Below are 72,089 nucleotides of genomic sequence, written 5' to 3'. Positions count from 1 at the left end.
TGAAATGTCTATATTTGTAAAGTACATGAGGAATAGACCAAGGATTCAAGAAGGGCATAGAAGCCGAGGAGGAAGATTTGGTACTATTCCATATAGAAGAGGAAACTTAGGAAACTAACACTAAGGGGAAGGACAATAGAATTACCATGAGGAACAAGGTGGAAATGGAGACAAGATGTAGAGATCAATTCAATCAAGACTAATCTTCCTAATTTAAAAAAGTAATCTCGAGAATTATTTAGAGTGGGAGTACACTTGTGAAACAATTTTTCAAGTTAATGATCTCTTTGAATTCCAGAAGAGTTGCAATGCCATAGCTCAATTTGAAAGGTTTGCTATTTCTGGTGGGAATATGCAAAAATATTTCAGCAAGTTCTAACAAAGGGACACCACCACCATGGTATGCATTGAAGGACCTGATGAAAAGGATGTATGTTCCGGAAAGATATAGACATGAGTTACTTTCCATGTTGTACAACCTAAGGGAAATAACAATAGTGTCTTGACTTACTATGATTAATTTTATACTATGATGAATTTCAACAATTGATCCAGAAGCTTGAGTATCATGAAAATATGGAAAATGTTGTCATCCATTTTAAGGTTGGATTGAACAAGGAGATGTCCTTGGTAATGACTTTTCATAGGTTTTCTACCAAAAAAGACATCTTTCAAGTGGCCTTGGTGTTGAGAGAAATCTTAAGAAGAGGACTTCTATCAAACACAAAGGGTACTCACCCACTAATTCTTATGATAAGAATAAAGAACTCAATCGTCATTGGGATGAATAATAACAAGGACGTCACTAAGTCCTACAATAAGAAGCCCATAGAAAATACTACTCCAAAGTACCCACCAAAGAATGAAAGTAACAAATATCCAACTCCTAATCCTAAAGGTTACCAATTTTTAAATTCCAAGGTTGGGAGCACAAGGCAAATGAGTGACCTAACTAGAGAATGTGATCATTAAGAAGAAACAATGTATTACGTTGGAGAAATAATGGAGAAAAAAGATGATATTGAAGGAGACACCCATGAATGAGAGGTATTTAAAGAAAATGAGCAAGTAAATAAAGGAAATGAGGATGCTTGGCCTCAAGATGGAGAGTTTGAGGTTCCAAACTTTGTATTGAGACAAGTGAGAATTAGAAAGACATTAGATGACCCAAGTCAAAGGGAAAATCTATTCATACTAAATGCATTATAAAGGAGAATTTATGACCATTGGTTATTAATAGTGGAAGTTGTTCTAATGTTGCAAATGCCACCATGGTGGATTTCTTGAATTTATACATAACCAAGCGTGCTACACCGTACAAGCTATAATGGCTAAATATAGTGTGTGGAATTCAAAGTGAATAGCCAAGTTGTGATTCAGTTCAAGATTAGGAGCTCACATTGAGGTACTTTGTGACGTGATTCCCTTGCAAGATTGTCATATATTATTTGGAAGACCATGGAAATACAATTATTCAACCAAAATTGGTAGAAAAACTAATAGGATTCCTCATAAGTTGAAAGGTTGGAAGTTTATACTTCACCCTCTTTCACCCTTGCAAGTAAAAAAGGTATATGAAAGAATGAGAGAGTTGAAAAAGAAGGGTAAGAAGTAAAGGGAGGAGGAACCCCATGAAAATGAGAATGATGAAGGGGGAGAAATAAGTAAATTGAATAGGATGAGTCTATTGGTGATGTTGGCTAGGAACAATGATCTCTTCAAGGGGCATGATGATGAAACACCCATGCTCCTCATAGATAATGCTTTCCATGCTAACCATTCTACTTCTCCTATCCCTCATTCTATTTCCTTTGTTTTATAGGACTATGATGATGTATTTTCAGAGGATCTTCAAGAATAATCTCCCCTACTTCAAGGAATTAAACATCAAATTGACTTTGGGTTGGGTTTACAATTACAAAACAAATTGGCTTACCAAAGCAATCCAGAAGACACATAGGAAATTCAAAGGCAAATTGAGAAACTTTTTATCGAGGGGTACATAATAGAAAGAATGAGTTCATATATGGTTATAGTATTATTGGTATAAAAAAGGATGGGTCTTGACGCATGTGTGTTAGTTATCGAGCAATCAATAAGATAATGGTAAAGTATCGCCACCTTATTCCCTATTTGGATGATATACTAAATGAATTAAATGGTTCTTGTGTGTTTTCTCAGATATACTATAGGGGTGGGTACCAACAAATTCGAATGCAATTAGGTGATAAGTGGAAAACCACCTTTAAGACCAAGTTTGGCCTATATTAATGGATGGTTATGCCTTTTGGCCTCATCAATGTTCCTAGTACCTTCATGAGGTTGATGAACCATGTCGTGAAACCTTTCATTAGGAAATATGTGGTAATGTACTTTAATGATGTCTTAGTTTAAAACAAATCTCTTAAAGAGCATGTTTTACATTTACAAAGTATATTTGATGTGCTTAGGGGGGAAAAATTATATGCTAATCTTGAAAAATGTTCTTTCAAGAGGAGAGGTGGATGAATCCTAGATAGACACTATTAAGAGCTGTCCATCTCTAAAATCCATTAGTAAAGTATGAAGCTTTCATTGGTTGCCTAGTTTATAAGGGGGTTTGTCAATAGGTTTAGCACTATCACCGCTTCCTTGAATAAGGTAATCCATAAGGATAAGCCTTTAAAATAGGGTGATGAACAAGCTAAAGCCTTTAAAATAGGGTGATGAACAAGCTAAAGCCTTTGAAACTTTATAATATATGCTTATCTTCGCTCACTTGTTGCAATTACCCAACTTTGATAAAATGTTTGGAACAAATTGTGATGCTATCAAGGTTGGCATTGAAGCCGTCTTAATACAAGATCAAATATAATAACCCTTCAGGTTATTTTCCACATTTCATAATGTTTTTGTTGTTAAAGCTTCTCTATAGTTTCCCCAAATTAGTTATGCCTTACCGGGACTGACAATGCATTTGTTTTTTAGAACAAATTCCCTGTATAAAAGTCTTTGTTGGTTCAAAATAGCCATTGGGAAAAATAATTAGTAAAATGGCCTTGTATGAAAATTCTAACTACACCAGAAGCTCCAAAATATTAAATTTTAGGCTAGGTAGACCTTTGGTTCGGGTCCTGAGGTACCCAGGCTCATTTCAACGTATTGGTCGAAAAGTGGTAAAATTTGAAATATAGGTGTGAGACCCACATTTGATCAAAATGACCTCAAATGGGAATTTTGAGTGCTCTATTACATCCAAAATGTCGGATTTGATATGGTAACATATTCATTTGGGTATACGAGATTCTATAAATCTCGAGGCCTTAATGGAGACTTGGAAGATTTCCAAGTCTTCAATTGTCAACTGATGTGGCTGCGATCGCCATACAAGGGCCGTAGTCATGGTACTCTTGGAAGGGAGGTAGTGTTATCGCCATTGTCTAGTTTTGATCACCACTAATTATGAAGTTATCAGCTAGTGTGATTGCACACCTCAGGATCACGATATCGACTCTCGAGAACCTGGACTGGGTATAAATAGAGCCCATTTCCACGATTTTAGGAATTTATCATCTTTCTTCTGAAGAGATAAATCCTAGAATAATGTGAGATATTAATATTGAAGTATGTGGGATCTTGGAAAGCTAGATTAAGATCTATTTTTGCGATTATCTTCTGATTTAAGGTAAGAACTCACCCTTTTTTGGGAGAAATTTCTTGATTTATTGTTCAAAACCCCAAACCCCTTATGTATTGATTTTAGCCTCAATTTAGCTTGGTTTTCACCTATTGTTTAGGGTAATGATTGCTTGAGCTTGATATTATGTTGGGTTGATTTCAGAAATGCAATTTTTGTAAGTAGGGCCCACATGGAGGGTTTTAAGGTAATTTTTGAACTCAAAGCACAATGGTGTAATATGGATATCGTTATACTCATATTGATGAGTAGAATATATTTTTGATATATTGGCATCTTAAGGAGGATTCTCAAATAGGAGAAGTGAAAGTTTAGTGATTCGTTGAGCTTTCTTTAGTGTCAAGGTGGGCTAGGTTCACCCCTGTTAGATTGAGATATTTCGTAGTATTCTTATGATATTATGTTACATTTGTGATTGATTTTGGTGTTGGATTGATTAAAATGCAATACTTGGGGTAGTTGAGTCATTTAGACTACTTGACACTGTAAGCTTGAAACACTTAGCTAGTTCCTTATACCTCAGGTGAATTAGGCTTCATTTCTCATGCTTGTCATAAGAATTCCTTAGACCACTCAAGTTAAATAAAAATTCTCTAGATACTCATGTTTAGGGTAAGTTTGACCTTAGTTGTATACACTAATAAAGGATGCCTTAGTCCACTTGACTTAGTTAATGTGTTTGAAGAAAATCTCTACCTTAGGAATAATTGTGGCTTGCTTTACATCTAAAAGTGGATTGAGATACCTTAAGTTTAGTTCATGTATAAATTTTCCTAAAATGAAACTTGAGGATTAGAAGTGGATTCATAACCCACTTTAAGCTATGACACATGTTAGCTTTCGTAAAACTATTTACGCTTATTATATTCTAGGAAATATGTATTGAGGTAGTATTAGGAACTCCTGATACTTAATGTATATCTCAGTCAATGTGAGGGTTGATGCCTAATGACTATTTATTAGATATACATATTGATGATACTATTTATAATATGGATTATATATATCCTATTCGAGTTCGGAAGATGGTTATATTGTTGATTATTTATATATATACATACTATATATATCTGATTCGAGTCTACAGGGTGATTATGAAATTATTGTTTATTTATATGTTCAATTCTAGCTATTGATTATTTAACGGTTCAAGTTTGGCTATTGATTATTTGTCGATTCAAGTCCAGCTATTAATTATATTTACCAGTTTGAGTCTGTCTATTAATTATATTAATCGGTTTAAGTTTGGATATACATAATATGCTATGATGAGATACTTCTATGATTGATGATATCAGGGTGTGAGATTAAAGGTAGTAATTTGGTAAAGTTGGAAAATGAGGAAGTGGTTATAATCTGGATATCATAAATAGACTTAAGTGATACATAGTGACTAGTTGACAAATGGTGGTTAGTTGATAAATGATGACTAAAAGTTAGGTGATGTCTAGTAACTAAATGCTTTAGTCAATAAGAGATGGTTAGCAAAGAAATGTTGAGTAGTATGTATCGATAATAAGATTGTTAAATGATGACAATATTATGGAATTTGGGCATTTTTTCAAATATTGGTAAAATGTGAAATATTGGTAAATGACAGTTTGATGATGATTGTGGAATGATGGTTAGATGATGGTGAAGGTTAGTTATTATATCAGTTGATGGCTTTATTTTTCTCTTGATTGTACTCTTCAGTTGTATGGGCGGCTGTGACGGTACGAGTTCTTTATTTTTTTGGACCAATTGGCATATGGGAGCTAATTTTGTAGTTTGTAAATGCTTGTGTGATATTATATTATGTTATGTTATCATTACAATGTATTTACTTATTATGTAAAGCGGTGTTGGAGATGATCCAAGTTTATTTTTGTACCTTGACTTAGTTATGATATCTTGTATTTCATCATATTTTTATCATGATTTAAATCAGTCGGCTGATGATGCCAAATGAGTACCTATTGTTTTGGTACTCATACTACACTTCTATACCTTTTTGATGAAGATCCAGTACTAGCTATTATTGTTGACCATTGATCGTGCTATGTTAATATTTCCAGAGATAGGGTGAGCTCTTGGAGTTTGAGTCACCCATTTCCCTCTTTGTTTTATATTCAATTATTTTGTCCAGACAAATGTATTGACTATCTTAGAACTTTAATTTTATTGTTGTTATTAGATGCTCTTATACTGTCTCTACCAGGTCGTGGGATTGGCATCTTGTACTGACTATTTATTCTATCTTTCTTCTATGTTATTTATAAAGTGTGTTGTTCAATTTTGCCTTTGATGGGAATTTCCTACTGAGTTAATCTATTGTGTTAGCTCTGGGTTATGGTTTGACTTACCTACTGGTAAGGTTTAGTAGGTGACATCATGACTCATTAATCGAATGGTAAAAAATTAGTATCAGAGCTTAGGCTGGTATAAGAGCAAGTGTCTAGTAGAGTCCTACAGATCAGAACGATGATGTTTTTTCCTATATTTGGGAGGATATGGGACATTCTTAGGAGTTCCACTTGATTCACTCATATTCTGCTAAGAGTTTGAATTGGTTTGTAGAGTATTTCCTTTACTTTACTCTATCATAGATGGCCAGGAGACATGCTATCGCTACATAAGAAGAGGGTCCCTAGATTGTGCCTAGGGATCCTACTCCTGCTCTGGATGAATTAGAGGTCATAGACAGCCATGAGATGTATCCCCAGTTAGGGGCAAGTATAGATCGCCTTCTCCAGATCCTATTCCTGCTCCTGAGCTAGAGATTTTCTGCCCCAACCAGCGGTGGTCTAGGGACTAGCCCACGCTCCACCAGGGTTTATTTCTTATTTGGTTCTCAGAGATGCTTTGGCTCAGCTTTTGGGTTTAGTTGGTGGTGCACCATCTTATTGCACACAGTCTACATATCAAAGTAGTACTAAGGCGGTGCCGCAACTTGTAGTTGCAGTTCCCAAAGTTGAGGTTCCTCTGTGCTGCACTAGTAGTTTCTCAGCCACTCATTTCTCAACTAGTGTTTGCTCAGCCTACTATGTTTTTTGAGAAGCAGAAGATGTTGGGTAAATTCTTAAGATTAGCTCCTCCAAGGTTTTTTGGTGCACCAATTGAGAAAGCATATGAGTTTCTTATTGCTTTTGAGGATAGGCTCTATAATTTAGGCCCTATAAAGACTCATGGTGTGGATTACACCATATTTTAATTGGATTTGGCTTCTTGACATTGGTGGAGAAGTTTTATGTATTCTAGACCACTAGATCTTTTCCTTTAACTTGGGCTCAGTTCTTTGAGATATTCGTAGAGAAGTACATGCCTCGCAGCCTTAGGGATCATTTAAGGGTTTAGGTCTCTAGATTGGATTAGGGCTCCATGATAGTTGCAGAGTATGAGACTTATTTTTATGAGTTGGCTAGGCACATGATTTTTATTTTGGATATTGAGTATGAGAGAGTTTGTTGCTTTATTAGATGGTTGAGACTTCCCATTCGTATGTATATGCGGAGCTTAGTCATTAAGAGTAGGTCTTTTGCTAAAGTTTTAGATTATGTTTTGGTGATGAAGGAGAGACATCGTGAGGCCCATAAAAAAATAATAAAAATCCTAGATTTTAGGGTAGTTTCAGTGGGAGCTGTAGTAGTTCCCGATTAAGAGGTAGTAGTTCTAATGGTGGGAATTCTCTGCATCCATCCTATCATCATCAGAGTCAGCCTAATCAACCAGTTTAGGTAACTCTTTAGATTACTAACGGAGGTCTATCTAGTGTTAGAGACCACCCTAGTCGGGGTGACAATCAGTCTTTGAGGGGTTCATCTTTTAGCCATTCTAGTCATGGTGGTTACTCCAGGTCAGCTAAATCTATTGGTTCTTGTTTTTCTTCATGTTTATGTTATAGTTATAGGGGTCTTAGTCACTATTCTCAATAGTACCCTCTTCATAGGGTAATTGGTTCTTCAGCTCAGAGTGTTCCCCCTATTAGAGCAGTTCATCCCTCAACTAGAGGTGGCTCTCATGGTCACAAGGGTAGTTTATAGCATACTCAAGGAGGTTATCAGATAGGAAAAACATAAGGTCGTTCAAATGCCCAGTCAGGTGGCGAGTGTGGTCAGTTGTATGTACTACCTACTAGACTAGAGGCTGACTCTTCAATTGTTATCGTTACAGGTATGATTTTTGTGTGCCGCTAGTGAGTCCATGCTTTATTTTTTCTGGGATCCAATTATTATTATATATCTTCTTATTATCCACCACAGTTAGATTTGTCATGTGATTTATTATTTGTTCTATTGCATGTATCTACTCCCGTAGGTGATTCCTTAATAGTGGATCAGGTTTTTAGATCATGTGTTGTGATTAATAGTGATACAAATACTTTTGTTGATCTTTTCATATTGGATATGGTGGATTTTTATGTGATTCTGGGCATGAATTAGTTATCCCACTATCATGCAATCATGAACTATTTTGTCAAGACCGTTACATTAGTTATGTCGAGTGTACCCCAGAGGTGTGGAAGGGAGTGGTTAGCCTCGAGCTACCAAGTATTATTTTTTATGTTCATGCTAGGAGGCTTATTTTTAGGGGTTACAAGTCTTATCTCACTTATGTTTGTGATACTATTGGGGAGAGACCATCGCTTGACTTTGTTCCTATTATTTGTGAGTTTCCTGATGTGTTCCCTACCAACTTACCTAGTATTCCCCCTATTCGTGAGATTGAGTTTTCTATTGATCTCGAGCCTAGCACCTGACCTATTTCTATGGCACTTTATCATATGGCTCCTGCTGAACTTAAGGAGCTGAATCCTCAGCTTTAGGATCTTTTTGGTAAGGGTTTTATTAGATCGAGTGTGTCCCTTAGGGAGCTCCTATATTGTTTGTGAAAAATAAATATGGTTCCATATGTATGTGTATTGATTATAGACAACTTAATAAGGTGACGGTGAAGAACTATTATCCTATGTCTCGTATTAATAATTTATTTGACCAACTTTAGGGTACAATAGTGTTTTCTAAGATTGATTTGAGATCTGGTTACCATTAATTGAAGAATTGGGATGAGGATATCCCAAAGATAGCATTTAGGACCCATTATGGTCATTATGAGTTCTTAGTGATGTCATTTGGATTGACTAATACCTCATCAACATTGTTGGATTCGATAAACTGAGTGTTCAAGCCTTATTTTGATTTCTTTGTCATTATGTTCATCGTAGACATCCTTGTGTCTTTGAGGAGTAGAGAAGAGAATGAACAATATTTGAGGATCATGCTCCAGACTTTGAGAGATATGTGTTTTTATAAGATATTCCTTGGACATGTGATGTCTAAGAATGGTATTATATAGGCCCCCTTAGATTGAGGCGATTCATGATTGGGCTTGACCTACATCTCTGATAGAAGTTCGTAGCTTCATTGGTTTGGCTGGTTATTATAGGCAATTTGTCAGGGGTTTTGCTACTATTTCAGCCTCTATGACCATATTGACTCGAAAGGAGGTTCCTTTTTGGCGTTTTGAGAAGTGTGATTCAATCCTTGGAAAGATTTTAGCTCTTCTTATTGAGGGTAAGGGATTCATCATATTTTGTAATGCTTTTAGTGTTGGTCTGGGTTGTGTTTTGATGCAGCAGGGTCGTGTTATTATTTATGCTTCTAGATAGCTTAAGGTGTACAAGCACAACTACCCCACTCATGATTTAGAGCTAGCGGTTGTAGTTTTTGCCCTTAAGATTTAGAGGCACTATCTTTATGGCATGCATTGTGAGATTTTCATCGAACGTCACAGTCTTTAGCATCTTATGACCCAGAGGAAGCTTAATTTTAGACAACATAGATGGATAGAGTTTCTTAAGGACTATGATGTTTCGATCTTATATTATCTAGGCAAGACAAATGTGGTTGCAGATGCCTTGAGTTGGAAGGTTGTGAGAATAGTTAGCTTGGCTTGTATTTTAGTTTCTTAAAGGCCATTGGCATGGGAAATTTAGTCCTTAGCAAACTTGATAGTTTGCCTTGATATTTCGGACTATGGGAGAATTTTTGCTAGTTTAGAGGTGAGGTCCTTACTATTTGAGCAGATTTGAGACCTCTAATTTGAGGATAGCAGACTTTGATTTCTTTGTGATTAGGTGTTGAGTAGTGAGTTCGAGATGGTCACCATGGATTCTGTAGGTGATTTGAGATTTGATTATCGCATTTGTGTTTTGAGGATAGATAACTTGATTCAGTTAATTTTGCATGAGGCTTACAACTCTAGATATTCCATTCACCCCAGCACAACCATGATTTATAAAGATTTGAGACAACATTATTAGTGGGGTGGTATGAAAAAAGATGTGGTAGACTTTGTAGCTCGTTGCAAATGTTGTCAGCAGTAAAGACCAAGCATTAATGACCTAGTGGTTTGACTCAGACGTTGCCTATTCCTGAGTGGAAATGTGAACAAATTACCATGGATTTTGTTAGTGGTTTTACTCACACATCCTATGGTTAAGATGGTATTTAGGTCATTATAGACCGTTTGACCAAGTTAACACACTTCATCACTATTCAGATATCCTTCAGTGCTGAGAGGTTGGCCCATATCTATGATTGAGATATACTTTGTTTGCATGAGGTGCCCATTTTTATTATTTCAAATTTTATTGCAATGTTCACTTTAAGGTTTTAAAGAGATTTTTAGAATGATTTGGGCACTCAGGTGGATCTTAGTACAGCCTTTTACCTGTAAACAGATAGTTAGTTTGAGCGGACTATTCAGGTTCTTGGGGATCTGCTCCAAGCCTGTGTTATGGATTGTGGAGGCCAATGGGAGAAACACTTATCCTTTTAAGATTTTGCATATAATAACAGTTACCATTCGAGTGTTGAAATAGCGCCTTTTGAGGCTTGTATGGTAGAAGGTATCGTTCTTTGGTTGGATGGTTTGAGAATTTGATAGGCCTCATGATACTGATTTGCTTCAGGAGTCATTTCACAAAGTCAGGGTGATTTAGGATAGGTTGAGAGCGGCTCAGAGTAGGCAGAAGGCCTATGCAGATCGTAGGATTCGTGCCTTGATATTTGGAGTTGGTGAATATATATTCCTCTGTGTATCACCCATGAAGGTTGTGATGAGGCTCGTGAGGAAGGGAAAGCTCCATCCTTGATATATTGGAACCTTTGACATTCTTCGTGTAGTTGATGAAGTGTCTTATCAGTTAGCTTTACCCTTATATTTTACTATTTTTCATTCGGTTTTCCATGTATCTATGTTGTGGTGATATATTCCTAATTTTTCTCATGTCCTTAGGTAGGACTTTATCCAGTTGGACGAGTATTTAACCTCTGTAGATGAGCCTCTGCTTATTTTTGCTAGTGATATGAGGCGATTGCACACTAGGCAAGTTCTTGTAGTTAAGGTTCAGTGGAGACACTGCCCAATGGAGGAGGCCACTTGGGAGATTGAGAGAAAGATACGGACTTAGTATCCTCACATGTTTGAGACTTCAGGTATATCCTAATCCTTAACTTTCGCGGATGAAAGTTCCTTTAGTAATGGATATGTAATGACCCTTCAGGTTATTTTCCATGTTTCCACATGTTTTCACCATTAGAGCTTCTTTATAGCTTCCCTAAGTCATTTATGACTTATTGGTAATGACATTTTGGTTACCGGATAGTTCAGTTGTTTTTTAGACCAAATTCCCTGTTTAGAAGTCTTTGCCTGTTCCAAATGGCCACCGAGTAAAGACTTTAGTAAAATGATCTCGTATGCAAATTTTGACTATGCAAGTAGCTCTGAAATATCAATCTTAGACTAGGTAGACCTTTGGTTCAAGTCCTAAGGCACCCGAGCTAATTTCAACCTATTAGTCAAAAAGTGGAGAAATTAGAAATATGGGTGTGGAACCCACAGTTGTTCGAAACTACCTCAGATGAAAATTTTGAGTGTGCTATCACGACCATAGCACCAAATTTGGTGTGGTTACATCGATAATTTGTGTATATGTGATTTCGAATGAATCCCAAGGTCTTGGCAAAGACTTAGAAGATTTCCAAGTCTTCAGTTGTTAATTAATATGGTTGCGATCGTCGGCTAAGGGTTGCAATTGCAGTTCCCTTGGTAAGGAGTTAGTGCGGTCGCCATAAGCAAGTCGTGATCACGACTGATTGTTTAGTCATCAGGTAGTGCGATAGCATACCTCGGGGTCGCGATAGCAACTCCCAGGAACCTAAAATAGGTTTAAATAGAGCCTTTCCACGATTCTGGGCATTTTTCATCTTTCCCCTTGAGAGCTAAACCATAGAATAGTGTGGAGCTTAAAATTAAAGCTTGTGGGAGCTTGGGAAGCTAGATTAACATCTATGTTTGCTTTTATCTTCCGATTTAAGGTAAGAATTCACCCTTTTCTTGGTGAAATTACTTGATTTATTTGTCAAAAGCCCAAAATCTTTAGGTCTTGATTTTAGCCCTAATTTATCTTGGTTTTCTCCCATTATTGAGGGTAATTATTTCTTGAGCTTTATATTATGTTGGGTTGGTTTCAAAACCACAATTTTCATAAGTGGCTCCCACATAGGGTTTTTGAGATAATTTTTGGACCCAAAGCACAATGGTATAATATGGGTATCGCTACACTCGTATTGATGAGTAGAATATGTTTTTGATAGCTTCGTATCTTGAGAAGGCTTCTCTGTAGGGAAAAGCGAAGGTTTAGTAGTTCATTGACCTTTCTTCGGTGTCGAGGTAGGCTAGGTTTACCCCTTGTTAGATTGAGCTATTTCATAGTATTCTTATGAAATTGTGTTAGATTTGGGATGGGTTTAGGTATTGGATTAATAAAAATGCAAAACTTGGGGTAGTTGAGCCGTTTAGGCTACTTGACACCATAAGCTTGAAACACTTAGCTTGTTCCTTATACCTTAGGTCAATTAGGCTTCATTTCTAATGCTTGGCATGAAAACGCCTTAGATCACTCAAATTATATAAAAACGGTCTAGATACTCATGTGTAGGGTAAGTTTGACCTTAGTTGCTCACACTAATGAAGGATGCCTTAGTCCACTTGAATTAGTTAATGTGTTTGGGGAAATCTCTACCTTAGGACTAATTATGATTTGCTTTACATCTAAAAGTGAATTTAGATCGGGTAGAAATTTACCTAAAATGGAACACGAGGAGTAGAAGTGGATTCATAACCCACTTTAGGCTATGATACATGTTAGCTTTGGTAAAACCGTTTACACTTATTAGATTCTTGGAAATGTGTATTGAGGTAATATTGGGAACTTTTGATTCTTGATGTCTATGTCAATTAATGTGAGGGTTGACGCCTAATGGATATGCTATTAGATATCCATATTGATGATACTATTTATGATAGGGATTATATACATATATCCGGTTCGAGTCCGAAAGATGGTTATATTGTTGATTATATATATATACCCAGTTCGAATATGGAGGATGATTATGGAATTATTGATTATTTACCGGTTTGAGTCCATCTATTGATTATTTACCGATTCAAGTACGGCTATGTATTATATTTATCAATTTGAGTCCGGCTATTTATATTTACCGGTTTGAGTCCAAATATTCATAATATACTATGATGACATACTTTTATTATTGATGATATTGGGGTGTGAGAATTTAAGGTAGTAATTTGGCTAAGTTGGAAAATAAGAAAATGGTTATAATGTGGCATGTCATAAATGGACTTAAGTGATACATAGTGACTAGTTGAAAATTGACGGTTAGTTGATAAAGAATGACTAAAGGTTAAGTGATGGATAGTAACTAAATGAATTAGTTAATAAGAAATAGTTAGCAAATAAATGGTGACTAGTGTATATTGATGATAAGATTGTTAAATGATGACAATACTATGAAATGTGGGCACTTTGTCAAATATTGATAAATTGTGGAATGTTGGTAAATAACCATTTGATGATACTTATGGAATGATGGTTAGATAACGATGTACGTTATTTATTATATCGGTTGATGGATTTATTCTTCTCTTGGGTGTACTCTCTAGTCATATGGAAGGCTGTGATGAGTTCTTTACTTTTTTGCACCAATTGGCGTATGGGAGCCAATTTTGTAGCTTGTGATTACTTGTGTGATATTATGTTACGTTATGTTATCATTTTGGTTTATTCACTCATTATGTATAGTGGTGTTGGAGATGATCTGGGTTCATTTTTGTACATTGAATTAGTTATGATATCTTGCATTTTATCATATTTTTATCATGAATTAGCTAAGTCAGTCGATGATTCCTACTAAGTACCCATTGTTTTGGTACTCATACTATGGTTCTGTACCTTTTTGGTGCAGATTCAAGTACTAGTTATCGTCGTTGATCATTAATCATGTTGTGTTGAATATTTCTGAAGATAGGGTGAGCTCTGGGATTGGTATCTTGTATTGACTGTTAATCTATTTAGCACCTTTGTTATTTATAAATTGTGTTGTTCAATTTTGCCTTTGATTGGCATTTTCTCTGAATTAACCCATTGAGTTAGCTCCGGGTTATGGTTTGGCTTACCTACTGGCGGATTTTAGTAGGTGTCATCATGGCTAGTAAATTGGGTTTTGACATCATAAGCACATTGCTTACTTTAGCGGAATGCTCAAAGGAGCAACCTTGAGCTACTCTATATACGATCTTGAGTTGTATTCCTTCATTAAAGCTTTGGTAATTAGCAACAATATTTGTGGTCTAAGGAATTCATGATTCGAACCGATCATGAATCATTAAAACACCTCTGGGCCCAAGATTAATTGAACAAATAGCATGCCAAGTGGATAGAATTTCTAGAAAATTTTCCATATGTAATTTAATACAAAAAAGGAAAAGAGAAGGTGGTGTCCTATGCATTGACTAGAAAACATGCGTTAATCAACATATTGTCTTTTTAATTGATGGGTTTTAGATGCTTGAAAACAATGTACCCGAGGAACCCAAAATTGCTCCAATCTTCAAGGATTACGAGGAATGGGATAGAATGATGGATTAGGGATAGGTCTTCTATGCCCTATCCTATGTTCGATGGCATTTTGTTCAAAGGGAAGAGATTGTATGCACCGTATAATTTGTAGTGAGAATCATTTGTTAAAGAGGTACACGATAGTGGTGTGATGGGTCACTTTAGAATGATAAGACCTTTGGAATCCTAGAGGAATAATGTTATTGACCAAAAAGGCATGATTATGTTGCACGAGTATATCATCAATGTGTAGATTCTAGAAGCACTAAATCGCGACTTCTCCCTCAAGGATTGTATATCCCACTCCCCCACTTACCTACGCCCTTGGCTTGATATTTCTATGGACTTTGGTTTGGATTTTCCTAGGACAAAGAAGGGAAGGGATAGTATTTGTTTTTTGTTGATAGGTTTTCGAAAATAACCCATTTTATTTTGTGTTACAAGTGTCATGATTTCTTCAATGTGGCATCTTTTTTCATTGAACATGTTACTAAAATACACGGAATTTCCCAAATCATCGTTATTGATAGGGACTCTAAGTTCCTTAGTCACTTTTGGAGATATTTGTGGGATAGGCTTGGTACTAAATTGCTTTTCTCTATGTTTTGCCACCTACAAATTGATGGTTAAACGTAGGTTATGAATAGGACTTTAGGTTATATGTTATGAGCCATGGTTAGTTGGAAAATGTCTTTCTTAGAGGATCACCTACCATTTGTTGAATTTATTACTTTAGAGTTATTCATATGACTATTGGTATAACTCCTTTTGAATGTGTTTATAGCCTTAACACTCTTACCTCTTAAATATCACCCTTATGTCTAGTGATTTTGTGATTAGTTTAGATGGAAGCAAGAGGTCCTATTCCATGAAGAAGCTATATGAGTAAGTGATACTTTGCATTGAAAAGAAGAGTCAAGCGGTGGAAAAAGGGTGAAAAAGGCGAAAATGACTTTTGCTCGAATTGGGTGATTGGGTTTGGGTAGACCTTTGGAAGCATCGATTTCCAACACATAGGATGTCCAAGTTGATGCCTAGAGGGGATGGACCCTTCCAAGTTTTAGAAAGTATAAACAATAATGCATACAGAATTGATCTTCCTCTCGATTATGAAGTGCATAACACATTCAATATGTGCAATCTTTCACTATTTGACATGCTTGAGGATGATAAACCTACAAAATTAAGGTCAAATTATTTTCAAAAAGAAGAGGATGATACAATTTAAATTCCGTCATGGCCTTTTACTAGAATCCAAGCAAGAGAGCTCCACAAAATGCAATCTATTTTTATAAAAGGGACGTGTTGGATCATTTTTTAATTTCATTAAAAGGGTTCTATGTCTTGAAGATCGAAGTAGGAGCTCAAAGGGAGGGAATGATGGACTTTTTAGGAGTGGCGGCTCATATGAAGATCAGTCAAAGGCTTTACCAATTGCCATATGAGCTACCAAAGGAAGGGCAAGAGAGATACACATTGCTTTAGGGTGTCAGATTGTTTGGAGGCCTGTCACAAGCATAACCAACCATCACCCAAGCTGTCATGATGAGCCAAGGATGGAGCAACGCTGTTTAGGGTTGTTGGGTGACTTGAAGATCAGTCACCCTAGTGATGGATAATCCCTGGATCATCAAGCACAAATAGCCCTTTGGGCCTTATTTCTATATTTATCCAAGTTTACTTTTGAGCCTTCATAATAGACTATAAATAGGAACTTCAAGGTTTTATCATCCTTAGTTGTTGAATGAAGCAAACACTTGAGAATCTGATTGGACAGCTTTTATTGAATGTTTGCTTAAAAATAAGGGTTTTGAGGGCGTTACGATTCCTTTTTGTTCAACATAGAGATAAGTGTTCATAGGCTTAATGCAATTAGGAGTTTTTGAATTTGAAACATCCAATTATTTTTAGTTCAACTTCCTTCTTGTGTCTATCCTCATCTATCTATTAATTCCGATCTTTTTTTCTTAGTTAAATTCCTGTTTTCATCATTTTCCTCGTATCACATATGATTTTTATTTTGTTCTATGAACATGAAGCAAAAAATAAAGATCATAAATGATGGATAAAAGAATGTTCTGCAAATATTAAATACTTCGATCAAAGTTTCTTGTCATAGAAGTCAATTACTATCCTGATTTGGTATATGAAAAAGGGTTGGATGTTCTAAGATATGTTTTTTCTCCTTCTTTTAAAGTCACTTTATCTTATATATATTACCTCTTCTAAAGTTTCTCTATATATCATGATTATTTTGAATAAGGTTAAATTAACCTGCTTATACATTATTTAACTTGAAAGTGAGAAAATTTAAAACTATATATAAATTAATCAAGCAAAATGATATGAGAAATTTAACCATGATATTTTATAAATCATACAATAGTACACCTAGACAACCTTTTTCAAGATTGTTTAGTTTATTTAGACAAGTGATGACTAATATGCAAGAATTTATGGTATTGATTCTCTTTATAATATTCTTAAAAATGAAGGATTTTGCTGATAAGGAAATAAGATGAAACATATGAAAGTTAAGCGGAAATAAAAGTTTATAAGTTGCCTTAGGGTTAATGTTGAATATTTGTAACTATCCAAACAATCGTGATTGGCACCCCTTAAAAACTATGGCAGGAGAACCACTTCAACTAACCTTTACTAACCAAACTTCCCAGTCACATTTCATGTTTCACCAACTTTATTAATAATAATTACTATGTCTTTTTTAAGCTAATAATAATAATTACTAAGTCATTCTTTCATTAAGGAAAATAAAATTGAAAGCTAAGCAATCAATAGTTTTAGAATAAAGTGTGAAAATTCTCTATTTATTACATCTTCGGGACCTGAAGTCGCCATATAAGAACAACAAAGATTATCTAGAAATCTAAGATCAAAAGACTATCTAACAAATTTAATTAAATAAGACAATATCTTAGTCCAAGAATAGAGGGCATAAATAGGATCAAGATGATTCAATGGATGTCCAATCATAATGCTCACCCTTAAACCAAAGTATGAAACTACTTGCTAAAAGTGAGGTCTCGTCTCAAATTCTAGAACATGCTCTGCACTCAACAAAATAAAGAGCATGAGTAAAATCAATATGTCAACAAGTACTAGTAGGCTTCATAAGCTGACTCAATCCATCACCATGCAAATAAATAAACCAAATATATGAAACTACAATCATCACAAAACTTATAACTAGAGACAAACAACACATTTTATAGTACTTTATTTTTGAAGGCGTACAATAACATATTTATATGTTTTACAATTAATCAATTACATCAATAAGTTACATCACAATATATAATTATAGCTGAACGTTAAATGCATATGAACGTATGTATGTATTTATGCAATATATGTGCATCATCTTTTTCTCATCTCAACCTCATCAACATCATTTCAACTTCATGAACATCATGATTTTAATATCATCATCAGTAATATTGTGAATATTTTGATTTCAATATATTCATTATCACTAGCTTACATTATCAATATTTATGAATGTACAAATGCCATCAATAATCACAAGTAGCGTCCAAAAGAGATTACAACTATTCAATTCACATATATGTTGTAACGCCCTAAATCTGGTACCCAAAATGCTACACGGTGCTCATGACTCTGAAGGACCACAAGCTAACCCATGACTGATATCTGTACCTGAACACCGCATAATATACGTATATAAATGTGAAAACATAAGCTGTAAGCCCATAAGGTTCAAATCTGAAACATAACATCTGATAAAATAATATTTAAATGAGGTATAGAAATACCTAAAATTAAAATAAACTATCTGAATGTACTATAGTCTGAAAGCCTCTAAACTGTCTGAATAAAGAGTTGATGGGACATGTCCCCAACTAACTCCAACTACTGAAATGAACAAAGTACTGAAATGATAAAGTAATGATCATGTCCTCAAAAGTTGATGACTTACTGCTAACTCTTATTGTTGTATAATGGAATGTTACTGACTCTTTGGAGCTCGTGCTTCTAAACCTATGGCGTAAAATAAAACACTATAGCACAAATATGTCAGTACGATTGAATATACTGGTATGCATGTGAGGTAGGTTGAATGCAAGGGTTCATATATATGAACAATGCTAAATGACTGTATAACATGAACATGAGAATATATGCATGAAAAAGTAATTGTAACTGAGACCATACTGATACTAGGTACTGAGTTTTGAGTACTGATTTACTAATATCTGGGTTTACTGATACTGATAACTGAGTCTTCTGAAACTAAGGAACTGATGGTATATTATTGATAGAGGAATGATAGTTTCTAACAATTTTGATTATGAAGAACTGGTCTAATTGACTGTATCTGACAGTCCTAAAACTGATTACTGGTAACATGAGTTACTAATAACTGACATAACTTAGATAAGTGGTATAACTAATATAACTGATATTGAGAGACGGTATCTGACAGTCTATGTTCTGATAGAACTAGTTGAGTTCCATACTATTCTGAGTTGACTGTATCAAATAGTCCTGAATTTCGTAGAACTATATAAGTTTTATTACAAAGACTGAATAACTGTATCTGACAGTCCTAATTCTGTAACTAAAACTATGGAAAGTAGTTATCTAACAGACATACCCCAAATAATTGAAATATAGTTAAGTTGGGGTCCAATCTGTAACCCCAATTAGAAGAGTGTCAATACCGCGCCACTGTAAGGACAATCTGTGAGTAACCCTCATATAACAAGTAAATCTAGTAAGAACTGTGGAAACCCTTATATAATAGGTTAATCCACCTCATCTACCCTCATATAATAGGCTATGATGTCTCAACCAATGCTGGCTATGTAGTTCAGGAACACAAGGATTGCTTCTAAGAATCAAACCATCATATAACAGGTGAGTTTCCATCCTTGGGTTAGATCGGTGCTAATTCCAACTCGCATCTGAATAGACACTGAACATAATTAACTAAACTAGATTAGACTAATTTCATGGAGTTTCGTTGACTGATAGAATACTACTAAGATTTCTGAATTTACTGAGATTTCCTAAGTCACATGACTAACTGAGTTCTATGGATCATAGATTGACTGAGGAAATCGTGAAACATGATACTAGCTCTAGGTAAAAAGCTATATTTTTTGGGTATAAGTACCCCCGGGACTCAATAGAAGGAAACTGACAAAGAATGACTTTCTTGAATGCATGGCCAACATCAACAATTCATACCACAACAGTAGGGGATATTTCATAAAGCACATGGTTATCATAATCTTGTATATAGCTTAGAAAGCACATGATCATGTCTTAACCTCATCATTTTAATATCATGATTATATCATCACGCCATTGCATTACACAACAATCCTCATGGAAATCATTTTAAATATAGGGGAATACATACATTCATAACTTGGGTCACAGTCTAACTATCAAGCATAATTTCTATTCTCCTAGGCATTTTATCAAACACTTAGGTTGCATGATTTAAGGCTTAGGCATGAGCATGAATTTAATACAACCTTACATTGCAATTCCACCCAATTTCATGATTTCAGTCCACATATTAGCATAATTTTAGAAAGACATAATAAAGGTTCCATCTTGGAATTCATACAACAACAACACATCAACATAATTCAGTTCATAGAATGAATATCACAATTCATAATTTAAAACTTGATTCTTAGGCTTCATGGACGAAAAGAGTCCATGAATGAACACTATGCATACATTAGATGAAAGATTCTTGATGATTCATGGAGAAATTTTCTTGAACTTGGATCCCCAATTGAAAACCCTAACATGTTCTAGAGAGGATTTTGTGAGAAAAGGGTGTATCTTGGTGTAAATGAGGTTTAATCCCGCGTTTAATCCTTATATAGGATTGGGAAAATTACCCCTTTTCCCTTAAAAATGTGGATATTTAATGACTAAATAACTGGGCACCGACGCTATGAGTGACGCAGTACGTTGAGGGCTGCAACGCTATACTCGACGTGGTGCACCATGAACGCATCGAGCCTCAATTGTTTTGGCTCTGGCAGTCTGCACAACTGGTGACCAATGCGATTGGCGATGCAGCGCACCAAAATCATGTTAGTCTACTATTTTAGACTTCCAATCTTGATCTAAACGAGTTTCTAAAAAATTTAAAACTTATCCGAGAACACCTATTGACCTTCCTGATCATGAATAAATAAAAATACGGACCATTAAAGGACATTAAGGTGGCAAAATGAATTTGGCAACTTTTGAAGGCCAAAATTAAGCTAAGTCTGGAACGTATCTAAAATTTTCTAAGTCTAGGACCCCATTGACACGCTTACGGGGTCTTATAATATCTCCCCCTTAAGAACATTCATCCTCAAATGAGCCTGACTGAGAGGGAAGAAATGATAGACTAAAACACATACTGAGCATGAATGAATGGAACATAATTTCACGACTGAAATGACTGATAACTGAATATATCATACTGAGCATGCATATCTGATGCATGTGTAACTGATTCGTGAATACATGACTGAGTGTTCTGATAAGCTGGGTTTTCTTATGATGAGAATGAATTCTAATGCATAAATACGTAACTGACATAATGCATGACTGATTATGCAATAGTACTTAGTACCAAGTTTATAACGGAATTCTGAGCATGAAACTGAATACCAAGTTAGTAATGAAACTAAAAATGTAAACTGGTAAGCTTAAGAAAAGCTTTTATCTTGGACTGAGTCTGAATTAGTGGAGAGGCGGTGAGGATACTTGGTACGCATGTCTGCTTCTGCTTCTCAAGTATCTCCCTCAATGGACTAATTCCACCAAAGAACTTTGACTAGAGGGACTTCTTTATTCCTCAGTTTGTGAATCTGGTAGTCTAGGATTTCGACTGTGATTTTCCCCATGAGAGAGAATGTTCTAAACATCTATGCTCTGAATAGGTACTACAACTACTGGGTCACCTATACACTTCTTGAGCAAAGAGACATGGAAAACTAGATGAACTGAGGCTAAATCGAAAGGCAACTCAAGATTATGAGCTATCTTGCCGTAACGACTAAGAATTTTTTAAGGGACTGACATATAGGGGACTGATCTTTCCCTTCTTGCCAAACCGCTTCACTTTCTTTATGGGAGAGATCTTACGATACACAGAGTCACCAATCTTGAACACACATAAATAGGAACATGAGAACATAGCTGAGTCAGTAACGGATAACATGAATTGAGTCTGGAACATGATGCATGAACTGAATACTATGAACCGAATATCGTGAACTAAATTGAGACTCTAAATATATAGCTCATTACTGAGATTGGAACTTGAGGGTAAACTTATGAGTATCCCCTACTCCAAACTGGATTCATTACATGAAGAGAGAATGGGATGCTCATGTTATGAAAGTTTAAGGGATTATAGTGTATCTCCCCTTTGGGACACTATGTCCCTCAAAGAATACTGACTTGGATGAGCTATTGGGGAAGCTGAAGAGATACATAAGAAACCTACGAACTAAGTCTTAACTAAATAAATGGGATCTAAAATTGAAACATGATACACAAACTGAGCTGAGATTGTGTCTATTTAGTTGGTTCACCTTAGAATGGTTATATCCATGAGACTTCGGATAGTACGTCTAGATAGAAGGGATAGGAACCCAAACTATGCAAACTTATTGGTCTGACTGCTAAACTGAATTACTGGTTTTATGGACTAACTCGTGCTGAAAGATTATAGTTGACTGGATCCTTTTCTCTAACACTCTTTCTATAGACTTCTAGCGGATTTAGGGCGCAAGGAAATCTCGACCTTGTCTAAATAAGACAGCTGAATGAGAAAATTATTAAATGGCTAAAGTTCAGTAAGAGGAGTTGAGGCCTACTAAAACTATTTAAGATGAAATGACTAAGCCTCTTGCACTACAACTAATATTACTAAAAAGATTCACATGGGTGCTGAACACGAGTGCATAAATGTACTACTCATCTAATTAACTGGATAACTGACAGCTGAATACTGGTCATACAAGACTGAACTGTACTTGATCTGAATAGCTAGACTGAGACTATAGAGTATTATACAAAGAAGTTAATGGCTGACTGGGTATCATGAGGTAACTGAGCATAAACTTCATGAAAGCTATATTATTATGAATACAAGACCGAGTGTACGACATAATTTGGAAACATTTCATAAACTGAGGCACTGAAATACTAATAACTGAGTATCTGACAACTGTACGCTATAGTCAAGCAAGCCTGGAACTGAACTGAGTTTCTGATCTGATTACTGAACTAAAGTTGACACTATAACTAGGATTCATATTGGAACTAAATGATGGATTCTAATAACTAAACATTGATAACTGTAGGTTAAACTGATACTGAAGTACTTATTTAGAGACTGAACACTGATTTCTGAGTACTAATGTTGAAACTATAGCTGAGATGACAACTGAGTTTTGATAGTTACACAATGAAGACAGACATAAGTCGAGGATCTAAAAGTGTACTCTCACTCTGTACTTACCCAAATTCTAATTACATCCTCTTGCTAGACCTTTACTTGCACACTTAACAAGACATTCAAGCCTATCTTCATTACTACACCCTTGGGTAACATAAACATTCAATAATCTTCTTTTAACATAAAATATTTAATCTCTCCCTTCTAAGCAGCTTTTCATCACTACACTATTTTCAAAAAGAGAGCTTACTGAATGGTTAAATCAGCAGGACCTGATGCATGAATGGATACTAACTGAACTTGACATATAGCTGAGGCCTGAGGAATATAATGTCAATAGCTTGGATTTACCCAAAAGGTCTGAACTAAGGATATAGTAGATATATGACATATCCTGGATTTAACTGATCAGTAGAAGCATATCTTGAGTCATGAAAGTTGAGTATATTGAAAGTGTGACATGTGTACAAGATTCATGAACTACATAATCGGAGTTTGGAGTTTTCTGCATTCGTGGGTCATGACAAGGATTGCTGAGGGGAGTAAAACAAAACTCCTTATGATAGGAACTAGAATTGTACATGATTCCATAGAAAATATATGAATATAAGTTGGGTTCATATAACAGAAAAGTAAAACATGCGAAGGCATCATGCTGACTGAAGTAAGAAACTTTACACTGAGATAAGGAAGGGTCGGGAATCGTATTTCCCTTACTACTTTCATATACATGCCAGAACTACTACTAGAATCTGAAGGCCTGACTCTTTCTGAGCTTTCATAACCGAACAGTGCTTGTATATCTATCGGGCTATAATAGACTAACCCACTAGGGAGGAGACTAAGAAAAGTCCTGTTAATACTTAGTCTGACCTCAACATGGACAGTGACCGCATTAGAAGAATTTTCCTGATTCTATCGGGGCTGAAGAGCGTGGAATCTGATTGGGCATTTCCCATTGATGGAGCTGGAGGAGGTACCCTACTAATTAAGCGATCAGACTGAGTTGAAGAATGATTATGCTAGCTTTAAGGACTAGGCCTAAGATAGTATAGAACTTTGTAACCTGACTCGCCATATTCGAAACATATATCACTACCGGCTCTGTAAATGCCCTTATGATACTTACCACAAGTCTAACAAAGGGGATGGCTTCGGGCACTACTAACACTTCCCTAAGGTTTAGGACCTGGTGTCCTATCTCTAAATTTAGGGACTGGAGTATTGGCCAAGGAAGGAACTAGAACTAAAAACTTTGGGCGGAACTTAAAGCGGTTACCACCCTCTGGCTTAGGCTGGTTGAAATTAAGTCTACCTGTTCTAGCTCTCTTATTTTCTCTCTTTCTTTTTTTTTCTTTCTTACTACGCTTTCCCACCTCAGTCTACTGGGTGCGAATCACGTGCTTGGGTGGTACAATGTCCTGTTGATTACTCTGACCTACTACTAAATAGGATATAGTAAGAGAGTCAATTATAAAATTTCCATGAAAGACATGCTCGTCTAGGAAATCTTCTTGGACGGGCAAAAGTACCAACTAGTTCTCGGTCCTCCTTTGTTAGTTCTTTTGGAAGACATGTTCTATAATAAAAGGAAGGAGTGAATTAGACTGAGAGTTCAACTTAAGCTAATTCTCACTTGCACGACATGAATACTGAAAGAAGGGAAACTGTTCTTAAAACATTTCATATCCCCCTGTACATAAGTGTGGTGCACAACACACCCATGTACAAGACTTTACTAGATGCGGATTTTCAAACTTCCTAGGATGCTGTTGAACCTTAGGCTCTGATACCAAGTTTGTAACACCCTAAATCTGGTACCCGGAATCCTATATGGTGCTCATGACCCCGACAGACAACAAAAAAACCCATGACTGATGTTTGTACCTAAACACTGCATAATATACATATATAAATATGGAAACATAAGATGTAAGGCCATAAGGTTCAAATCTGAAACATAAAATCTGATAAAACAATGTTAAAACGGGGTATAGAAATACCCAAAACTAAAATAAACTATCTGAATATACTATAGTCTAAAAGCCTCTAAACTGTTCGAATAAGGAGTTGATAGGACATGTCCCCAACTAACTAAAACTATAGTAAGTACTGAAATGATAAAGTAATGATCATGTCCTCGAAAGATGAAGACTCACTGCTAACTCTGACTGCTGGTTACTAGAATGATACTGATGCTCTAGAGCTCCTCCTTTTGGACCTATGGCGTAAAGTAAAACACCATAGCGCAAATGTGTCAGTACGATTGAATGTATTGGTATGCATGTAAGGTAGGCTAAATGCAAGGGTTCATATGCATGAACAATACTAAATGACTATATAACATGAATATAAAAATACATGTATAAACAAGTAACAGTAACTGAAACCATACTGACACTAGGTACTGAGTTTTGAGTACCAATTTACTAACATCTGGGTTTACTGATACTGATAACTGAGTCTACTGATTACTGGGGAACTAATGGTATATTACTGATAGAGGAATGATTGTTTCTAACAGTTCTGATTATGAAGAATTGGTCTGATTGACTGTATCTGACAGTCCTAAAACTGATTACTGGTAACATGAGTTACTGATAACTGACATAACTGATATAACTGATACTGAGTAATTGTATTTAACATTCTATGTTCTAATGGAGCTAACTGAGTTTCGTACTGTTCTAAGTTGATTGTATCTGACAGTCCTGAATTCTGTAGAACTATCTGAGTTTTATTACTGAAACTGAATGACTATATCTGATAGTCCTGATTGTATAACTGAAATTATGGGAAGTAGTTATCTAACCGACATACCCCAAATAATCAAAATATAGTTGAGTTAGGGTCTAATCTATAATCCTAATTGGAAGGGTGTTAGTACCGCGCCACTGGTAAGGACAATCTGTGAGTAACCCTCATATAATAGGTAACTCTAGTGAGAATGGTACAAACCCTCATATAACAGGTTAATCCACCTTATCCACCCTCATATAACAGGCTATGATGTCTCAATCTACGCTGGCTATACAGTTCAGGAACGCAAGGATTGCTTCTAAGAATCACACCCTCATATAATAGGTGAGTTTCCATCCTTGGATTCACTCGGTGATAATTTCTACTCCCATCTAAATAGACACTGAACATAATTAACTGAACTAGACTAGACTAATTTCATGGAATTCCGTTGACTGACGAAATACTACTGAGATTTCTGAATTTACTGAGATTTTCTGAGTCACATGATTGACTGAGTTTTATGGATCATGGCATGACAGAGGATATCGTAAAACATGAAACTGGCTCTATATAAACAGCTATATTTTTTGGGTACAAGTACCCCCAGGACTCGATAGAAGGAAACTGACAAAGCATGACTTTCTTGAATACATGGCCAACATCAACAATTCATACTACAACAGTAGAGGATATTTCATAAAGCACATGATTATCATAATCTTGTATATAGCTTAGAATGCACATAATATGTCTTAACTTCATCATTTTAATATCATGATTATATCATCACGCTATTGCATTACACAACAATCCTAATGAAAATTATTTTAAACATAGGGGAACACATACATTCATATCTTGGGTCACAGTCTAACTATCAAGCATAATTTCTATTCTCCTAGGCATTTTATCAAATACTTAGGTTGCATGATTTAAGGCTTAGGCGTAAGCATGAATTTAATACAACCTTACTTTGCAATTCCACCCAATTTCATGATTTCAGTTAATTTCATAAAGACATAATGAAGGTTCCGTCTTGGAATTCATACAACAACAACACATGAACATAATTTAGTTCATATAATGAGTATCACAATTCGTAATTTAAAACTTGATTCTTGGTTTCATGGACAAAAGGAGTCCATGAATGAACACTATGCATACTTTAGATGGAAGATTCTTGATGATTCACAGAGAAATTTACTTGAACTTGGATTCCCAATTGAAAACTCTAATATGTTCTTGAGAGGATTTTGAGATAAAAAGGTGTATTTTGGTGTAAATGAGGTTTAATCCCGTGTTTAAGCCTTATATAGGGTTAGGAAAATTATCCCTTTGCCCTTAAAAATACGGATATTTAATGACTAAATAACTGGACTCTGACGCTATGAGTGATGCAGTGCATCGAGGGCTACGATGCTATACCCAATGCAGTGCGCCATGAATGCATCGAGCCTCAGTTGTTTTGGCTCTGACAGTCTGCACAACTAGTGACCAACGCGATTGGTGACGCGGCACGCCAAGATCGCATTGGTCCACTATTTTGGACTTTCAATCTTGATCTAAACGAGTTTCTAAGAAATCTAAAACTTATCCGAGAAAACCTATTGACCTTCTTGATTATGAATCAATAAAAATACAGACCATTAAAGGATATTAAGATGGCGAAATGAATTTTCCAACTTTTGAAGGACAAAATTAAGCTAAGCCTGGAATGTAGCTAAAATTTTCTAAGTTTAGGACCCCCTTGACACGCTTAAAGGACTGTATTAAGCTTTAGAATTTTATGGGGTCTTACATATGCACTGAGTCAAGTAAGTCTAATTTCTATAAATAAATCATAACCTACCTCTATTCCTTTCTCAAAATCACCCTTAGGCCATAATCTTGCCTTTCCTTTCTCTTTCACTTTGTTCTTGATCTATAACAATAAATTTACATATCCAATTAAATTATTTCATCTTTTCTAACAACTAGGAATTAATAATTAATGATTTTATTTATAAATTTTCCATAGGTCATCATATAGATTTTCCTATCCTTTAAATCATGTGAAGTTGACTGCATTTAGCATAAATAAATATAACTCTACTCAAAAAAGTATTTTATAATGGCCTAAGATCATTACCAACTGATTTTATTCACAATTCCATTGATTTATACCAATTTCACAAATTAGGGCTAAACCTTATTTTACTATGAACGAGATTCTAGTGATTATTAATGATTCTAAGAAGTAATTCATGTTTAGAATATCAGAAACTTACCTCCAAAGATGAAAACACCTAAAACTTGGTGGAAAATTATTTCTTTTATATCTCTTTCATGCTTTTCACAAAATAAGGAATGGAAACATATTTCTAATTTAAAAACTATAAGAACACTATGTTTTACCACTGCAGCAACAACGTTATTGCTGCAACAGTTTGAAACGTAATTGAGGCTACTATTGCAGCGGTACCTTTTTCCACTATAGTGGTTCAAATCAAAATCTCGAGGCCTCTCTTTAAAGTGATCTTATTTATGAAACAAACATTGAATCAAAACACCGTGAATTAATCCTTTTACGATAAACTCTATAATCAAAGTTCTATAAATCTATTTTACGTGCTGAAAGTTGCTACAACTTTCTAAACACATTCTTTATTCAAACCCCCAACCAATGCTCACACAAATACTAGATTTTCTTAAACTATTATACCTCAAAATTCATTCAATTCTAGGCCAATCTAAAATTTCCTAATAATTTTTAAAGAAATATATTGGCAAAGGTTCTACTTCTAAATTCCATGCCACGATAATTTAGATCATTACAATATCTCACATTTTCCTCTATACCTTAAAGACAAGAAGAAACTAAAGAAGAAAAACACACATATAGAGAGTGTGTTTCAGTGTGGAGAAAAATATTTTTCATGAACAAAAATAAAAAAATATTGTAGGAAAATAAATTGTTTTATTACTTATGTTCTTGTGTTCAATATTAAAGTAAAAAACTACTATCATAAAAGCATTTGTATATATGTAACACAAAATTATTAGGATGGGTGAAACAAGAGCTGGTGGCGGGAAATGGTTGTATCGATCGGTTCCATAGTTATTAAAAATATGCACAGTAAAAGCATGTGCTTCTAATTTGTCATAAGTGTTAGGAGTAATTGTTTATTATGAGATTTCCTTTGAAATATAATAAGGTCATACAATACCCCTAGCACAAAGTTAAGTTGAATGTACCCTTGCCGATTTAGTTTTGAACTACGGTTAAATTGGGATCAACTTCAAACAAACACTCCTCTTAAAATATAAAGAGTTAGGGTCCTAATACCCACCAAATTAAAGATATTTGAGTGTTCTTTTCAATTCAACCAATCATTCTTCAATCTATTTCTTGAGCAAAAGGTTATTATTATTTTATATAAAACTGTCCATGCTGAAAAACTCAGGACACTATAGCGGGTCAGGTCACTATAGCAATATTTCTATAGCAGGTCAGGTCGCTATAGAGACTTACACAACAATTTATAACACATTTCTGATGTGTTTCAGTCTCCAAACTCCAAAATTTCATCCCTAATCCCTAGAGGGGCAATTTTCTCTTGGTATGAGTGGAAATTCTTTATTGAGGTAAGTTTCTTTTGTCATATTCTTTGTTTTTCAATCTTTTACACCCTAGAATCATTACAGTAATATTTAATGGGTGAAATTCCTAAAGATTTGTATCCTAAGTTCATGATATTGTGGGAAAAACCTATGGGTTGGGTTAATATCACCTAGAATTACTTCTAAGTTGATAATTAATAATACTTAGCATGAATTAGTGGTTCTATAACATAAAAATTTATAGTTAGTGACCTTTAATTCAATAAAGGTGGAACTTTTAGCCTAAAAACTCCACTAATAGTGTTGAGTTGAGCTTGAAGGAACTATTTTGATGACTAATTGGTCCTTGGGTAAAGTTGTAGGTCATGAACATCGGTAAAACTAGTGGGTTTTTCTAATATAACTGTTTGAAGAGTGATTTATTAATCACTCTTATAATTATTGTTTGTTTGATGATTAGCCTCCGTAAATGTGAACAAAAGGAGGATCACCTGTGTTATAGCTACTTGTTACAACAACTTGGCGCCCAGGTAGGTTATGACTTATAAGTAGTAGATTGTGGTTAGTAATCGTATCCATAATGTATATTTGATAAGAGAAATCATGCTTAGATACACGGGCATGAATTTTGAATGGATGAAACATAAATCTAATATATTAAGAATCTAATTATTTGCTGATATGTTACATGAATTCTTGAGGGATGTTTTGTCTTTGTAGGAATTTATGGTAGATTGTAATGTGAATTATTTGATTATAAACGACAATAAGATGGCATGAGCTCATAATCTAGTTATTAAGCCTAATTACCATAAGAGGTTGGGCTTGGTATTATGTGTGGTTGAAATATAGGATAATCTTACTTAAGGTTAGTGACGAGGACTGATTATGGTATAAGAAGATGATGACTTATCTTAAAATCCTAAATTTAAGTTAGGCTAAGGGTTGGAAAGTAAAAAGTATAAAGGTGTATGACTGCAGCTATTTTGTAAATTAAATAGAATTGAATGATTGGCTAATGGAATAGGTCTTGAACTTAGTAATGACTTAAATGTAAGGGTTGCTAGATAATAGTGAAATTCCTAATTTTGGTAAGAATAACAGAGTATTGGATTAATGAATGAATTACTATATCTTAGACTCCATTTGGTTAAATGTGCACTTCTAAATTAAATACTTAAATTTAAGGATGTGTCTTGATAATGCTTACTTGAATAAGCTGCCGATTGGACTTTGGACATGTTATCATTTTTTAAACCAATTAATCATATCTATTGTGATTTGGTGTGTTAAAAAAATAATTATTATTTACATGGAATGATTAAATCGAGTTGATAAGGTGTTTGGGTAGTTTCCTGTTGTTGCAATGAATATTAAAAAAGGAATATGTTGACTGATATTCTAAGTGTAATCACATTTAATGAATTTATATGTAAATCTTGTGCTTGTTACAAGTGTTAGTTGTTATCATTGATTCTTTGAATGCTATGATATAATATCAGTTATTATTGTGGAAGGTATCAGTATTTGGACATCTTCACAGGATTGGTTGATATGATTCATTAGTTGGCTCGGGTACCACTGTGGTATGCTACATGGATAAGATCTCGTCCCATACAATTCATGACTATTAGAACATCATAAGAGTCTTAGCATGTATGTACAAGGTATGTATGAGTGTGACGGTTCCTTGTGTGGACCGGATATATGACTATTGTTATTATTATTGTTTATATTGGTTCCATGAGGGGACCAAATGATATTGTGGTTTTTGTCGTGGGTTCCTTGAGTGAACCAAATTATGATGTTGCTTAGTATATTTAGAATTTTTTTATAGTCTAGTTACTTATTATACATTTTGGAATCTTGTTATTAGGGTCATGGATTGTTGACTTGTATATGGTTAGAGTCATTGTTTGTTTACTTGGATATTGTTAGAGTCATGGTTTGTTGACTTGACTTGTTGTTTCTTGACTTATACTTGACTGAATTTGTAGAATTACATAAAAAGGCTAGGTGTCATAAACTTGAGGTATTTATCATAATATGTGTTCATAGTTGTATTGCTACAAGGTAATAATTATTGGTTCTCATTTAACATTGAGGCTAATTAAGGAGTAAATTAAATAGATTGACTTAATAACTATTGGAGTTAAACTCTGAGAGTTAGGATGGATGACGCTTGATGTGAATGTGATGAATGATCAACAAGAATAAGAATGAAAATACTCTTAGGTAACATAAGTGGATAAATAGTATTGCAAATTAAATTGTTATATAAATTGTCATGTTTTCTTTTGTGATATTTATATTGTGTTTATGTGATCTGACCCTGGTTGGTTGATGATACCTACCAGTACAAATTATTTGTACTTATACTACTGTTGCTATACACTTTTGGGGGTATAGTCTTTTACAGGAATCAGTGTTGGTTTAATTGCTACTGCAAACAGCGATTATTCAGTAGCTTCTACTCACCTTACTCATGTTGTAAGTTGTGTTCTCTTTAGAAGCTCTTGTATCTGTTTAGGCTAGTTCCTAAGGGTAGTTTACATTTTGTCGCTTAATATTCGTAATAAAATAGTTATAATAAAGGTTGGTTATTTTTTATTTAATAAAGATTTTCACATGTTATGTTGAAAAGATGGTAAGAGGTTATACTACCTAGGTGGATTAAAGTAGGTGTCCTTACGACCCGATAGTTTGGATCGTGATAGCAAAATTTGGTGGTTGTGAGGGTAGGAAGAGAAAAACCACTTGTTTTCCCTAGAACATTATTTTTTTTATTTTCAAAAATATTTTTACCTTAAAAAATATTTTTCAAAATTTTTAATCTACTAAAAACCATACAATGAAAAAGACATTTTCTGAAAAATATTTTTCCTCCAACTGAACTCACCCAAAATTGTATTGTAAAAATGCACGTAGAAACATAAATTGAGGAGAACCTAAGAAAAGATGGTCCTAAGAACCGTGTCTTTTATTATTGACACTACCTATCTTTCTTGATTCAATCCCATTTTACCCTCTAAACATTTAAGGATTAAAAAATGATACCCCTCCATATATTAGATGGGAACGATTAACCCCCTCATGCAAAAACTTTTGCTGGAAAGTTTTTTTTGGATAATTTTTTTCCTCTTTCTTTTTAGAATTAAAATATAAAATATATAACTCTTACTCCTTTCTTTTAAAAAAGAATGACCTATTTTTCTATCTAGTATATTTCAAAAATAATGACCCATTCCTTTTTTTGTTGACATTTTAATTTCAACTTTCCACATGACATATTTTTAAGACCAGAAGATTAAAAAAATATTTGGTTCATTTGACATAACTTTCATTTAAGACCACATGACTCACAAATTTTCTTTATTTTTAAAATTTTGTGCCAGTCAAAATAAGTCATTTTGGGAGTTTTATATACAGAGAAGGGTCATATATACCTCTAAACTATCAAAAATGATATATAACTATCCTTCATTATACTTTGGATACCTATATACCCTTATTGTCTAACTTTGGGTATGTATATGACCTTCAACTAAATGGTACCACATGTCCTCATCCTAATCAATTATATCATTTCCCCTTATTTATTTTAACCTGATCTATAAGCCCACATGATACTACCTAACCCAATGAATTAATCATTCTACGTCTCTCTTTTGAAAGTGTTACTATTCACTACTGTTTTTCGATCTCTAGCCACTATCTCAGGTCAAGATCAATGCCAGAATGGGAGCCTGAAGAAGATGCACCCACCATCACAACAAGCCCAAAAGTTACCACTCACAGCTCCTCATATTTGAGGTTGATCAATACATAAGTTACTGACAATTTAAGGTAGCTGCTTCGCCATCATCGGTGAAACAACTAAAGAAGATAAAGAATTAGCAACTCAAGATCGTAAGGAAGCATCAAAAAATGAAAAATAAATAGTAGAATTACACCAAAATCCAAAAACTTTATTGAAAAAATCCATTAAATGAAGTGATCGCAGGTACTATTCTTGTCTATGACAGGATGTCTATTGTTTGTTTAAACCTAGTTCTACATTCTCATATGTGTCTGTTAAATTTGTTATAAGGTTGGACATAGTTTTGATATACTTGATACTCTGGTGCATGTGTCCACTCCAATTAGGTATTTGGTTGTTATTGATCAAGTCTATCATGCTCATTCTATTTTGTTCATGGGTTCCAAACTTTGTAAAACCTACTGATTTTAGGCATAGTTTATTTTGACATCATTCTTCGAATGAGTTGGTTATGTCTATACCATGTAATTCTTGACTATCATGTGAAGATAGTAGCAACAGTTATGCTAAGGATGTATAGAAGAGTGGGAGAGTGACTATAATCTTGATCCTATAAGACTTATTTCGTTTATTCATGCTAAGAGGTTTATTGGGAAGGGGTGTCGACATTCAAAGATCATATTTAGGACACTAGTGTAGAGGTCCCTCATATTAAATCAATTTCGACTGTGTGTGACTTTTAAGAGGTTTTCTTGAAGATTTGTATGGTTTGCCACCAGATCATAGCATTGATTTCTGTATAGATTTAAAGTCAGACATTTATCCCATCTTTATTCCCCCATATAAGATGATACCAACAGAGTTAAGAGATTTAAAGTCCCAGTTTCAAGAATTATCAAATAAGGGGTCCTTCTATCCTAATACTTCTTCACGGTTTCTCTAGTATTATTTGTTAAGAAAAATGATAGTAGCCAATATATGTGCATAGACTACTGAAAGTTGAATAAAATTATGATTTTTACCAAGTATCCCCATCCTGACATAAATAATTTATTTATTCAGTTACAGGGTGCTTCAGTATTTTTCAAAATCGATTTGAAGTCCAGTTATCATTAGTTAAAAATCTAAGTTGAAGACATTCTCAAGACTGCTTTTTGGACCCGATATAGGCACTATAATTTCTTGGTGATGTCCTTTGATCTAAGTAACACCCCTGCTATATTTATAGGCTTGATTAATGGGTATTTAAGCCATACTTGAATTTCTTCGTAATTATTTTCATTAATAATATTCTTGTGTATTCTAATAGTAGCGAGGAAATTGAGAGTCACTTAGGTGTCGCGTTGGGTTTGCTTTAGGAGAACAACTATATGTCAAGTATTCTAAGTTTGAGTTATGTTTGATTTCTATGTCCTTTTTGGAACATGTAGTATTTAAAGAGAGGGTTATGGTAGACCCACAAAAGATTGAAGCAGTTAGGAGTTGGTCGTTCCTTCATGTCCGAGGTTCATAACTTTATGGGTTTGGATAGTTACTACCATAGGTTCATAAAGAAGCTTACTACTAGTGCATTATATTTGAAACATATATCTCTAAAATAATTGTCGTTTGTTTGGTTTGATGAATGTGAGGAGAGATTCTAAAAGTTTAAGATTTTGTTGACCACCGTTTCTATGTTTTTTGTCATTTTTTGGTAGAGGGTAAGGATCCTATTATATATTTTGATGTATCACATTCTAGTTTAGGTGTTGTTTTGATGTAGAAATATGATGTGATTACTTATGTATTGTGATAATTGAAGGTACATCAGGAGAATTATCCTACCCATGACCTAGAGTTGCATTTGCACTTAATATATGGAGACAATATTTATATGGGTATGATGAAAAGTATTCACTGACCACAATAGCTTGCAACATATCCTAACTTAAAAAGAATGAGTTTGATACAGTGCAGGTAGATAGAGCTACTTAAGGATTATGATGTGTTATTCCTTATAACTTTAGTAAGGCTAATGTGGTAGTCGATGCATTAAGTAAAAAGACAAAAACATAGGTATTTTGGTTTGCTTGGAGGCTCTTAGACGTTTATTGGCTAGGTAGCTAATAGTTTCATACGGTTTGAGATGTCAAATAAAAGTAGGTTCCTAGTTACTGTAGAAAAAAGGTCTATATTTCTTGATCAAATCAAGGCTAGAAAATTTGAGGTTGTGAAGTTGAGTAAGATTCTTGAATGTTCTACAAGGTGAGGCCAAAAAGCCAGTCTTGATGGCGATGGTATGTTACAAATTAAGAGACGAGTTTGAATGACCTTTGTTGATGATTTGACTCCCTCCATACTTTTTAAGGTTCATAGCTCAAGATATTTCATATATCTTGGTGATCGAGATGTATTGTAATTTGACAAAATATTATTAGTGGAGCTGAATGAAGTGAGATATAATGACTTTTATGGCTAGGTGTCTGAACTGGCAATAGGTGAAGCATGAACATCATAATCCTTATGGTACTCTGCAAAGGATGCTCATACCTAAATGAAAGTGAGAGAGGATTTCTATGAACTTTGTTGTTGGGGAAGTATGATTCGATTTGGGTTACTGTGGATAGGCTCACTAAGTCTATGCACTTTTATTCTAGTACAAGTTACTTATAATGTAGCAAAATTGGCAAAAGTTTATCTCAAGGAGATTGTCAACCTTCATAAGATTCCTATTTCTATTGTTTTTTATAAGGGTATGCAGTTTACCTCTAACTTTTGGGAGAAGATACATGAAGAGTTGGGTACTAGATTGGATTTGAGTACCGCTTTCCCTCCTCAGAACAATGGGCAGTTTGAATGAATGATCTAAGTATTGAAGGAAATGCTTCGTGCATATGTGATAGCTTTTAAAGGTTGTTAGGATCAGTTCCTACCCTTGGCTAAATTTGTATATAATAATAATTATCATTACAACATTGACATGGCCCCTTTTGAAGATTTATGTGAGAGGATGTGTAGATCTCCTATAGGATAGTTTGATGTATTTGAGAAAAGACCTCGAGAAATAGATCTTTTTAAGGATTCTACGTGGAATATAATATTTATACAATAGAAATTTGTGGTGGCTCAAAGTCTGTAGAATGAGCATGTGGATTACAAAGTAAGTGGCATACATTTCATGAATGGTGAGGAATGTTGTTCAAGGTTTTACTAATGAAGGTGTTATGCATTTCAGGAGGTGGGATAAACTTAGTCCAAGATATATTGAACCGTTTGAGATTCTGAAAGGTCTATGGATGATGGCTTATAGGTTGGCTTTACCTTCGAGTTTGAAACTTCTTCGAGACCTCATCTCTAGCATGTGACCAACTGTTCTGATTCAAGGATGAACACTTATCTCCAGGTTGTCGTGGATCTTCATAGAGATTCTTGTCCATCTTTCGGATGGACAGATATTCTCTATGATTTGATTAATTTAGATATTTCTCTTAGACGCTGGATTATTTTAGTAATTCTTGTATGACGACTTTCGAGTTTGGGAGATTGTAATAGGTAGTTTTGATTATTCCGCAACTATTATTATTATTTGGTTTTGGAGTAATTAATTATTAAGGTTGAGTTTTGCTTTATTATGTCTTTAAAGTAGCCAGTACTTGGATTAAGTGAATCTCCTATCAAAGAATTAGTGCCAGTATTATTCATGACCACTTGAATAGTGAGCGACACCCACGCACAAATAAGAGAAATTATTGGTCTCTTTGTTATTGAAAAATGTGCTAGCCATGTGAATAAGCGCTAGAGAAAATTAAATATTTAGGGGGGTCAAAATACACAGATCGATACATTGAAAGGCTACAGAAAAAGAATCTACATCTGTAACTTTTTCAATTTTGTTCCTAATTTTGAACATTCAATGACGAAATGATACTCTCTCATTCCCAAATTTTCTAATTTGGTATTTCATTTTATTTATCCTTTTTAATTTATCAAATAAGATAATTTTTTTTTCTATTATACCCTTAATATAATTACTTACTTCTTATTATTAGCATTCTTGAAAAATGTTATAAAAAGGAGTATCATTAAGAGTACACCATTAAAAATATAAATGGTGCTTAGGTATTGACCATTTATCAATATTAAAACTAACAACAAGACACAATTAAGAGGGATAAAATGATAAAGTTACATTGTCAATCATTATTTTTTTAATAGTTGAAATGGGTAAAATAAAACGGAGGGAGTGTATTCATAAATTCCTTTAACACCTTCATGTCCATTTCAAGGACAAGTGATGGAGAAAATTAAATATTTAGGGGGTCCAAAATGCACAGATCGATAGTTTGTCTCTACATTGAAAGGCTACAGAAAAAGACGTTTTGCATGTAGCATTGTTAAATACTCTGCTAATTAATATTTACTCGGTCTTAAATTATTAGATATGTTTATAAAATAAATTTATTTTAAAATAATTGACATATCAAGAGATAATCAACTATGTTTTTCAAACATACTCATATTAATTGAAGAAGATTCGTTTAAAGATTAAATAAGATTACATTGTTAAAATTAGCAATATGTAATATGTGTTATGTAGATGAATATACTTGAGTATTTAAAGAATATTATTATAAAGGAGCATATAATATAGAATAAAGTAAAGAAATAAGAAAATTATATTTTAATAAATTACCTGAACCATTTAGTTCAAAGATAATAAAAAGTTGGGATAGGGGGTACGGATAACTAACTTGTAAAGATAACAAGTAAAATAGATCTATTATATATAATAGATATATTTTACTTTGTGATATTATTTCATCTATATTTTCTCTCTAATATTTTAAATATTTGTAGTCTATCATTTTATCCTGTAGTAATTACAGAGTTACAGATTTCTGTATAATAATTTATCCTAATTGTACTGTAATGTATATGTAATTCTAGATTTTCAATGTTATTTATTATCTTGTGTTGTTCTTCTCGTAGCGAGTTTTTTAAATTATATAAACTATCACATGTACTTTTTCCTAAATTTTCTAAGGTTTCTTCTATCCATATTAATTTTTCTTTTAGATTCTCAATTATTTCTCTAATCCGGTTTCTATAATTAATTTCTTTATTTAGATTATCTTGATTTTCTCTAGTTTTTCTAATATATTCTAACATCTCTTAATCTGAATAATATCCATTTGGGTAATTATCCAGGTATAACTGTGCTATCCAATTTATAGTTCTAATTTTATAGTCTAATACTTTTTCTAATATTATTTTCTTAATATCTATAATTTCTATATCTCTAAGTATATATAAGATTAAGACTTTAAGATTATCTATCATTTAAAATTGACTAAATGTTTTATTATAATTTTTTGTAGTTGTTTGTTTTAATCTTAGTAGTTCTTGCATATTGTCATTAAGAAATTCTATATATTTTATATCTTTAGTTTCCATGTATTTGTCTAAATTTATTATCATCTGTTTTTCTATTAACTGTATGTTTCTCATATCTTTTTTCAAAAATTCTAGATATATGTAATTTATCATGGTAAGTATTTGTATGAGTAGTTAGGTAGGTATGGTATGTAATTTATTCTAGTCATATAATATCTACCAAATGTTTTTTCTAATATGATTTTTCTTATATCTACTACTTTTATATCCTTAAGTACATACAAAATAAGTATTTTAAATTTTTCTACCATTACATCAGATAAATAATTATTCATTTTCATAAAATTGCTATTTTCAAAATATTCCCTTCAATCATGTACATAACAAAATATGGTCATCTTAGATTACTATATACTAGATTATTCTTAAATAACACGTTCTTCGGTCTCTATTAGCATGGTAATCTGGATATTTTTTCCTTAAACAGCGCCTCTACTCTGGTTACTCCCCACCACGGCTTCTTGGCTCATTGGTTTCACCTTTAGGATGGCATAGTTCTTAGGAATTTTTCTCCGTTTTCACTTTGCTAATAAACTTCTTAACATATTATTCTACGAATAATTCTACTATAAAGTAACTAACATGAATTTATTTTATCATACCATGATTGTTGGGAATTATGAATTTAGCTATTCATAATCATAAATAAATATACCTGTTCGGGTAGGTTTGATATTTCTGAAGTTTGTTCCTCCATAGCTTTTTCTATTGAAATAAATCTGTTTTTTAATAACTAAGCAAAATATTTATTGCGGACAGGAGAGAGTATTTGTGTTTAACACATGAAGGCTTGCCTTGCAATGCCTTCGGTTCATCTTATTTATAGACTGAATGAATCTTTACAAGAATCTGCACGTTTTTAAAATTAATCTATTTTACAAAAAAGTCTTCTAATAAGACAAAAATCATTAATGCCTCGGCTAATAATAGTCAAAAAGCCTAAAGCCTAAAAAGTCGAAAAAGTCTAAAAGTCTAAAAATCTAGCCTATACAAAAATTTTCAATACTTTACGTAAAATGAATTGTGAAAGTTTACATGTTGCTTTCACAATTTAATAGCTTTTCTTCTATTATTACTCCGTTGATATCTTCTTGTTGTCGTATCTGCTGCTTTTCCATTATTGTTTCTTATCTTGTATCTTCCAGCTGACGTTCTTATCTACTTGGTTGATTTTTCTTCTATTCTAGCTGAACTTCTGGGATATCATTATCTCCTCCATTACATTTTGAATATTTATGATCTGAATATTTATGTCCAATTGTCTTGCAATATCTGGTTAATAGTTCTTCCAAAATAAATTTTTCTCTAATAGCTCTGGCGATAGGTTCTGTCTCTGGTTTGAGTAACGTCAGAATCCATTGCCTAATAGTTTCCATATCTGTTTCTCATAATTCCTTTGAATTTGAATATATTAGTACATGATTTCTTGAATAATAACTCCATATGGGATTTTGGTTGCAGTATGTGTTCGCTAGCTCTTGCAAAATTGTAGATAGTCCGATAATCCTCTTATTCGCATAAAATTTTGGTATCTCAATTCTAGGTATTTCTGGTTGTGGAATAATATCTTGTGGTATAATCATGTCTCGTGTCATTCCTATCTTTACAACTTGTATGAGTTTTTTAACTTCATCATATAATATCTCTGCTGGTGCTGTGTAAATTTTTATAAAAAATAGGGTACCTTTGGTTATTTTTTTAAAAATGATAAATACTTCATATATTTCCGGTATAGTGGATATCTCATTTCCGTCAGAGGTATATACAGTACTAAGTAGTCTATATTCATAGCAAGTTTTAACTAGATTTGATTTGGTTTTAGGTAAAGCAATTAGCTTATTATATCCGGTCAATCTCTGGGTTATATAGTTTGTTATCTGGTTCTTGGATGTTTATAGCTCTGGGGTTGGTATTTAAAAAGGTTTGTACATTGTAGATATTTTCTATATATGTCTGGGCTGTGTAGTTGTAAGTCTTTTTGTCTTGGTTTAGACTATCTCGGTATGTGGTAATTTGTGGGGGTATAAACATGGGATCTTTTGATGTATTTGGTATATATGGTTTATCAAATAACTTGTTTAGGTTCATATTTGTGTTTTTCCTAACTCCCTTGCTTGTACCTGCAGAAGTAGATTGATAAATGTTATGGGTTTTATGGAGTGTCCCATCGTCTCTTTCTAGCTCTGGAACTTTAATGTCTTCCGATTGATATAGCTCTACACACTGCTGAATTAGCTAATTTGTAGCTATAGACTTCAGTTTAACTTCATTAGTCTTTAACTTTTCTATTTCATTACTCATACTGTCCACTTTCATTGAAAGCATAGTTAGGGTGTTAAGTATGTTTTCTAGAGTATCCTCTTCTATTATATCAGTCTGTGTAGCTTTGTCTTGATATGTAATCTGCAATAACATTTTTGTTAGTACTAATTACTTCAATTATAAATGTGAAATTTAATATATTCAAGACTAGTCTCCGAATCTTTTTTGTTGTAACTGAATTTTGTATTTTCTTTGTTAACCACCAGCGTACCTGTGTATTATCCGTTCGTACAATAAACTTGTTATATACAATAAATGGCTCAAATGCTAACAAACATTTATATAATGAACATAATTCTTTCCTATTTATTTCTCATTTTATTTCTGTTTCATTGAACGTACCTGAGTAGTATCTACAATGGTGTTCTAATTGTTCTGCTTCATATCTGTATTTAAGTACTCCTCCATAACTACATTCACTAGCATCTGCTTCTACTATATATATAAATTTTCTATTTTCATCTGGAAATTGTAGTTTTGGTAATTCTTTACAAAGTAATTTTATTTTCTGAACTTGTTTTTTATCTTCTTCATTATAGTTATGTTCTACATCCTTTTTAAATTTTTTCTGTAGTGGTTTTAAAGTTTCTGCTAATTTTGGAATATATTCCCTTACTTGGTTTACTAATCTTAAAAATGATTGTAATTTCTTTTTTGTATCTAATTCTTCTTTCGAATTTATTATTTTTTGTACTATATGTTGTTGCATTTTTACTCCACTCTTACTCCACTATTATTTGATTTAACTTTATTAATAATACTTCCTCCATTTTGTTTTAGTTGACCCTTATTGACTTGACACTCTCCTTAAGAAAATATTTAATAGAGGCTTATTTTACTAATGTAATCCTATTAATTATGCATTGAAAATATAAATTTGAATATTTTTACCTTACATAATTATTTAATGATAGGGACAGTAATGACAAAATACAATAAACTTCTCTTGATTTTTGAACTTGAACAACTAAATTAAAACAAATATTTTTGGCAAGAAGGCCAACTAATATGAAACGGAGGAAGTATTTTAAAACTATAAATTTAATTACCACAACATTGTTTTGTGCAGATGTTTCAACCTAAGGATTGTACTAAAAAGAGTAATAAAACTCTTTAAATTCGCTGAAATGAACAAATAAAATTAAACACATTTAGGATGCATTTATTTTTTTTAAGATTAAGACGTCCGAATCTGAATAGATATCTGAATGATTAAGATGTTGTATCTAGATCTGAATACTGAGTGATTAGGACTGTTTGTTTTTTAACATCTAAATATATGTAATTTATTTATTTGTAATAAATATGCAATTCAAATTTAAAAAATAATAAAATATTATATTATATGAAAAAAATATTACATAAAGTATTAGCTTAAATAACAAAATTATTATTTGAATGATAATTAAAATATTTAAAGATAAATATATTATGTTAAATATAATTATTGAATTATTTAAATTATTAAAAATATATATATAGATTAAAAATTATTGTGATATGATGTAATTATAAAAAAATTAAATTCAACATAAAGTAATCTATCAATTAAACTGATCCAACAAACTAAAATAATTAATCAGATATAATTTTGACTTAGATGCATAAATATTAAAGTATTTGAATAGCTAATTAATACAAGAACAGACACATGTTTATTTGTTAATCATGAAATCTGAGTGAAAATATCAATAGTAAGCTCAATGTTACGTTATGAACAGGCACACATAAGATTCTATTATCCAAAAATTACAAATTTTATAATCAAAACAAAAAGTTGCAAGCAGAAATTTAGAGTTTAGCAAATAATAAATACACAAATTGATAACTAAAATATTTATAAAAATTGTTGGTGAATCATACCTAAAAGAGAAGGAAAGCAAGTGAAGAGGGAGAGAGAGAGAAACGTGAAGAGAGGGAGAGATAAAGTGAAAAGAGAGAGGAAATAATAAAGTGAGAGAGTTAGGGATTATGTTTTAAAAAGAGTCTGAATGTTATTCAGACTTCTTTTCATATCTGATCCATACAAATGTTTTCAGATACATTAAGAGACTTTTTAAAAAATAAACAAATGAACTTAATGAGCGGAAATCTGAACCATTCAGATTCAGACCTCCATTAAGTGCAAACAAATAAGGGCTTAGAGTGGAAGTAAAAAGTGAAACCGAGGGAGTACATAAAACAAACACTTTTTTTTATCTTTCTTCTTGTAGGGTCCATTTTAAAAAGGAGAGTGGACAAAAACAACACTTTAAATTAAATTATTTTCATGAAAATAGTCATGAAATTTAAATTTTACTCTCTAGTCATTTCAATTTACTGACTTGTTCCATACAATTTCTACACACCTTCTGTACAGTTTCTATACATATCTTATACAAATAAATATTTTATATGAAAATTATACAATTTTGATATACAATTTGTACAATAACTGTACATTTTCTTGTACACATTTTATACAACAATTATATAATTTTCATAAATTTTTTATATATTTTTTATACATATACATATTGGATAAAATTATACAATTTATATAAATATATCTTATATAGATATATATTCTATTTAATAATTATATTATTTTTGTATAATTTTATTATTATTTCTAAACAATAAAAAAAACCCAGAATATTTGATAGTTAAAAAATTTATAGCAAAAAGAAATTAAAATATTTTTAAAAGCATCGAAATACCTAAGTTGAATATTATATTAATATTGTATATAAATTGTATCAATATTGTATATACATTATATATGGATTATATAAATTAAAATAATTTAAATTAGAAAATAACTATAAAACGAAAATAGTATACCTGATCAGTCACTTTTTGAAAAATTTTCAAACTTAGCTATTTATTTAAAAAAGTGATATTGATTGTTAAAAATCCCTCTCACTACCTGCTTTAAGTAATCAAATTGTATTTGTCTCGGGAGCTATATTCTATGGTAAGTGCGGAGTGGACTTGATATTAATCAATGGCATTTCAATGCTAGGTGAGAAGGAGAGGACTTGATGTGGTTGCTAAACAAACTTCCAACCTCAAGAGGCTCTTGAGACAATCCTTTCTCTTCCTTTACACTCCCACTCTCTCTCTCTCTTTTGGTCAAGTTAAAGCAAAGTCGAGAGGGAAAACTGAGAGAGTGGAAGTGAAAATGGCAACAGAAACACAAGTTGAAGAGTATCCAAGAAAGGGTGGTCTTAGAACCATGCCTTTCATCATTTGTACTACTTTCTCTTTCTTTCTTTTATTTTCTTAAAATTGTTTACATGCATTTTAACCTATAGTGATTGTTTCAATCCTTTTTTATTTTTTTTATTTTTTTGCAGTGAATGAATCATTTGAGAGGATAGCAAGTTATGGTTTAGGTCCAAACATGATAATATACTTGATGACATATTATAACATGAGTGCTGCCACAGGAACTAGCATTATTGGAATATGGAATACACTATCAAGTGGGTTGGCCATTGTAGGGGCAATTATTTCTGATTCTTACTGGGGTCGGTTTAAGGCTGTTGCCCTTGGATCCATCTTCACTCTTATTGTAAGTCGTGCTATTTCACAATTTCAAGAATATATTTTTCTTTTGCAATACGTATTGTCTCATCAGTTAGAGTCAACTCTTATATATATTGAATCTTGAAGTTCACGCCATATTGCGCTCACCTTAACTATTCCAATGTAATAGCTCACCTTGAATAATTCTTTGTGCTAGGATTTGAACCTTGGTCTACAATGGATTTGACCCACTACAGCCTAAGGTGTTTATCTGTAGTGTCATAATAAATGAGTGGCAGGGTGAATGAATTACAGGTGAAAGAGATGGATTCATGTCTTAGGGATACTCAGATTGAGTCCTTTTTGTGAATGTTTAATTTTGATAGCTCAACAATTTGTCATAAGGGATAGCCTCTTGAATTTGCTCTGATAGTTTCTTGTCCTTATTTTTCCGTTAGTATTTGTTGTTGCTTGTACTTTGACTATCATATTATTGTATTGTACTTGTTGTCCTGTTACTATCTGCTATCTGCTGTTTTGTTATTATCTGCTATTTTCTATACTACTGTTGCTTTTGTTTTTTGTTTTTGTTTTGGACCACTTTGGAGGATTCAAGGGTCTAACGGGAACAACCTCTCTACCTCCAAGGTAGAGGTAAGGTCTGCGTATATTATATCCTCCCCAGACCCACTTTATGGGATTATACTCGGTGTTTCTGTCGTTGTTGTAAATAGCCTCTTGAATATAGGTAGACTCAGTAAAATTACTATTTTCATCAGATGAATAGCTTCTTTGTTGCTCTTCTCGACATAGTTCAGAATCATTTATGTTGATTTTAGAGAACGAAACTTCTGAGATAGTTGAAGTTAGTTGAGATGTCCAGTTTGTTGTGTAAATAAATGAACAATCATATACCAAGTCAATGATAATAGCAACGAGACAAGTATTTTACTTCTCATATTGGCAGGGGACAGGGGTTACGTGGAAGTTACATTTGCGTAGTATTAAGAGTCCCACATCCGCACATTGGAAAAGGGAAGGGCACCCTATGAGCAAGCTTTGGGATTGAGTTAGGCCCAAGATCCAATTCTTCACACGTGCCACTCAGCATTCCACGTTCCCAAGCGGTGGAAATTTCCGTTTTTTTCGTGTAAATAAGTAAATCTCTTCCTCTTGTAGTCTCGACTCCACAACTCTCACCACTTCGTTTAGGTTATATTTGGAGAACTCTCATGATTGTCTCTAAAAGACAACAAACAAATGGTGAAGTTTACTTTTAGGAGAACATCAGGGGGTCGAACCTTTGCATAGACAAAATAGATGTGATATTGTCTATGCAAATTATAGACAACATAACCGTGATTAGAACCGTGAGCCATTGGCCTTCAAGAATTTCTCCATTAAACAAAAAAACAAGATGGGAGAATTAAAAATGATATTCCTCAGTAGCATGGTGGGTATGTCAATTTTGTTCTAGTAATCACGTCAAGCCACTTGGAGGAGACCTTGCAGATTGATCCTGTTTTTCACTATACTCATTAGAGTGAGAAGCATTACCCATACATTAATGCAATCAATGCAGAAGATGCCTGACCAGCGTATGTTATCTGAATGTTGATCATGGTATTTGCTTCTGATATTTTTTAAAAATAGTTCTTACTGTTGGTTGCGTATATTGATTAGAAAAGACGACTTTCCAGTACCATAGTACATAGCACACTAGCTCCAATTTAGCAGACAAGTGAAGATTCCTTAGCCAAATTTTTTTTCCCTGTTTAATTTTCTCGTCAATACTTTGTTCCATCTATCTAGAAGCTAGGTAATGCGATTTGTTAAAGTTAATCTATTCAGCATTCTTGTGCATCGTATCCTTGGCTTTCTGCTGTAAGTAACTGCAGCTTGAATTCTCATAAATTAAATTATCTTGATGCTCGACTAATTAATTAATTGCATATCTTTGGTCAATTCTCATATTAGACTTATATGGCCACAAAGTTTAACGTTCTTATTGAATAGGGAATGATTATACTATGGCTCACAGCAACGATTCCGCAACTCAATTCTTTATCCTGCTCTCAGTTCCAACATGTTTGTAACGGAACAACAGCACTCCAACTTGCTGTGCTATTTTCATCTTTTGTGTTTATGTCCCTGGGAACTGGTTTTGTTAGACCTTGTTCTATAATATTTGGTGCTGATCAATTGGAAAAGAAGGACAACCCCGGGAACCAGAGGCTTGTTGAGAGCTATTTCAACTGGTATTATGCTAGCACAGGGATTTCAACTATTCTTGCAGTTACCATTATTGTTTATATTCAGGATCGTTATGGTTGGCAAGTTGGCTTTGGTGTCCCTGCTATCCTCATGTTTTTGTCTGTCTTAATGTTCCTGATTGGTTCTACTCTTTATGTCAAAGTGAAACCTAAAGAAAGCTTGCTCATAGGATTACTTCAAGCAGTTGTAGCAGCTTCTAGGAAAAGAAATACCAGTCTTCCGTTGACTGATTGTGATGACTACTATCATTGGCCACTTGAATCAGAGAAGGTGATGCCATCAAATGACTTCAGGTCAGTGCCTCCATCTTTTCATCAATTGTCAATATTCCTTGTTAATAATCTTTTCTCCGATTTTAAGTGCTATATGATTTTGCAGTTCATTGGAATTAGATCCCTTTTTGTTTGCGCTAGTAATGGATGTGTTAACGCGGCGTATCCAAGGGGAGGTGCCGTGGTGTATGCTTTTTGCAGACGATGTAGTCCTGATAGATGAGACGCGAGGGGGTGTGAACGACAAATTAGAGCTGTGGAGGCAAACTCTGGAGTCTAAAGGGTTCAGGGTGAGCAGAACCAAGACAGAGTATGTGGAATGTAAGTTTAATGACGTAAGGCGAGAGAATGAGGTAGTGGTGAGGCTAGAAGCGCAGGAGGTAAAGAAAAGGGATAAGTTCAAGTACCTCGGGTCCGTGATCCAGAGTAACGGTGAGATTGACGAGGATGTCTCGCACCGTATCGGGGCGGGATGGATGAAGTGGAAACTTGCATCGGGGGTGCTGTGTGATAAGAAGGTGCCGCCCAAGCTTAAAGGTAAATTCTATAGGGTGGTAGTCCGTCCGGCCTTGCTGTATGGAGCGGAGTGTTGGCCAGTTAAGAACTCCCACACCCAAAGAATGAAGGTGGCAGAAATGCGGATGTTGCGCTGGATGTGTGGACTGACCCGAAGGGATAGAGCTCGGAATGAGACTATCCGGGAGAAGGTTGGGGTGACTTCAGTGGAGTGTAAGATGCGGGAAGCACGATTGAGATGGTTCGGACACGTGAAGAGGAGGGGCATGGATGCCCCGGTCCGTAGGTGTGAGAGGCTAGCGTTGGATGGTTTTAGACGGGGTAGGGGTAGACCGAAGAAGTACTGGGGTGAGGTGATTAGGCGGGACATGGAACAGTTACAGCTTACCGAGGACATGACCCTAGATAGGAAGGTCTGGAAGACGCGAATTACGGCAGAGGATTAGGGCCTGTTCGGGTCGCTAATGTAGGGAGGTAATTGGTGGGGGTGTATTCCTGGTATGATTCCGTATTCAATGTTCTGTTCCGTGTTCCGTGTTCTATGTTTGTTACGAATCTGTGTGCTTTCCTCTGCTTTATATTCCTGCATTCCTGCTTTACTCTGTTTTATATTCCTTATGGCTGCAGTATCTATGTTATGTCATCTGCTTCTGTGCTGTACTATGTGTTTGTTTGATATCTCGAAACTTGAGCCGGGGGTCTTTCGGAAACAGCCTTTCTACTTCATCAGAGGTAGAGGTATGGACTGCGTACATCTTACCCCCCCCAGACCCCACGAAGTGGGAATACACTGGGTTTGTTGTTGTTGTTGTTGTTGTTGATTGGAATAAAATTTTATTGTACATTATAGGTGCTTAAATAGAGCTTGCTTGATTCAAGATCCTCAAAGAGATTTGAATCCTGATGGATCATCTTTAAATCCATGGAATCTCTGTAGGTTGGAACAAGTTGAATCACTGAAGGCTCTTATTAGATCACTTCCAATGTGGTCCACCGGTTTCATGATCTTTGTGGACATGAATGTATTCGCATTTTCCGTACTTCAAACAAAGACCATGGATAGACATCTCTTCCCGCACTTCGAAGTACCAGCAGCATCATTTAGTGTGTTCTTGATTATTGCTTTAACTATCTGGCTTACTTTCTATGACCGTGTTTTGGTCCCTCTGCTATCAAAATATACTGGACGGCCAAGAGGGCTAAGTCCTGTCACCCGAATGGGTATTGGCTTAATAGTCTCCTGTATGTCTATGGCATTGACAGCAATAACAGAAAGGGTAAGACGACAGCGGGCAATAGAGGAAGGGCATGAAGACAACCCAAGTGCTTTAGTGAACATGTCTGCTATGTGGTTTGTTCCACAGTATGCACTACTCGGAGTGGCTGAGGCTACCCATGGAGTTGGACAGATTGAGTTCTTCTACTCTCTATTTCCCAAAAGCATGTCCAGCGTCGCATCAGCTATGTACACTGTTGGGACTGCTGTGTCGAGTTTGGTTGGAAGTATTCTGGTGAGTAGTGAAGATTGGCTTACATCAACCGGAGGTAAAACAAGCTGGCTTTCAAGCAACATTAATAAGGGTCACCTGGATTACCATTTCTGGCTACTTGCTTTTTTGAGTTTACTCAATTTCTTGTATTTTCTGGTGGTCTGCCGGTTATATGGACCTGACAATGATGGAACCAGTAGGTCATCTCAAGAGGCAGATGAGAAACACTGTGATTATAGGCTTTTACCTGAATCTTCATGATATGTTGTACTGCATTATGGATTGATGCAACTATTTAATAATTTACCCAATAAAGTGTTTTTATATGTTTAGACCTCTACTTTCTTTGAAGTATTTATGGCGTACCTCAGACAAAAATGTGAACATGCATTTTGGATTCCTTAGTTCTAACACATTATCTTTCTTCAAATGGAGGCATAAGAAAATGGTATTAGTGTGTCAAAGTAGCCTACAGGGATGAATCTTTTGGATTCATTTTCCACAGGACTAGCTTCTGGGCATGTGCATGGTTCCCAGTTCTGTTAGTATAGAGTTTTAAAACATGTGTGTAATGATCAATTATAAATTTAAAGAAAGTGCAAGCAGAATCGATAAATAATTAGCCTACTCAAAAACTTGATTGGTGTGGTGGCCTATATGGCATCTGGAAAGCTAGGAATGAAGCACTATGGAAGCATGGAGTAGATACTGTACATAATGTAGTATTTGAAAGAAATTAGAAGTTTTTATCCGTTGTTGCATTGATTTACATAATAAAATATGAGTTGTACCAAAAATTTCAAAATTAGTGTTACTTACTACAAAATAGCTCTAAGCACTTCAAACCCAAAATCTTACCTAGAGTTGAGCACAAACACAATACATATAAAGATATTACAGTGTAAACGAGAATTGGCCCTTCTTTTAGTAACACAATTCATAGAATAATTTCAAAAGGCTCGTACTGTTAGACTTTATAATATTAAAATACATATTCATATAAATTAATATACATATGAACGCAGCGAAATTTAGGATTACTTCCACCTCCAATCATGATGATCAAATACAGCTTAGTTATACCTTAATATTGAACTACACCAAAAAGAAAAGAAACGATAATGGGAATTTTCAAAACTCTATCTGGTATTTCTTTTCTGAAGTAGTCTGGAATAATGGAAACACACGCTTATAAATAGTCAATCTTGAAACCCCATTGTCGATAGACTCCTAATCCTTCCCATCAAAAAGTAAAAGTCCTTTAAGGGTGCAACCTCATCTAGAAATCTTTTCAAATATTATCACCAAATAATATATATATATATATAAAATGGAAAAGGGCCTAAAATGCGCTTCAGCTATCTAAAATGCTGTAAAAATGTCCTTCATCTACCTATTATGCCTAAAATGTCCTTTCCGTCTACTTATTGGGTCAATTTTACTCTTCCATTTAACAACAACCTTTTGGCTCCACCTCATTTATGACATGACACATTCCTATTAAACAATTAATATTAAATTAAACTAATTAATTTTATCTCAAAACCCAACCCGCCCAGCCAAATAACCCGAATCCGACCTGCTCCAATTCCTTTTAACAAAAAAAAAATTCTCATTCATCGATATCTGCTCATCTCCTCTCTTTTCTCCACTTCACCATTTTCTCAATCCAAAATTTACCTTGGGTTTAACATTCTCACTCTTGGAGGACTTACATTGTAGAAGTAATTTTAGTCCTTTTCAAGTAAGAACCTTTTTTTTTAGCATTTTCAGTTACGATTTTCAGTTAGGGTTTAGAGTTTTGTGTTTGTTTTGTAATATTGTCGCCATTCAATGTATATAGATATTTCTGTATTATTTCATGTGTCATGTGTTTCTTGTAGTTATTTTTTAAGTGGCATCATGTTTATGCTTCTAATTACTTATCACGAATTAGGGTTTTTTATATTGTATCTTAAATGAAAGATTTGTTTTTCCAACATCTATTTCATATCTTTTTCTTTCTGTTCCATGATTTATGGATGGCTGTATGACTTTTAGGTATGTCATGGTTTGATATATTTATGACGGTTAGGTATCTGATATTTTTTTTATTGAAAAAGTGATTCTTTTTTGTTTATTTTTGGCATTGCATTCTCTATGTGGTTCCTATCCCTTTATCCTTTATCATTGTTTGGACATAAAATATTGAAATATTCCCTATTGTTTACTTTCTTTATTGGTTGCTAATGAGTCACTTTCTCTTTGTTTTATGTTTGACATGTGACCCCTTCAAAGAATGGTGGAAAAGGTTGATGTAGTCTTTAACTATGAGAGAAAGTGGGTCCTTACTCCTCAACTTACCTATTTAAATAAAATGGCTCATCTTTAGGAAGACTATGATCCAGATTTGCTCTCATATATAGATATATGTTTAGAGTACACTGAAAAGTTAGGTTTCAGTAAGGTAAAACAATTGCTACGTACAGGGTCATTTGGTGAGCATTATCTCGTTGAGGATGATGCAGGAATTAGAACTTTGCAAACTGCATTGTTTGCTCAATTTGATTTGCTTAAACTTCAACTGTTTGTTGTTAAAGAAGGTGAAAATATTATCCCAGCTCCTGATATTAGTCAACATAATGAACCCTGCGACAGTTGATACATTAACTGATGGTGAATCAAGCGAGGAAGAGAAGGATGAAAATGACCCTGTAGATAGTGACTACAATAGTGATGAGTTAGAATTCCTTGAGAGGGAAAATAAAAGAGAAATCAATGAGAGTCTAGACAACTTCTTAGAGTTGAAAAAGGGAATGGGCTTTAAGGATCTTGACGAAGAAAAAATATTTATGAGCTTTTACTCAATTTTTAAAAAGAGTGGCCTTAAAGTTACTAAAAGTGACCCTACTAGAGTTAGATATAGGTGTGATATTGCTTGCCCTTTTGTATGTCTGATATCAGAAGTTGATAAAGGCTAAGGATTTGAAGTTAAAACCTTGGAAATAGAACATACATGTCATCCATGCATTAAGAATAAAAGAGCCACACAACAAGCTTTAGCACACTATTTCAAGAACAAAGTCCAGAATAACCTTTAATATAAGGTGACTGAAATGAGGAAGAATGTAGATGATAGATTTTCACTTAATGTTAGTTATACAAAGATGAAGAGGGTTAAGAGAATTATCTTGGATAAACTAGAGGGTAGCTTTATTGATGATTTCAACAAGTTGGAAGCTTATGCTCAAGAGTTGAGGGATAACAATTTTGGTTCTGATATGGTGATAAAAATTTCTAAAGATGCATTAGAACAAGGTAAAAGAAGATTTTTAAGAATGTATATGTGCTTTGAAGCTTTGAAAAGTGGTTAGAGAAGTGGCTTGAGACCATTCATAGGGATGGATGGGATATTTTTAAAGGGAAAATATAAGGGAATTTTATGGTGGCCCTTGGACAAGATTCAATGAAGTATTTCTATCCACTTGCATGGGCGGTGGTAGATAGAGAAACATCTAGAACATGGAAGTGGTTTATTGAATTATTGAGAAGTTCATTAGGTTTGGTGGATGGTGAAGGATTGACACTTATGTTTGATATGCAAAAGCTAATCATATATCACTTTCATTATTTCATTTTGATTCTTATTTTGTAATACATTTGAACTATTTTTACTTGTGTTATTGATTGTTTCATTATTTCAGAGGATGATTGATGTTGTTGGTCAATTACTTCCATAAGCACACCATAAATGGTGTGTAAGGCATATAGAAGCCAATTGGGCCAAGACTTGGAGAGGTAGAGAGATGAAGAAGTTAATATGGTGGTCTGCTTGGAGTACGTATTCAGAAGAATATAAAGATCAACTGAAGAGCATGGGTTCTGTGTCTGAACAAGCAGTCAAAGATCTGTTATGGTACCTTCCAAAACACTGGTGCAGGGCCTATTTTAACACAGTGTGCAAGAACTTCACATGTGAAAATAATTTCACTGAGTCATTCAACAAATGAATTGTGGCTGCAAGGGAAAAACCAATTATTAAGATGCTGGAAGATATCAGAATCAAGGTATTGCCTCTATGCTTAGTCTCATGTTATGTATAGATTATGAGGAATTGTCCATATTTTACTGTTATATCGATGTCCTTATCTTACCGTTAATATTCTGTATAGGTCATGGGTAGGTTGAAAGATTTTAAAGAGGAGGGTGAAAAGTGGACTGAAAAGTTCTTTCCATATGCCACAGAGTTGTATAATGATTTCAAAATTATTGAACAAGGTTGTCAAGTTCAAGCTAATGGAGACTTAGGGTATGAGGTAATTGAAGGTACTGATAGGCATGTTGCGAGTTTTGCTAGTAAGAGATGCATATGTAGGATATGGGATTTAACAGTAATACCATGTCCTCATGCCATTAAAGCTCTTGAACATGATAAACAAGAACCAGAGAATGAGATACACCAGTGGTATTCAAAACAGACTTACATGTTGCTTTACCAACATAAAATTCATCCAATTAAGGGCGAGAAGTTCTGGAAATTTCATCTTTCACATGCTATGGAACCACCCAAAATACGTAAGATGGTTAGTAGACCAAAACTTAAGAGAGAAAGGGAGAGAAATGAGGCAAAGAAGAGAGAGGGATTATGGTCAAGAAGTAGAAGGAGGCTGAAAATTACATGTGGTCATTGCAGTGAAAAAGGTCACAATCAAAGGATATGTCCTCTGGTAAGTTGCACTAGTCATTATTTTCACTATTGTCTATTTAACTATATAATCATTTTTTCAAATTTTGTAGCTTCAAAGAATAGCAGAAGTTCTTCAAGATTTTGTGTCTTCAACTCAACAAATAAGCTAATCAATTGATATTGTTGATCTATCCAACAAGAAGAGAAAAGCCATGGAAAAATCTGTTGCACCTTCGAAGAGGTCTGTCAAAAATAATATTGTTGCTACTGGCATAGTTCAGAAGTCTATTATACCTTCAAGAGCACTTGTTTATGAAGATGAGACTGAAGATGAGATTGAAGGTGAGGATGAGCAGCCCTTGCTTAGGCCTAGGGATTTATCTGAAGCTAAAATAAAGCTGAAAATGAAGATGTCGGAGCAAAACCCTACTGGTACAAGAGAAATTAACTTCGTGGGTGATGACCGTGATTTTAGTATGCCTACTAATCTACCATATTCACTAAAAAAGAGGACTTGGAAAGACAAATTTTGTGTTACATCAAGTCAGTTGGCAATAGAAAGAAGAAAAAGATCAGCAAACTAAAGACAAAGAGGGGCAAACACTAAAGAATGACAATTCTGCATTATGTAGTGGTTTTAAGTTTTTGAGTATGTTATGTAATGGCTTGACCAAAATGAAATTTCTTGTTTTGGCATCGTGTTGTGAATCAATCTTAAACTTGACTGTATTGGTTCATTTGAAAATATTAGGGTGCTTATTACCTTGACTGTTTTAATATTATGACTAGCTATGTATTTGTGATAGTTTATCTATAAAATGTTATTGCAAAAGGTATGTCTTTTTGAGTTGTGTAAAGTGTAGAATTTGTTGAATGCAGAATTTTGTTTACAGCTGGAGCAGAATGCAGTAGTGAGTGTATAATTATTGTGAATGCAGAACACAGAATGTAGAATATTTCTTGTGACTAAAAACTATATGGTTGGATGGAATTCAACTGTTGATCTCTGATTTCCTCATTAGATTATCATAAAGTGTTCAAATTCCCTGCCCTTTTTATACCGTGGATTAATTTTATGTCAAAAATGAGCCTTTTCAAATCTCACTCATAGTGTGGCTAGCATTCAATAAAGTTTGGTTAAAAGTTCAAATCTCAGTTGAGACAAAAAGTGCTAGGTAATTTTTTTCCATTAGCCTAAGTGTGGCAGAAAAAGTAACCTGGTGCCTCTGCCTATGAGAGGTAGCAGTTATATTGTGTAATAGTTAATTTGTGCAAGCTTGCTCTAACATTATCTTCATAAGACAATATGATGCTTTGTAAACTGCAGAAATACCCACTATTATATGAAGTGGTAACAGAATAGAGAAACAGAGGAATGCTTCTTATGATGTTATAGAAAGGACAATTTTATTGGAATGTGCAGTCTTAATAGTTCAGTGGGGCATTTTGCATCCAGATGCATTAGGTAGAATTGAAATAAAGGACTAAGAAGGTTATTTAAATTCCACTCTGTGACTCTAATATTTATCTAACAACATCACTTTCTAGTGACTATTTTATTTAAATTGATTTACCATATCTTCAAGTCTTCATTTATTTGTATGAACTTAAAACATCATTCCACTTTTACTTACTAATGTTCCATTTTCGATGTTCCTCTTCTGCTAGTACCTAAACTAGTCTAGTTATCGTACATGTAGATAAGCTTAAGTAAGTGAGCTGATTTTCTTGAATCTCAAAACTTATAAACTCAAAATTCTAGTTGTTGTACATGTAGGTAAGCTTAAGTAAGTGAGCTGATTTTCTTGAATCTCGAAACATATGAACTCAAAATTCTAATTATCGTACATGTAGGTAGGCTTCTGTATGATCTGGAATAGAACAATGGCACTCTATATTTCTATACTTTAGATGATAAAAAGAAGTGTAGTATAGCACAGATTGATGTTGGAGTTCTTTCACCAAATTGGCTTCCTGGAGCTACTTATCTTGGACAATAATTATTTGATGAATTTCTCTGCAATATTTGCCAGAAGGTTGATTTCATTTGGTATGATGAAGATGTTGTTACAAAATAACCAGTCCATTGGATTTTCTATAACGGTACATATCCTCAATTTGCCTTTCTTTTCTACTCTGGTAGTACTGTGTTTGGATATATTATGTTTGAAGTTGAAAATCGGTAAGAAGTTGAAGTTGTGTTTGAACGTGCATTTGCTTAAAGAACTGCATTGGATTTTCTATACCGGTACATATCCTCAATCCACCTTTCTTTTCTTACCGTTTGAAGTTGAAAAACAGTAAGAAGTTAAAGTTGTGTTTGAACGTGCATTCGCTTGAATATACCATATAAATAAGGTGATAGTACGTTTTTCTATTCAGTTTACAAAAGACTACGTAATTATTCCTATTTGAACTTTAATATAGTAAGAGAATGTGGTTGAGAACTATGTTGCTCGAACTCTTAAAAAATGTCATCGGGTGCATGTAGGATCCTTAAAAAATAGTGCATTTTTGGAGGATCCGGCACTGGTGCAGCAACATTTTTGAATAGTCTGAGCAACTTAGGTTGAGAACATTGCAAAGAAGAATATAAGCCATGTGGATGGAGTATTCTAGAACTTGTCAGACCAAATAGGACGAGAGCCCTTTAATGGCTCTTATCTTCTCTGCCAAGGCGAGCCAATCAAAGTGTCTTAATTCACATTACACGGGACAAAGTAAGGAAGAACTGATTGTTAATTTCCCTACTCCACCCTTTGTAGGATAACAATATGAATTTAACAAGTATTATGCCTCAGTCCCAAATAAGTTAGGGCCAGCTAGGATAACATTATGAATGACATTTCGTTGTTGTTCAATTGGTGAAGTTTAACCTTTCACTAGCAACATAATAAGGATGAAAATATAAAAATAATTGTTGTAACAACTACGTTTCTTGATTTTTCGTATGATAAAATATTAAAAGCTACCATACTCCTACTCCAAGTCTTCAACATAGCAAAAGGTTAACACATATTTTGAGAGAAACCATCAATGGAGGTGTAATACCCCGAGAATTTCAACCGACAGTAGAACCATGCTACAAACTCATGAGAAATAAATTTTAGTGATTTGGTAGTTTTATGATCAAGTTTGGTGTGTATTAAGGCCTCAAATATGTCCTAGCTATTAGGCGAATCAAAACATCCCTTACCGATTGAATTCTTGAGAAGGATTTTGGTATAGTCAAATTTAAACAATCATATCTTTTGTTACAGTATGAATTTTTAAGCTAATAACCCACCAACATATAGATAATTGAATTATCTTTCCAACGATACCAATTTTGCCAAAATCCGATATCGGGGTAAAAGGTTATGGCCATTTTACAGTGAGCTATCCGGACTGCCAAAGTGCTATGGGAAGACCAACGGACCGTCGCCCAAACCATCGCAACTAAGGAAGTAAGCCTGTTTTCTTGCCAAAAAGCGATGGGTTGAAGGGACGGTCCGTCCCTAAGGCGACGGTTCATCGCCCAAACTGTCAGGGACCTTCGTTTAGCGATTTTAAGCCATTTTTAAAATGATTTTTGGGTCCTTTGCACTCTTGTTAATACCCAATTAAATCAAATCAAAGCACACAACTTCATATCCATCCATAGCATCAAAATTAGGGTTCCTCTCAAGACAATCTCCCAAGAACAATATTCAAGAACTTCTTCAAGAGTACTCTGGAATCAAAACGTCACCATTCAAGAACCTTCAAGAAAATCCTCCAAGAACTTTCTCAAGGCTTCAAAAGTCAATTTATTCCACTGAATCAAGCCAAATAAGGTATGTGGGGTTTGAACAAGGACACTCCTTTCGTCCTTGTGCCCAAAGTTGTTTTAATTACAAAGATATATAGTTTTATATGTTTTATTATGAAATTAAAGTATGGGTTTATACCCTATGTTATTATTTGTTGAGATTTTGATGGTTTTAATGTTTTAGAAATTGAAGTACATGAGTATGTTGAGATTATAATGCATATTGCTGAAAATTTTCAGATTTCTATATGATTTATGAATCTTTATGATATCGAGTTTGAATTTTGATATGACTTAACCTGAGATTGAATTATGGGTCACTAAGCCCTACTTGAGATTGTAATTTTAAGAAATTTGGTGCTATAAGCACCCATGATTTGAGTATTTTGAGATTATTGAGAAAGTTTTGACCGTGATGGTCATAGTAGCTTTGAAATCCACTTCACTGAATGAGATTACTGATTTTGTAGTTGGTTTCATTATAAACTATGAGATTATTAAATGTGGATTTCCATCAGATGAGCATAGCTAATTAAAAGAGAGTAGTATTTAGCACCAAGTTGGGTAAGTTACTACGGTTTCATACCCTAAAACTATATGCCACCTTAGGATTGAGATTTATGGATCCAAGGCCGAGATAGTGATCACTGAGTTGAGGTTATACTCCAAGAAAAGAGTATGACGCATTTCCCCAACGCGAGGTTTCTTTCTTAGGAGGACAAAACATTGGACTCCACATAGCTCACATGGTGTATGTCGGTTAAGAGAACCTCCCTAATAGTAAGATTTACAGAGTAGTTTCTTAAAGTATTTTCCCTTAAAGAAAGTATTTTCCCCTTCTAGTAAAAGTAAATAACAACTTTTGAATATATTTCTTAAGGTAAGTATTTTCCCTAATGATTTTAGGAACTAAGTGTAAAGGCTCACAAAACTTATTTAGATATTGAATTACTTGAGATTTTTAGTTATAGAGTTACATCTTTAGTTTTCAAAAACAAAGGTGAGGTTTTTTTTTACTTAGCGTATATGAATTGAGATAAAGTATTTCTTATGTAGAAAGCAGATTTTAGATTTCATTTAGTTTACAAGATTATGAGAACAAGAAGAGAATACAGATTTTAGAACTAAATATTGTGGCTCATAGATCTGTAAAGCATGTTTTGCTTCTTATTGCTACTTATTTTAGTATTTCAGATATTCTAGCTTGTATGAGTCACTAACATTTAGCATGTATTGTTTTATAAATGATGACTATGAGATATGTTTTTACTTATGCATTCACTCCTATATACTCAGTACATCCTCAAAGCACTGATCGACATATATGTTTATGTGCTATATTGTCACATAATATAAGTACAAGTTTTAGCATGCACATTTAGACTCCGACATTTGTAGATTCCAGCCTGTGAGATGATGAGTCCTCCTACTTTGGAGACTTCAATTATACTTATTTATATTCTTTACTTTCTCATTCATACGTATTGATTAGTGATTATTGGAGTAGCTTCCCAGCTGTCTATTATCAGTATTAGTAGAGGCTTCATAGACAGACAGTAGAGTTAATGTATTCAATTTTAGTTTTCTTTGTAAAAGCAGAGTTGTAATCATGTGAATTCAGTTTTGTATTGAACTGATTTCAGAAAAGAGTTATCTTCCACTGATTTTGTACGAATTTAGCTATTTTATCTAGTTGCTTATGAGTTATGCCAGTAGAAGGGTTATCTTGGGGTCACTTATGATCCTAAGCATCGTGTGACGTCTTAGGATCCATTTTTGGGGCGTTACTAACTTGGTATCAGAGCACAAGGTTCAAGTATGTTAGAGTGTTTGTGAAGACGTGTCTAGTAAAGTCTTGCAGAATGGTACGAAGACGTCTGTACTTTTCTTCAAGAGGCTACAGGGCATTTTGGAAATGTCTTCATTCTTTCAAGTCTCAGATCGGGCTATAGGAAATTTCTCTAAGAAACTTAAACAGCTTCTAATCCTATTCTATTCAAGCTATCCCTGTCTCATTTTCAAGGTACCAGAAACAGTCACGCTTAATTCTCCATAGATAGTTATGGGATTATAAAAAGTTTAGAGAGTATCCTATCAGTGCTTTTGAGTTTCGAAGATTGAAGTGCTTTATCTTGAACTTATCCCAAGTCAGATGTGCTTTCAGATTCCTCCCTAAAATCCATAATGTTAATCTATACTTCTCTATCTATGTAATGTTCTGGAGATAACATGATTGGCAAGTTCCAATTTTTTCTACTGATAATGCTCTCAGATTTTCCAGCAAAAAGTTTTAGAATGCACTCAAAAGGTTTGAGAAGAGCTCTTTGGTGTGTCATAAGTCCCTCAAGCTAAAAGTTATGTCCTCATTCTTATGAGTTGTTTAGTTAATACAGAATTAGATATGTATTCAGATTGCCTATTGACCCTTTTAATACAGATAATGCTCATGAGAGGAGATAGTATGAACCTAGATTGTTAAGTGTAGTGTGCAATCAAAGGATATTATAAACTTCAATGTTATGATTTATGAATAGTAGAACCTTATTATAGTTGGAAGTATGGGTATAGAAGAGCAGTGTCAAGAAGATGTGGGAATGACGATTGGTAGGAAGTATAGATGTAAGCTTATGTATGTTATCGAGATGCATTAAGGTGATATGTCCTTGTGTGTTAGTTTAGTGGAAGGTAGAGACAGAGTTATTAGTAAGGTAAATTGTTGTTGCTTGAAGTATGGGAAGAGTTATTGATAGTATTTATTATGTTTGAAAAGTATAGGATATTAATGAAGCGTCTGGTGGTTAAGTGGAATTAATTTAGGTTTACCTTGAGGTCGAAAAGAGGGTGTTTAGTTGAGACTTATAGAGCTATGATAGTAATTCAGATGTATAAAAGGGTAAATAGTAATGAGGTGTAGAAGGAGGATATATTAATGGATTATGATAAGATAGGCCGTATGATTTTGATTGATTATTGTTGCTCGGAAGTTCTAATGAAGTAGTATTTATTGATGTTATATTTTATAGTTTCCAAGGGAGAATTGTTTGTAAGGTGAGTTGTCAAATCATGTATGACACTAGATATTAAGTTTGAACAGTGAGTGGTCACCAAGGTGGGTATAATGATTTCCTGGTTAGTGCGGCTAATTGTATGGGAGTGATTTTGTATGCTTGAACCGTGTATGAAGGAGTTTGAGTTTAGTTATTTGTCATTAAGAATGGTATTGCAAGTATAATGTGCAACTGTATGCTCAAAGTAATATAGCGTTGCTTTGTCTTTCTAAGGTTATTACGTGCTGTGTATGGTTGGTAATACTCTTGAGTTGATAAGTATGAATGAGGTTGTGTAGTATATGGTGTTCTTGTCAATTAACTTGTGGGTTACATGTTGGTGATGTGGTAAGTTAGAGATGTGATATTAGCAGAGTATGAGGGAAGTTTAACAAAGGTTTAGAGATATCCATGTTTAGTGTTAGAATCTAAGTTGGCGAGTGTTTAATTTTTTATATGATGGCTTATGGGGCTAAAGAAATCTAAGATTTTAATCTTAGAAGGAGGTGTTAGCATTGGGTGTTATACGTGAAGATATATTCCTTCAGGATAAGTTTAGTTTTATGTGTATTGATTTTATCCTAGATTCTAGAATAAAGTGATTGCGGTTTAGATTAAAGTTTATATAGTGGTTCACAGACTGAGAGTGATGGCTTAAGTCTAAGGGGGAGATGGTAGAAGGAGTAACCAAGTCAAACTTTCAAATTCTTATTGAAATACCTGTGTAGTGTAGAAAACTCGTAAGAGAGGATGATGCCCAACCCATTCTTATTTTAGTATTTCCAGTTATCCCAATACCTATCATGCCTTATGTTTCAGTTCCATGATCATAGTTTATGTTCATGCATGTGCTAGAGAATCATGTACCTTCCTAGTTCCCAAAATGAGGAGTTCCAGTTCTTTCAACAGTTGGAATCACATTCCATAAGTGATGAACTCCAAATTTAGGTCATGAAGCTCATGACTCATATACTCAAGCTTTATAGCATGTTCAGTTTAAGCACTCAAGCAATACTCTTAATGATCAGCGAAATTCGGATTTATATCATGCATTTCCTCAGACCAGACCTTTTTGATGAGTTCATGATGTTAAATATTCTATTTCTCAAGCCCCAGTTGAGTATCAAGTTATACATAGTATCCCTTCATGTTTCAGGTCCTCATGTTCTAACCTTTTATTACCTTTCCTTAGGTCAAGATAGTGATCACAAACAGTTGTCTGGATGGGCGAGAGTAAATATTTCTTGTTAATGGAAGATTGTTGTATGCTTATTTTATCTAAGGCTATAAGTATGAAGCAGGATTGAGGCCAAGTCATTGATACACGTCATGGTTAGTTAAATTTTTATATGCTATGTGTGAGTAGTTGAAATTTTATGTATGTCTTCTTAAGAATAGTACATGGACATTGTTCTTGATAGAGGTTTGTAGGATATGGAAAAGATACTTTGTGAGCTTTTGTTTAGAAGTGCCATATGGGGTTATGAAGATAGGCTTGAATGTTATGTTTGTATACATGCGGAGGGATGCATGGAGCGTTAGTGAATGTCTAATACTAGGTGAATTGTAGTTGTTGGAGTGCTAATGAGGATTATTCTATGGATAAGAAGTTGTGAAAAGTGTAGAAGCGTGTGAATTCATGATTCTGACTGGTGTTATGTTATGGTGTTATGTGTGATACCTTGTGATTTCGAGTTTGGCTTGACCATAACGAGAGAGTTGGATTTAGTTAAACTTTGGTAGATGGATTTGTCAGCGGCTATGTGAGAATTATAAGTTGAGTCAATGAGTATGGTGTTTAAGGGGAAAGTTTAGCTGAGAGAGTATTTTAGAAGTATGGCTAAACTTTAAAGTGAGAAGTTGCATTACTTGAGGCCTAGTACTTCTATCCCGACTTATGATTCATAGGTCTATGTTCCATGCTATAGTTGGAGCAATGTTGTAATTCCTTATTCTGAGGTCTTCTTCAGATCATGCCCAGAGTCCCTTACTCTCTAATGGCCTTAAAAATTTGTTAGAAAGGTGTTGAAGAAACACCCAATTTGGGGGAGAGTATTCGACATGATTCAGTCCGTGCAGCTTGAAATCCAGTTTACATCATCTGATTTAGTCTAGTTTCACTACCTAAAATTTCATGAGTATGACCATTTCAAGAGATAATTTATTCGCATCCAAGTAGATTGTAAAATTTAGTTCAGTACATGCATCATGCATCAGTTTTAGATTCAGATATTAAGTCATGGTTCAGTCTGTAAGTATCCTGTATATTATCTTAAGTCTTTTCTAGTATTTCAACCAAATTAGTATCATTCGAGGATGAATGTTCCCAAGGGAGAGATATTGTAATACCCGGTGAATTCCAACCAATAGTAGAACCATGCTTCAAACTCATGAGAAATAAATTTTAGTAATTTGGTAGTTTTATGATCAAGTTTGATGTGTATTAAGGCCTCAAATACGTCCTAGCTATTAGGCGAATCAAAACATCCCTTACCGATTGAATTCCTGAGAAGAATTTTGGTATAGTCAACTTCAAATGTGCATATATTTTGTTATACTACGAATTATTGAGCTAATAACCCACCAATAGATAGATAATTGAATTATCTTTCCAATGATACCAATTTCGCCAAAATCTTATATCGGGGTAAAAAGTTATGGCCATTTTACAGTGGGCTATACGGACCGCCAAAGTGCGATGGGAAGGCTAACGGAAAGTAGCCCAAACCATCGCAACTAAGGCAGTAAGCCTGTTTTCTGGCCAAAAAGCGACGGTTTGAAGGGACAGTCTGTCCCCAGGGTGACGGTTCATCGTCCAAACCGTTGGGGACCTACATTTAGCAATTTTAAGTCATTTTTAAAAGGATTTTTGGGTCTTTTCCACCCTTTTTAACACCTAATTAAATTAAATCAAAGCACACAGCTTCACATCCATCCATAGTATCAAAATTAGGGTTCCTCACAAGACTATCTCCCAAGAACAATATTCAAGAACTTCTTCAAGAATACTCAGGAATCAAAATGTCACCATTCAAGAACCTTCAAGAAAAACCTCCAAGAACTTTCTCAAGGCTTCAAACGTCAACTTGCTCTACTGAATCAATCCAAATAAGGTATGTGGGGTTTGAACAAGGATACTCCTTTCGTCTTTGTGCCCAAAAGTTGTTTTAATTATAAAGATATATGGTTTTACATATTTTCTTATGAAATTGAAGTATGGGTTTATACCCTATGTTATTATTTCTTGAGATTATGATGGTTTCAATGTTTTAGAAATTGAAGTACATGAGTATGTTGAGATTATAATGCATATTGCTGAAAATTTTCAGATTTCTATATGATTTATGAATCTTTATGATATCGAGTATGAATTTTGATACGTCTTAACCTGAGATTGAATTATGGGTCATGAAGCCCTACCTGAGATTGTAATTTTAAGAACTTTGGCTCTATAAGCACCCATGATTTGAGTATTTTGAGATTATTGAGAATGTTTTGACCGTGATGTTATAGTAGCTTTGAAATCCACTTCACTGAATGAGATTACAGATTTTGTAGTTGGTTTTATTATAAACCACGAGATTATTAAATGTGGATTTCGATGAGATGATTATAGCTAATTAAAAGGGAGTAGTATTTAGCACCGAGTTGGGTAAGTTACTATGGTTTCATACCCCAAAACTACGTGCCACCGTAGGATTGAGATTTATGGGCCCGAGGCCGAGATAGTGATCACTGAGTTGAGGCTATACTCCCTGGAAAAAGTATGCCGCCTCTCCCCAACGTGAGGTTTCTTCCTTAGGAAGACAAAACGTTGGACTCCATGTAGCTCGCATGGTGTATGTCGGTTAAGAGAACCTCCCTAATAGCAAGATTTTCAGAGTAGTTTCTTAAAGTATTTTCCCTTAAATAAAGTATTTTTCCCTGCTAGTAAAAGTAAACAACAACTTTTGACTATATTTCTTAAGGTAAGTATTTTCCCTAATGATTTTAGGAACTAAGTGTAAAGGCTCACAAAACTTATTTAGATATTGAATTACTTGAGATTTTTAGTTATAGAGTTACATCTTTAGTTTTCAAAAACAAAGGTGAGCTTTTTTTTTACTTAGCGTATATGAATTGAGATAAAGTATTTCTTATGGAGAAAGCAAATTTCAGATTTCATTTAGTTTACAAGATTATGAGAACAAGAAGAGAATACAGATTAGAACTAAATGTTGTGGCTCACGAGATTTGTAAAGAATGTTTTACTTCTTATTGCTACTTATTATAGTATTTCAAATATTCCAGCTTATGTGAGTTACTTACATTTTGCATGCATTGTTTTATAAATGATGATTATGAGATATGTTTTTACTTATGAATTCACCCCCATATATTCAGTACATCCTCAAAGTACTGATCCACATATATGTTTATGTGCTGCATTATCTCATAATGTAGGTACAAGTTTCAGTATGCACATTCAGACTCAAACAGTTGCAGATTCCAGCCTGTGAGATGATGTGTCCTCCTACTTTGGGACTTCAGTTATACTTATTTATATTCTTTACTGTCTCACGTATTGATTAGTGATAGTTAGAGTAGCTTCCCAACTTTCTATAGTTAGTATTAGTAGAGGCTCCACAGACAGATAGTAGAATTAGTGTATTCAATTTCAGTTTTCTTTGTTAAAGTAGAGTTGTAATCATGTGAATTCAGTTTTGTATTGAACAAATTTCAGAAAAGAGTTATCTTCCACTGATTTTGTTCAGATTTAGCTATTTTATTTAGTTTCTTATGAGTTCTACCAGTAGAAGGGTTAGCTTGGGGTCACTTATGATCCTAATCACCGTGTTACGTCTCGGGACCCATTTTCGGGGCTTTACAGGAGGACAGGAAAAAGAAGCAAGTTCCCTAGCTAGAATAAATTTCCACTCCAATCCAATGATTTGAATCTAAACCTTCTTTTTTGTTGTATGAAGTTTGGGCTTATTGACCAATATTACCTCATTTCTGTTAGAATGTTTAATTTTGATTAGGGGTCTCAATGGCTTATCGCTTTTCAAGATGATCCTGTATGATTTTGCAAAGAGGCTTGGTGGTGTAGGCATTTTGAAATAGACTAAAAGAAAAGGGAAGTATGGCATGTACTTTGAGGATATGGGCGACGGCGAGGTGTTTGAAGCTTTTCTATCGCATTATCATAAAGTTCAGCATGTGCAGTGTCTTGGGTAGTCATTAAGACTCAGCAAGCTGTTTGAACATTTTAGGTCACTGGAGCATCATGATTTTTGGTTCTTCTATTGTCTCCTGCTATGCAGTTATTTTTCTGTTAGGCTAGATATATGTGGCTTCTGTTACTGCTTTCACTAAAGTAGATGCTACCCTTGCCATGTTGTGATAGGGTTGCATTATTTTTTTTTTATCAAGGATAGACAATTATTGTCCAATACTTTCAACCGCCGACAAAATAAGGGACGAAAAAAAACTGGGGTAGCTTGTCAAATTACTTGGAATCACGCATTAACTTTCTTATTCACATATGTGTTATAGTCAAACGTCTCTATAACGATGTTGTTTGTTTGGATAACTTTTTTCTTGCTGTAGCAAAATTTTGTGATAGAGAACATATAATATAACATAAGATGAAAATACGATCCCAGAAAAGACTTTGTCGTTATAATGAAATATTATTAATTGTTATAGAAGACGACTGTTATAGATATCCAATACAGTTCAAGCACCCCATTTAGTTTTTAAGTCCTTCCTTACTGAAAACACAACAAAGATTGTTCACTTAATACAAAAAATCCCCCTATTTGTAATATAGACTTTGTACAATTTTTACCGAATTATTCCAGACCTATGATGCGTCGACTCTTCAAAAATGATGATGGGATCCTCCATAAGTAGTGCATTTTTGGAGGACCCAATATGGGTGCGGCAACCTTTTAGGATAGTCTGAGAAACATAGCCCAGACTAGTTCTATTGCAAAGTATTGCTGAACCAAGTATTCTAAAATGGTAACATATTTTTTCCATATATATATATATAGACATCAACACAAATTCTGCGCTGGAAATAAAAAATGGATTTTTACGTCAACCTTGTTCTTCTTACGAAAAGTTCAGCTTCATTCATCATAAAAAATGACCTGACAGACCAACGACATTCATGGATTAGTCACTAGGAGTAACCAGATACAATAATATCTGTATTTGATGGAACTACATAAGGACTAACGTGAGTTAAAGAAAGCTGAATTGTTACACTATACTTCTAATGACATGAGATGTAATCTGTTCTTTTGTTAAGCGTATTAGTCTCGACATGTGAAGCTTAACTAACTTTCTGAAACCTAATGTATTCTGTAAAAGTTCAGTTATTTTCTTCCTTTTTCCGTTGATGATTTTGAGTTCTTTGTTCTTATTCTGTTATCCAGCATCACTTTTCGTCAAGTTTTCTTCTCAAACGTTCTGAAATTTAGACAATTCTTTTCGAGTTATGTGAAAATTTTGGCTGGGAATTTTGTATTGAGAGATGGCAGGAAAGGTGAATGCCCATGACCCTGCAAACTCAAGGTAAATTTTGGATTTAGAAGATGGTGAAGTGGAGAAAAAAGAGGAGATGAGCAGAGATATCGATGAATGGGGATTTTTTTTTGTTAAAAGGAATTGGAGCAGGTCGGATCTGGGTTATTTGGCTGGGCGGGTTAGGTTTTGAGATAAAATTAATTAGTTTAATTTATTATTAATTGTCCAATAGAAATGTGCCATGTCATAAATGAGGTGGGGCCAAAAGGTTGCTCTTAAATGAAGGGCAAAATTGACCTAATAGGTAGATGAGAAGGGCATTTTAGGCTCAATAGGTAGATGAAGGACATTTGTGCATCATTTAGATAGTTAAAGGGCATTTTAGGCCCTTTTCCTTATACAAAATAGTTATATAATTTAATATATATAAATATAAAATTAATTAGTAATATGAGTCATCCTTTTGGTTGGGACCTTCCCTAAAAAACCGCGCATAGAGGTAGCTTTAGTACATCGGGCTGCCTTTTTTTTAATGTGTGTCACACTTAATGAAAATCTAACATTCTCCTGCTTGCGCCACATAGTACTAATTCAGGTGATAATAATTGAAAAATCTAATAAGTACAAAATAGTGTTATTGAAGAATCATGGTGGTCCTACTCATTTTAAGTCGAGTACTTCCTTTCATGTGTCACATGCACAATCCTATCCTGAACTGTAGCGAGAAAAATTCTTTCTCTAGCTTTTGATAAGCTTCTATTAATAACACTATAGTGTTGATCTTTATGGGTTCAACCTTGTGCATCCCCATGGATATTCAGTAGGAAAACTGAATGCGCATTAAAGATAATTTCATATTCATTCCCAAGATTTGACATAAATCAAGTAAACACACTTTATAGATCTAATATCATACATACTCCCAACATGATCCATATAATAAAGTGCTAGCAAGTTAAGGATCAATCACCAAATGAGATGCATTATGTATTCAACAAAAATTTCATTTGTCCTCATTTTTACTTAACTATACTGATTTTTGTTTCAAGTTCTTACTTTAATTTCTTGTCATTCCTTATGATGAAAACTAAATTAGACCTTGACAAACAAAGTCGATTATTAATAGTCCAAATCAAACAACCTGTTTCATAAAACAATTCCATAGCATACAATAATTTTACTTTCAAGATAGATACGTATGAAATGGGCTATTAAACACTCATTTATAGACAATCATATCTATCAAGCTAAATATGTAGTAGTTCACTTTATTATTCCTCAAAATGGTTGTATGAGGAACCCCGCTAATCCATGAGTCCTTAAAAAATTATGAAGACTTAGTAATTTATCATAATACTCAATATGTTTGTCAAATCACATGATCTTCATCTTGGCCTTATTTTCTTTTACAGTTCATCATTAAATGTCTCGAATATACAATGTGCTTTAAATCCTTTTGAAAGCAAATAAAAACATACAAACGTGAACTAGTCAATACTTAAGGAGACAATCTCTAACCATTAAAGATGGATATGATATATCATTCAAGTATATAATCTTTTAGTCAGTGTTTTACTTCTTGAAATATCTTTAATGAACTTGTTAGTCTGCTTATGCTTATTCATATGTAGATTATACAAGTCTCAATATCTGAAAAGCCAAGAGTTTTATAACTCTATCGGTTTCTAACTTATTTATTTTCTCAATGGAGATGAGTTCAAATCTCCTAATACATAGAAGAAGTAGGATACATTCAAATCACTAATCACTTTCCTTTATGCCAGTATCAATACACATGACTAGGATATTGTCTTACAAATGAGATCAAATTCAAAATTTAAATAAGGTGTAACTTACATTTTCACTACTAAAATAACTTTGTTTTCAATCAAAATTCACAAGTAGAAATTCATAAAATAAATTTTCTAAAATCAAAACTAAAATCTCAAAATTGCTGAAATTTGGAGTACCTTTTCAAGAATATAATTGAAAACGCATGTTTCAAAAATAGCTTAGAAGATCCCAAAGCTTCACTTAAGGCAAGTCCTTTTCTCAAATTAGAGGTTCTCTTTATTTCTCTATGGCTTCTTAAGCTTATAAAATTATTTTTGATATCTCTCAAATAGATTGAGAAAATAAAGTTTATTCACCAAAATTTGAGAGATCATCGATTATAAGTGATTTCGACATATAAAATTTAAAGATAGACATTTCCTTCCAAGTCATTACTTCTATTTGTAATACCCTTTTTGTTTATGTCCATTTCCTGACAGAAGAAGCATCTTACAGTTATCCTGATGAAGGACTTTCAATATTCTTCTATTTAAGAGCATTTTTTTCCATCCCATTAATGAAGGTGTTACTAAATAGAAAGAGAAATCAAATCAATATAAGTGGGATAAATCTGAAAAAGTTCAACATTAATTTTATGCTATAAGATAAATAAACTTGATACTAGTAGATTCCAACACCATCTTTGGACAGAAGTTTGCAAACTACATGAAATTTACTAACTATAGAACTGAAACAACTTAACTACAAGAACCCTTCGAACTTTATTGCACCTTTGGACGATAAAAAAAAATCGTTCTTAATATTCAAATATCCTATTTTACCCCAATCAATTTTCTCATATTAATTGTACCTTGCTAACTACCTAACGAGTTGATTGCAATATTAATGAGGCTAACACATTTTAACTGTCAAATTTAAGATGTTTTGGCTACTCTCAAATTTGTAGACATGCAACCTTTGGTATTAATTATTTAATTTTAGTGTCATACTTTATATGATTTTTTCAAAAATCTAATGCCTTATAGTTTAGGATGCATTAACAATCCTAAAATCTTAGACTTACGAAAATTTCATGGCATTAGTATTTCACTTCAATGTTACTTTGGACATTTTATTAAAAGTGACAAACAAATTTAAAAATGAGGTGTAGGTGGCTCAAGACTTAATAATTGAGTGGAGGTGACAATTACTTTATTATGGATTAAGAAAGTTAAAAAAATTTAAAAATAACCCATAAATTTTTAAATTACACTTTGATCCAAATGTTAGTTAATATAACAGAAAACGGAGGGAAAAAAGACGTGTTTCCTCTCTTCTCATCTTTTGTTGTTTTTTTTCTCTTTGTGATTTTTGTTGTTCATTATTGCCGCTTCTTTATTTATCATCTTCTACTTCATTATAATCATCTTTCACTTTATTATCATCTTCATCTTCTTCTTGTTGGCTTTGTTGTTGTTTTTCCACTACTGCTGCTACTTGATCAATTTTTTAGGTGAAATTTTATTTCGTACATCACTTTCCACTTTGGCATTACTTCATAGGTAACTTTGGTAAGTAAAATTATGATTTTTAGTTGAATTTGTTATTTGGGTACACTGCTACTGCTGTTTTTTCAACAATGGAAAGAAACCGATCATAAATCCAACATAAGAGCCCATAATTTAAACAGATCATTCATCCGTTGTGACATATGAGTAATATGTTACAATGAAAGACTCATATGTTGGATTCATGTTTATGATTCTATAGTGCCTGTAACTTGAATCGAATAGATGAGTAATCTATTGCAACATATGAGTTATCTGTTACAACAGACTAGTTATGTGTTGCAGCAAACTGATTATTTGTTGCAACGAACTAATTATCTGTTACAATAGACTATTCATTTATTTCAACAGACTATTTATCTGTTGTAACATATTATTTATCTATTGCTATAGATGAGTAATCTATTTAGAACAACACAATACAACTCCTGCCACAAACTCAACAGATAACTACTATGTTTCAACTCTTGCTATTGCTACTGGATTCAAAATTATTCCTTACGTTTAATTGTCGACATGTTTGTTAAGAAAAAGAAATAGACAGAATCAAAATTAAATAATAATTAAAATGTCAAAGTCGATCAAACATAAATTTTTTATTAAACAAAACTAAATAAAAATATATAGGCTAAAAGAAAAAATAATCTAATTATTATTCTTATTATTATCATTATTATTATTATTATTATTATTATTATTATTATTGCTATTCGGCCAATCTTCAACCGGTAGGAGCAGGGCCCTTCTCAGCCTGTGAATCTCCCGGAGCATCCTTGCTCTCACGGCAACCAGCTCCTACTACAGGTTATTAACCTACCTTTAAAGTTCCCGTATGGTGTCTTGCAGAATAGCAATGTCCCAAACTGGATCAGCCATATCTAGAACACGTATGAATTGACAAAAATGTAAAAACAAAAGTAAATAAAAGAATCCAAATGTAATACAATGTATATGACCAATTGGGATATTTACACAAAAATCAAGAAAAAATTTACTTGAGTTAGGGAAAAGGTATCTAGTCTTTGAAGAGAAAGCGGTTGAAGGTTTAATATGAAAGACAAGATGGAAGAAATAAATAGAGTGTAGTAGAATGAACGAGTAAGGAGAGACCTACTTATAGAGGATTGAATTTGAATGAGTTAGGCAAAAAGGCGCGACTGTTTAGGCAAAAAGGCGCGACTGTTCACCTCCATTTATTAATTACATTCAAACTGGTGACTTTTTGATTACTGTAAAAAGTTATAACTTAATTAAATCAAGCTACTGACTGAATTTTTGATTACTGTGATAAGTCATGACTTTTCACCTTATTATTATTAATTAGTTCTTAAATTTAAATTACATTTTTCTCAATTAATTAATTGAAGACTTCTCACCTTTTCAACAATTGCTTCTTTTAATAATAATCATTTTGATTGAGTTGTGGCAACATTTGTATATCCTTTGAATCAAATAACCCATCCGTGGCAATAGATATACCATCTTTTGCAATAAATCGATCATCTGTGCAACATATAATTCATCAGTTGCAACAAATAATCTATCTGTTTCAACATATAATCTATATTTTTTAATAATAATCATGTACTTTCATTAATCCAAATTGGTGAGTTTATTATTATATAAATTAAAAAACAGATTTAAAAATAAAAATGGTGAAAAGTCACTACTTGTCGTCTATTTAGTATTAACACCAAT

General features: G+C 33.8%; 2 protein-coding genes across 3 annotated transcripts; both read left to right on the top strand.

Annotated features, from left to right (window-relative positions):
* Window positions 1–43,864: 43,864 nt before the first annotated feature.
* LOC107856148 (protein NRT1/ PTR FAMILY 1.2) lies at window positions 43,865–49,363 on the top strand. 2 transcript variants are annotated; one of them, XM_016701139.2, is made up of 4 exons: window positions 43,865–44,202; window positions 44,308–44,525; window positions 46,496–47,046; window positions 48,392–49,363. In XM_016701139.2, the coding sequence occupies exons 1-4, from the start codon at window positions 44,133–44,135 to the stop codon at window positions 49,290–49,292; spliced, it is 1,740 nt and encodes a 579-aa protein (XP_016556625.2). In that variant the 5' UTR covers window positions 43,865–44,132; the 3' UTR covers window positions 49,293–49,363. The 2 variants fall into 2 exon arrangements, with proteins under 2 accessions (XP_016556625.2, XP_016556626.2); XM_016701140.2 differs by having other exon boundaries at window positions 43,894–44,202; window positions 48,479–49,363.
* A 2,763-nt stretch (window positions 49,364–52,126) lies between these two features.
* Window positions 52,127–53,867, top strand: LOC107856135. Its single transcript, XM_047400122.1, has 5 exons — window positions 52,127–52,328; window positions 52,860–52,926; window positions 53,035–53,077; window positions 53,183–53,737; window positions 53,808–53,867. The coding sequence occupies exons 1-5, from the start codon at window positions 52,127–52,129 to the stop codon at window positions 53,865–53,867; spliced, it is 927 nt and encodes a 308-aa protein (XP_047256078.1).
* The last annotated feature ends 18,222 nt before the right edge of the window (window positions 53,868–72,089 follow it).

This window comes from Capsicum annuum, chromosome 11 (genome assembly GCF_002878395.1).
Source record: "Capsicum annuum cultivar UCD-10X-F1 chromosome 11, UCD10Xv1.1, whole genome shotgun sequence".
In the NCBI taxonomy this organism is placed as follows: domain Eukaryota; kingdom Viridiplantae; phylum Streptophyta; class Magnoliopsida; order Solanales; family Solanaceae; genus Capsicum; species Capsicum annuum.
The sequence above is the reverse complement of the archived record's forward strand: the minus strand, read 5'-3'. Positions and strand labels throughout refer to the sequence as shown.

Excerpts from the sequence above, each read along its gene's own strand:
- LOC107856135 (XM_047400122.1), top strand. The coding sequence starts at position 52,127 with ATGAGGAAGAATGTAGATGATAGATTTTCACTTAATGTTAGTTATACA. Across the intron at positions 52,927-53,034 it reads GCAGTCAAAGATCTGTTATG|GGAAAAACCAATTATTAAGA; the intron begins GTACCTTCCAAA and ends TGTGGCTGCAAG. Across the intron at positions 53,078-53,182 it reads TGGAAGATATCAGAATCAAG|GTCATGGGTAGGTTGAAAGA; the intron begins GTATTGCCTCTA and ends TATTCTGTATAG.
- LOC107856148 (XM_016701139.2), top strand. The coding sequence starts at position 44,133 with ATGGCAACAGAAACACAAGTTGAAGAGTATCCAAGAAAGGGTGGTCTT. Across the intron at positions 44,203-44,307 it reads AACCATGCCTTTCATCATTT|TGAATGAATCATTTGAGAGG; the intron begins GTACTACTTTCT and ends ATTTTTTTGCAG. Across the intron at positions 47,047-48,391 it reads ATGCCATCAAATGACTTCAG|GTGCTTAAATAGAGCTTGCT; the intron begins GTCAGTGCCTCC and ends TGTACATTATAG.